We start from the raw sequence: 72,089 nt of genomic DNA, 5'->3' as shown, positions 1-72,089 counted from the left end.
CTTGAGGCCTGCCATGTCCGTCAGCACCCGGAGCCGGTTGATGGCGGCGATGGCGTCAGCTTACAAGGGCTTCGGCTTGTAGCCCCAGTTGGCCCGAGGTTCGGCCGAAGGGCTGGCTTCATAGGGCGGCAAGTTGATGAAGTCAAGGGCGGGGTCGACATTCTCCATGTAAAAGTATGATTTCTGCCACAGTTTGACCTCATGGCGCGTTCAGACAACCTATTCAGTTCGGCCCATTCGGCTAATTGGTCAGTCAATGAAAGCGGACGCTCGGGAGAATGAAATTGTGTCCAAAACAGCTGGTCCACTTCACGGTCCGTCTGACCCTGGAAGTACTTGACCGCATCGGCAGTGCTCGCCGCCAAATCCATATACACATCCTCCGAACTCCACAGCCGATCCAGAGGGGCATACCGTGGATCTCTAAACTTCCTCCGCAACATAAAGGATTTCCCAGCTACAATATCCTCGGCTTCCCGCAGCTCCTCCTTCTTCGCCCTCATAGCAGAGCGGATATCTTTCCTCGTCGCAACAGCCTTCTCAAGGTCCGATGCCTTCGCTAGGTTTTCCTTTTCAAGAACCCGGCAACGGTCGGCGGCGGCTTTTAATTCTATGGCCATCTTGGCCATCTTATCTCGGCTCTCGCCATGCGTGGCCTTCTCGGCTTTCAACTCTTTGGCCGCCTTCAAAGCAGCCACATTACCAAACCTCGCTTGTTCCTTGGCTCGGGCAAGTCCTGCCCGCAAGGCTTCAACAGTGGCAGCTCCATCTGCAGTCACAACATATTAAAGATACTGGCATCATGCTGCTCTTACTATGTGGCGTTTACCAGATAATGACACTTACCCTGTGCCTCGTCAAGCCTTTTGTTAACAAGCTCGATGTCGGCGTCTGCCGCATCCAACTGCCGTTTTAAATGGGCAAACTCGCTAGTCCGGCTAGCCATCGGAGCTTCCATGACCTGCACATAGAGGCAGTATGGTTATTACCTGGGAATATGATCCTCTGTTTGTCGTTGTTTCCAACGACAACCAGAGTCTCAGGGGCTACTATCTACACAGGGCACACCTAGCATGTGTAGGACTATCATACATTATTTTATGTACCTCAAAGCCTGTCAGTAGACTCATAAAAGCTTCATGCAATCCGCTTTCGGCGGACGAGATTCTCTCCATCACCGTATTCATTAGCATACGGTGTTCATCTGAGATGGCCGCTCGCCCCACCAACCCTCTCAGAACATCCGATCGCACACCAGACGGTGCCGGACCCTTTTGTCTGCTCTCTTCGGGAGCCGGACACTGGGAGCTTCGGTGGTCAATGGGATTATCTTCTGGCCTCACCGGACTCGAAGAGGCCCTCCGCGACGACACTTCGGCGTCGCCCGCTTCCGGAGCGGAGGAGTCCGGAGGAGGCGTTTCGCTCTCCATCATCTCTGGAAGAAGATCCCCCGAAGATGAGCTCATTTGAGAGGGGCTAAGGCCCGAACTGCAAAAATAAATGCGGTGGTTATTTTCTCAAAAGAAAAAGAGGGCATACATGTACTATTAAAATATTTCGGGTCACTTACGACTCACTGGAGAATTGACCCCCCGCGAACTTTGTGCGGCAAAAGCACCCCCCAAGGTAGGACCCTCTGTGGGAGACTTCTTCTCCCATTTGGAAGCTTCGGCTTCCGAATCCCCGGGCGCAGTCCTTTTCCTCCTCCGGTCATCTTCCTTCATGGAGACACTCGCTCCCTCGGTTAGAGTGGGCAGCGTTGGGGGCCCGCGTCCGCCCGTATTATCCTCCCCAGTATCTTCCTTCAAGGGCTCCGGGCAAGGTGCGACCTGGAGCATCTTTTCCAATACCGGATTGTCCAAACCCTTAGGGAGGGGGGCCGAACACCGAATCAACTTCGCCTTTGTTATGCAGTCCTGGTCAAAAAGCGAACTCTCAGAAATAACTTCGTAACAAATGAGAGATAGTATGTTCGGCCGAAAGATTCCTTACCTGTTCGGCGGCGCGGTTACTGCTCAGGCCCACGTCCTCGGTGATTTCCGGACACTCTACCTGAGGTCCGAAGAATGACTTGTACATCTCCTCGTGCGTCAGGCCGAGGAAATTTTGAATGACACACGGTCCCTCGGGATTGAACTCCCACAAGCAAAGGGGCCGGCGTTTGCAAGGCTGGACTTGACGAACTAGCATAACTTGTATTAATCTCCATTGAAGAGATCTCGAATGCGGCTTTGCAGTATAGGCACGTCCTTGGCTGGACCCCAGCTCAGACCTCTGCTGATCCATGACATCAGTTGTGGTGGAGGGCCCGAGCGGAAAACAGGGGCGGCCGCCCACTTGGCCCTTCTAGGAGCCGTGATGTAGAACCACTCCTGTTGTCACAATTCAGACACCTCTAGAATGGAACCTTTGGGCCATGGAGCTCCCGTCATCTTGCGTATTGAGGCACCTCCGCACGCTGCATGTTGCCCCTCGATCATCTTCGGCTTTACTTCAAAGGTATTGAGCAACAGGCCAAAGTGAGGGGTAACTCGGAGGAAGGCTTCACACACGACAATAAATGTTGTGATATGAAGAAAGGAGTCCGGAGCTAGATCATGGAAATCTAGCCCGTAATAAAACATCAAACCCCTGACGAAAGGATCCAGAGCAAGGCCTAGACCTCGGAGGAAGTGGGAGACGAACATGACGTTCTCGTTGGGTTCAGGGGAGGGGACGGCCTGCCCTCGGGCAGGCAGCCGATGCAAAACCTCTGCGGTCAGATATCTGGCCTCCCTCAACTTTTTGATGTCTTCTTCCGTGACGGAGGAAGGCACCCATTAGCCTTGAAGGCTAGATCCGGACATGATTGAAGGTTCGGAGCACCTGACCTGGACTTTGAGTGTTTGAGCTCGAGGAGGGGGAAGGATTCAATTGAGCACGGGAGGGAAAAAATAAAAGCCTTGTCCCTTTATAAAGAGGGTGAATATCAAGCGTCCTCTCCGTGGCCGTTTGGACTTGCCTATAGTCTAGGAATCCTAGAAGCAGTTGGGTTACCCACGCCCGTATTGATGAGAATCCCGGAATAAGGGGACATGATCTCTGCTTTAACAAGACGTGCCAAGGAAACCGCCTCGCATGACACGCTGAGGTGGGACAATAAAACGATTCGAATAAAGGCTTGGCCGTGGTGCGATGTCACACTATGGAATACGTCAGCAGATTAGATTTGTGTAAATATTATTCTCTCTATGGCAATATGTGGAAACTTATTTTGCAGAGCCGGACACTATCTTTGTGTTCAAAATCTTCTATGAAGTACTTGGAGGAGGAACCCGCCTTGCAATGCCGAAGACAATCTGCGCGCCGGACTCGTCGTCATTGAAGCCTGGTTCAGGGGCTACTGAGGGAGTCCTGGATTAGGGGGTGTCCAGATGGCCGGACTATACCTTCAGCCAGACTCCCGGACTATGAAGATACAAGATTGAAGACTTCGTCCCGTGTCCGGAAGGGACTTTCCTTGGCGTGGAAGGCAAGCTTGGCGATACGGATATGCAGATCTCCTACCATTGTAACCGACTTTGTGTAACCCTAACCCTCTCCGGTGTCTATATAAACCGGAGGGTTTTAGTCCGTAGGACAACATACAGAACAACAATCATACCATAGGCTAGCTTCTAGGGTTTAGCCTCTCCGATCTCGTGGTAGATCTACTCTTGTACTACCAATATCATCAATATTAATCAAGCAGGACGTAGGGTTTTACCTCCATCAAGAGGGCCCGAACCTGGGTAAAACTTCGTGTCCCTTGCCTCCTGTTACCATCCGGCCTAGACGCACAGTTCGGGACCCCCTACCCGAGATCCACCGATTTTGACACCGACAGTAGCCTAATCCGAGTCCCTGAGCATTTCGAGACACCGGGCCGGCTGCGCCCCTCAAGCGTCAAGGATGAAGCGCCGCCTTCTGGTGACCGGCTGGCTCAAGTGGCCGACTGCCAGAGGACGCCAAGCACCAGAGGACGGCCCCCAGCAGGCGGCCTCCAGAGAGGACGGCCCCCAGCAGGCGGCCTCCAGAGAGGCCGGCTACTGCCAGGCGGCCCATGGCGCCCTCAAAGTCTGTGCCCCCATAAAGAAGACAAGACAGGATGTGGCTACAATGTAGCCCATCACCCCCATATCCAGGGCGGGGCGCATCCACAGTGTCCTGTACCGGCCGAGATCTCTGCACGGCGCAGCACTGTTGCCATCCCACCCTTGACGTCACCCCTGTCAGGTGGACCCCTATTCCCACGACGGCCTGTCGGTACAGCCTGCAGGTGGCGGGCCCTACTAGGCAGCGAGAGCCCAGAGGGCGGCAGCACCTGACCAGTCGGACCCGAGGGAGGCCAGCCTCTAGCAGGCGGCCCGCTCTTCCCTCGGAGTCCACGCGCCATTAACTAGATGAGACACGGTATGGCTACAGTGATCTCCCACCAGACGGCGGGACTGTAGCCACGCCCCCCGACCAAGAACGTGTCATTAGCGTTACAGCTACAGTAGCAAGTAGTCGGCCAGGCCCGCAAGCGCCGAAGGTGGCATGTCGGCTCCGTACCAGACCAGTCGGCAGGGCCCATCAGGCGGCAGGCCCCAGCGGCCGGTGGAGGAGCCGATGATAGGAGACACTAACAGCCGGGTCCTACACCCTGCCAGATTACCATTGTACCCCTGGGGGGTAGGCCTATATAAACCCCTCAGGGCACCCATGCAAAGGGTTCCCAACTTATTAGACCTAGATACACACATAGAAAGAGGAGAGAGCTAGCCCTGTGCTACGTCTTGAGCTTGCGTTGGTTTTCCCTGAAGAGGAAGGGATGATGCAGCAGAGTAGCATAAGTATTTCCCTTAGTTTTTGAGAACCAAGGTATCAATCCAGTACGAGCCCACGCTCAAGTCCCTCGTACCTGCACAAAGCGATAGCTACTCGCAACCAACGCGATTAGGGGTTGTCAGTCCCTTCACGGTCACTTACGAGAGTGAGATCTGATAGATATAATGTTTTTGGTATTTTTGGTATAAAGATGCAAAGTAAAAAGTAAAAGCAAAGTAAAAAAGCAAAGCAAGATTAAAGTGATGGAGATTGATATGATGAGAATAGACCCGGGGGCCATAGGTTTCACTAGTGGCTTCTCTCAAGAGCATAAGTATTCTACGGTGGGTGAACAAATTACTATTGAGCAATTGACAGAATTGAGCATAGTTATGAGAATATCTAGGCATGATCATGTATATAGGCATCACGTCCGTGACAAGTAGATCGAAACGATTCTGCATCTACTACTATTACTCCACTCATCGACCGCTATCCAACATGCATCTAGAGTATTAAGTTAAAAATAGAGTAACGCCTTAAGCAAGATGACATGATGTAGAGAGATAAATTCATGCAATATGAAATAAACCCCATCTTGTTATCCTCGATGGCAACGATACAATACGTGCCTTGCTGCCCCTTCTGTCACTGGGTAAGGACACCGCAAGATCGAACCCAAAGCTAAGCACTTCTCCCATGGCAAGAACTATCAATCTAGTTGGCCAAACCAAACGGATAATTCGAAGAGACTTGCAAAGATAACCAATCATACATAAAGAATTCAGAGAAGATTCAAATATTATCCATAGATAGACTTGATCATAAACCCACAATTCATCGGTGTCAACAAACACACCGCAAAAACAAGGTTACATCGAATAGATCTCCACAAGAGAGGGGGAGAACTTTGTATTGAGATTCAAAGAGAGAGAAGAAGCCATCTAGCTACTAACTATGGACCCGAATGTCTGAGGTAAACTACTCACACTTCATCGGAGGGGCTAGGATGATGTAGAAGCCCTCCGTGATGATGGCCCTCTTCCGGCGGAGCTCCGAAACAGGCCCCAAGATGGGATCTCGTGGATACAGAAAGTTGCGGCGATGGAATTAGGTTTTTGGCTCCTCTTCTGATCGTTTGGGGGTACGTGTGTATATATAGGAGGAAGAAGTACGCTGGAGGAGCAACGAGGGGCCCACGAGGCAGGGGCGCGCCCTAGGGGGGCGCCCCCACCCTCATGACCGCCTCTTTTGTTCCTTGGAGCAGGGTCCAAGTCTCCTGGATCACGTTCGATGAGAAAATCACGTTCCCGAAGATTTTATTCCGTTTGGACTCCGTTTGATATTCCATTTATCTAAAACACTGAAATAGGCAAAAAAACAGCAATTTTGGGCTGGGCCTCCGGTTAATAGGTTAGTCCCAAAAATAATATAAAAGTGGGAAAGAAAGCCCAATTAGTCCAAAACAGTAGATAATATAGCATGGAGCAATCAAAAATTATAGATATGTTGGAGACGTATCAGGCATCCCCAAGCTTAATTCCTGCTCGTCCTCGAGTAGGTAATTGATAAAAAGAGAATTTTTGATGTGGAGTGCTACTTGGCATAATTTCAATGCAAATCTTCTTAATTGTGGTATGAATATTCAGATTAGAAAGATTCAAGACAAAAGTTTATATCGACATAAAAATAATAATAGTTCAAGCATACTAATAAAGCAATTATGTCTTCTCAAAATAACATGGCCAAAGAAAGTTATCCCTACAAAATCATGTAGTCTGGCTATGCTCCATCTTCACCACACAAAGTATTCAAATCATGCACAACCCCGATGACAAGCCAAGCAATTGTTTCATACTCTAACTTTTTCAAAACTTTTTCAATCTTCACGCAATACATGAGCGTGAGCCATGGATATAGCACTATAGGTGGAATAGAATGGTGGTTGTGGAGAAGACAAAATGGAGGGGAAGATGGTCTCACATCAACTAGGCGTATCAACGGGCTATGGAGATGCCCATCAATAGATATCAATGTGAGTGAGTAGGGATTGCCATGCAACAGATGCACTAGAGCTATCAATGTATGAAAGCTCAACAAAAGAAACTAGTGGGTGTGCATCCAACTTGCTTGCTCACGAAGACCTAGGGCAATTTGAGGAAGCCCATTATTGGAATATACAAGCCAAGTTCTATAATGTTAAATTCCCACTAGTATATGAAAGTGACAACATATGAGACTCTCTATATGAAGAACATGGTGCTACTTTGAAGCACAATATTTGAGACTCGCTATATCACGGTGCTACTTTGAAGCACAAGTGTGGTAAAAGGATAGTAGCATTGCCCCTTTTTATTTATTTTCTTTTTTTGGGCCTTCTTTTTTTGGCCTTGCTCCTTTTTTTATTGGGACAATGATCTATTGAATGATGATCATCACACTTTTATTTATTTACAACTCAATGATTACAACTCGATTCTAAAACAAAGTATGACTCTATATGGATGCCTCCGGCGGTGTACCAGGATATGCAATGAATCAAGAGTGACAAGTATGAAGAAATTATGAACGGTGGCTTTGCCACAAATACTATGTCGACTACATGATCATGCTAAGCAATATGATAGTGATGAATGTGTCATGATGAACTAGATGGTGGAAAGTTGCATGGCAATATATCTCGGAATGGCTATGGAAATGCCATAATAGGTAGGTATGGTGGCTGTTTTGAGGAAGGTATATGGTAGGTGTATGATACCGGCGAAAGGTGCGCGGTATTAGATAGGCTAGCAAAGGTGGAAGGGTGAGAGTGCGTATAATCCATGGACTCAACATTAGTCATAAAGAACTCATATACTTATTGCAAAAATCTAGAAGTTATCAAAGAAAAGTATTACGCGCATGCTCCTAGGGGCATAGATTGGTAGGAAAAGACCATCGCTCATCCCCGACTGCCACTCATAAGGAAGACAATCAATAAATAAATCATGCTCCGACTTCGTTACATAACGGTTCACCATACGTGCATGCTACGGGAATCACAAACCTTAACACAAGTATTCTTTAAATTCACAACTACTCAACTAGCATGACTTTAATATTATCACCTCCATATCTCAAAACAATTATCATGCTTCAATCTTTTCATAGTATTCAACACACTCAAAAGAAAGTTTCACAAATCTTGAATACCAAGCATATTATTATTAAGCAAATTACCATGCTATTAAGAGACTCTCAAAATAATTTAAGTGAAGCATAAGAGATCAATAGTTTCTTTAAAATAAATCCACCACCGTGCTCTAAAAGATCTAAGTGAAGCACATAGAGCAAAATTATAACACTCAAAAGATATAAGTGAAGCACATAGAGCAAAACTACTTAGCTCAAAAGATATAAGTGAAGCACATAGAGTATTCTATCAAATTTTAATTCATGTATGGCTCTCTCAAAAGGTGTGTACAGCAAGGATGATTGTGGCATACTAAAACACAAAGACACAAATAATACAAGACGCTCCAAGCAAAACACATATCATGTTCGTGAATAAAAATATAGCTCCAAGTAAATTACCGATGGAAGTGGACGAAAGAGGGGATGCCTTCCAGGGCATCCCCAAGCTTTGACTTTTTGGTGTCCTTGGATTATATTGGGGGTGCCATGGGCATCCCCAAGCTTAGGCTCTTGCCACTCCTTGTTCCATGATCCATCAAAAGAATTCACCCAAAACTTGAAAACTTCACAACACAAAACTCAAAATAGAAAACTCGTGAGCTCCGTTAGCGAAAGAAAACAAAAGACCACTTCAAGGTACTATAATGAACTCATTATTTATTTATATTGGTGTTAAACCTAATGTATACCAACTTCTCTATGGATTATAAACTATTTTACTCGCCATAGATTCATCAAAATAAGCAAACAACACACGAAAAACAGAATCTGTCAAAAACAGAACAGTCTGTAGTAATCTGTAGCTAGCGCAAGATATGGAACCCCAAAAATTCTAAAATAAATTGCTGGACGTGAGGTATTTATCTATTAATCATCTTAAAAAATAATTAAGTAAATATCACTCTTCAAATAAAAATGACAGCAGTTCTCGTGAGCGCTAAAGTTTCTGTTTTTTACAACAAGTTCAACAAGACTTTCCCCAAGTCTTCCCAATGGTTCTACTTGGCACAAACACTAATTAAACACAAAAAACACAACCAAAAAAGAGGTTAAATAATTTATTTATTACTAAGCAGGAGCAAAAAGCAAGGAATAAAAATAAAATTGGGTTGCCTCCCAACAAGTGCTATCGTTTAACGCCCCTAACTAGGCATAAAAGCGAGGATAGATCTAGGTATTGCCATCTTTGGTAGGCAATTCTTCAATTAGGCATCTACCATATTTAGGAATTTCTTCCTTTTTATTAATTATCAAACTTTTAGGGACAAGATCGAAAATTTCATATCTAATAAATGGTTCCTTAATGATAGCAAAAAGATTGGGATGAATACTTATAGATTTAAGATCCGTAGTTTCCTTACTTGATGATTCACCCTTATTTTTAGGAACATGCATAAGCTTGGCGATTTTAGTAGGAGGACTTGGAGTATTCTTTACAGAAGAAAAAGCGGTTCCCAAGTTTGTAATGATACCCTCAAGTTTATCAATTCTAGTAGAATCTAAGTTTATTTTCTCATTAACTACGGGTTCCTTATCCTTAAGATTTTTCAAAGTCATTCCTACCTTAGATCCATATTGAGTAATTTGATTGTGGATCTTTTTATCTAGATTTTCAATTAATTCAATAGTAGCAACTTTATTTTCAATAATTTCAAGTCTTTGCACAACATGCTCCAAAGTTAACATGGTTCCATTAACCAAAAGAGGTGGTGAGCCAAATAAATCTAACATAGCATTATAAGAATCAAAAGTATGTCTACCCAAGAAGTTCCCTCCGGTAATGGTATCGAGGATATATCTATACCAAGGATTAACACCTACATGAAAATTGCGAAGAAGAACTAAGGTAGATTGCTTCCTGGTAGATCTATTTTGAGCATTGCAAATTCTATACCAAGCATCTTTTAGATTTTCTCCCTCCCTTTGTTTAAAATTTAGAACTTCACTCTCGGGAGTCAACGGAGAAGATACGAGACAAGACATGACGACAAGCAAACACGAGCAAACAAAAAGGCAAATATAGAGCGAGGATAGAGAGAGAGGGGGCGAATAAAACGGCAAGGGTGAATTGGGGGAGAGGAAAACGAGAGGCAAATGGCAAATAATGTAATGCGAGAGATAGGGATTGTGATGGGTACTTGGTATGTTGACCTTTTGCGTAGACTCCCCAGCAACGGCGCCAGAAATCCTTCTTGCTACGTATTGAGCTTGCGTTAGTTTTCCACGAAGAGGAAGGGATGATGCAGCAGAGTAGCGTAAGTATTTCCCTCAGTTTTTGAGAACCAAGGTATCAATCCAGTAGGAGCCCACGCTCAAGTCCCTCGTACCTGCACAAAGCGATAGCTACTCGCAACCAACGCGATTAGGGGTTGCCAGTCCCTTCACGGTCACTTACGAGAGTGAGATCTGATAGATATAATGTTTTTGGTATTTTTGGTATAAAGATGCAAAGTAAAAAGTAAAAGCAAAGTAAAAAAGCAAAGCAAGATTAAAGTGATGGAGATTGATATGATGAGAATAGACCCGGGGGCCATAGGTTTCACTAGTGGCTTCTCTCAAGAGCATAAGTATTCTACGGTGGGTGAACAAATTACTATTGAGCAATTGACAGAATTGAGCATAGTTATGAGAATATCTAGGCATGATCATGTATATAGGCATCACGTCCGTGACAAGTAGATCGAAACGATTCTGCATCTACTACTATTACTCCACTCATCGACCGCTATCCAGCATGCATCTAGAGTATTAAGTTAAAAATAGAGTAACGCCTTAAGCAAGATGACATGATGTAGAGAGATAAATTCATGCAATATGAAATAAACCCCATCTTGTTATCCTCGATGGCAACGATACAATACGTGCCTTGCTGCCCCTTCTGTCACTGGGTAAGGACACCGCAAGATCGAACCCAAAGCTAAGCACTTCTCCCATGGCAAGAAATACCAATCTAGTTGGCCAAACCAAACGGATAATTCGAAGAGACTTGCAAAGATAACCAATCATACATAAAGAATTCAGAGAAGATTCAAATATTATCCATAGATAGACTTGATCATAAACCCACAATTCATCGGTCTCAACAAACACACCGCAAAAACAAGGTTACATCGAATAGATCTCCACAAGAGAGGGGGAGAACTTTGTATTGAGATTCAAAGAGAGAGAAGAAGCCATCTAGCTACTAACTATGGACCCGAATGTCTGAGGTAAACTACTCACACTTCATCGGAGGGGCTAGGATGATGTAGAAGCCCTCCATGATGATGGCCCTCTTCCGGCGGAGCTCCGGAACAGGCCCCAAGATGGGATCTCATGGATACAGAAAGTTGCGGTGATGGAATTAGGTTTTTGGCTCCTCTTCTGATCGTTTGGGGGTACGTGTGTATATATAGGAGGAAGAAGTACGCCGGAGGAGCAACGAGGGGCCCACGAGGCAGGGGGCGCCCCCACCCTCATGTCCGCCTCTTTTGTTCCTTGGAGCAGGGTCCAAGTCTCCTGGATCACGTTCGATGAGAAAATCACGTTCCCGAAGATTTTATTCCGTTTGGACTCCGTTTGATATTCCATTTATCTAAAACACTGAAATAGGCAAAAAAACAGCAATTTTGGGCTGGGCCTCCGGTTAATAGGTTAGTCCCAAAAATAATATAAAAGTGGAAAATAAAGCCCAATATAGTCCAAAACAGTAGATAATATAGCATGGAGTAATCAAAAATTATAGATACGTTGGAGACGTATCACCCTGCTTTCTTCTACCTCTAGCATACAGCTCGAGGAGCACCATTGTACTCGCTAGTGCCTTAGTGATCATGCGGAGACCCCGCAGAGCAGGACTAGGGGTGTTATCTTCTAGGAGAGCCCCGAACCTGGGTAAGATTCGCCGGCGTGCATGTCTTCGCCTCATCCCGTTTCCTGGCACCGGCGACCTCCTACTAGCCCCCATCATGATTAGCCATCCTTTGGCATATGTCGCACCAATCCCCCGACTGTTGATGAGCCTAATGGCCACATGTCTCCACTCGATGAATCACACTGCAATAGTTCATGACAGAGTTCAGATGGTGTACCATCGATGCGATATCGACTTCATATTGCTTTCATGGACATGCATGTCGTAGGGCACGAAGTTCTTTTTTTCATGAAAAGAAGCATGCACGCGTTGACAAAAGATCGAGCCCCGTGAGTTCATGCCTACAAAGTCCACAAATATGACCAACCATGCATCACACATCAACTCATCCTACCTCACCAACTATCTTGCCATCGAATTACTTTAGAAAATGACAACAATTTCAACAAAAAGAGCTCAATGGCATATGACCGAACACCTGATGAGCATGGTGTCTGCCATGGACGTCGTCGGCAGTAGCGTGGAGAGTACCTGGTTGCGGAGGGGTCCTAGGTGGACGAAGGCGTAGTCCAAGGTGGGTAGGCCCATTGGTGGTGGTTGCGGACATCCGAGGATGCCTGGGCGGTGGCCAAAAAGGTACATTGGCGGCGGCGGACGAGGAGGGTGCAGATGCAAAGCAAGGGGGCAGCGTTGTTGCACAAAAGTGGACAAGGAGGGGGATTTGAGTGGGTTGGGGTTGTGAGAGTCCTATGTGGCGATTGTCTAGACTTGCGCACCCCTCCCCCCCATCCCGGTTGCCTCTGGTTTGCAAGAAAACAGACACTCGGGCCGGTCCACGGACTGACGGGGCACCCGGTTGGATGGCAAAATGGATCTGAATCGCTCAGTCCGGATGGATGCAGGAGGTTTGAGGGTCAACATTGGAGAAGCCCTTGTGAGCTACTCCCCCTGTTCCTAAATAATGGAAATTCTAAAATGGTCTCAAGTCCAACTTTTAAGGTTTCACCAAGCCTATATAAATTTATCGAGATCTACAACATCAAATATATATATATATATATATATATATATATATATCATAATGAATGTGATGTAATGAAAGAAACTTAATGTTGTAGATGTTGATATATTTTTATTAGACATGGTCAACATTAATAAAATTTAACTTAGGACAAACCAAACACTTCAATTATTTTGAAGCAGATGGAGTACATAGATATTTAAGGAATGCCTACTAGGAAGCCAACTCATGTCAAAGATATGAACCCAGTCTCAGCCCCTAGCCCGAATGGGCTTCCCATCTGTTTTTTGCCTTTTGGGACATCATCAAAACAGTAGTGATGGCTATGTGTTGGGAAACGTAGTAGAAAACAAAAAAATTGCCCTACAATAACTCAGAAACAATATGAAGATGCATATAAGATTTGGATCACGATCGTTAGCGACTCTGGAGTGCAGTAGAACTAGACGAGTCACGGTAGATTTTACTTGGAGCCCTCGAAGCATAAATGAACGATCCCACGAGTGTTTCCTCGAACGAAAGACCGAAAGTATGACCTCTCTACTTGGTTGGAAGCGTATGGTCTTCATGATCTGGCAAAGCTTCGCTATCCAGAACTAATTGTCGTCGGAGAATTCTAATTGTGAGGATTAGAGGATCTAGGTCAAGCTCTAATTGATCAATTAGGACCAATTAGAACTAGAGGAGCTATAGGAGGCTCCAAAACTTGTGTACTCCCTCTATTTTTATATACAAGGCCACAAGCTTAGATTACAGGTATCAAGGTAAAATTCAATCCTTTCTTTGCAAGATAACTTTTTTCGTTTAATAGGATCATTAATATGTCACATGCACGCAAGAAAAAGAATAGGAAACTGATTGGACGTTTTAGCTGAGTATCATTATGACTGCATGCACGCAAGCATTAAACATGTTGCTAGTACGAGGATACATCATAAACTTTTGTCTCGATTACTGTTGATGACCTTGTATAAATATAAAATGTATTTCTCATAGTGACCTTGTATAAGTAAATGGAGGGAGTATCCAAGAGTCTGCAACCTCTAGAATATATAGGTTGAGGGGAGACGAAGGGGTGTCACAAGGAGGGGCAGGACTCCCCTCCTTGCATCGGCCAAAGGGGGACAGGAGTCCTCCCGCCATCCCAATTCGGCCTCACTCAAGGTGGGAAGGGGTGCCTCCCCTACATGGGCCCTTGTTGCCCAATTCTCTCTCCACTATTTGGCCTTTTAAGGCCTGTTGATATTAAACTAAATATAAAAGCCTTCTAACAATTACTAGAGCCTTTTATATTAATATAACATCATCGGAAACATTTTTCACCTATATATTATTTATCGGTAATACCTGATATTGCCCGATAAAATCTGAAACCCTTCCGGTGACCCCGAAATGCTTTCGGTTTCTGAAAGTGCAACTATCGCTGGGTGGTTTTGGTAATTCCTAACAACATATAGCTCATTGAGCTAACATTATTCCAAGATTAATATTTCAGGAAAAGCTCAATGAATGGCATGGCATGGATGAGGAAAGTGTATCCCTCAAAATTCTAAGGACAAAAAGTTTGGCTCAAGCTTGAAGCTCAAGACTCTACATTTTATATTTTAGTGATCCAAGATCACATTGAGTCTATAGGAAAAGCTAATACTATCAAGGAGGGATGAGGTGTTGCTTAATGGCTTGCTTTCTCAAAATGCTTAATGATATGCTCTAAAATCCTCAACTACCTTCCCACATCCACATATGACCTAAACCAAAAGTCAAACTCGGCCCCACCGATTCTTTCTATCCGGCGCCACCGAGTTTCAAATGTCATAGCCACTGCCACAAACCCTAGGCAAATCGGTCTCACCGATAGGGATCTCGGTCTCACCGAGATGGGATTCTAATCTCTCTGTTTCCCTTCGTAACGTTTCGGTCTTACCGAGATGAGCGATCGGTCCCACCGAGATTGCAATGTAAACTCTCTGTTTCCCTTTTGTAACATTTCGGTCTCACCGAGATGAGCGAATTGGTCCCACCGAGTTTAACTGACCAACTCTCTGGTTAGCTTATTACCAAAATCGGTCCCACCGAGTTTGTGTAATCGGTCACACCGAGATTACATTATGCCCTAACCCTAACCATATCGGTCCTACCGAGTTGCATCTTAGTCCCACCGAAAATCCTAACGATCACTAGGTTTGCTGAATCGGTCCGACCGAGTTTAACCATTCGGTCCCACCGAGTTTGGCAAATTGTGTGTAACGGTTAGATTTTGTGCGGAGGCTATATATACCCCTCCACCCACTCTTCATTCGTGGAGAGAGCCATCAGAACATACCTACACTTCCAATACACATTTTCTGAGAGAGAACCACCTACACTTGTGTTGAGGTCAAGATATTCCATTCCAACCATATGAATCTTGATCTCTAGCCTTCCCTAAATTGTTTTCCACTCAAATCTTCTTTCCACCAAATCCAAATCCTGTGAGAGAGAGTTGAGTGTTGGGGAGACTATCATTTGAAGCACAAGAGCAAGGAGTTCGTCATCAACACACAATTTGTTACTTCTTGAAGAGTGGTGTCTCCTAGATTGGCTAGGTGTCACTTGGGAGCCTCCGACAAGATTGTGGAGTTGAACCAAGGAGTTTGTAAGGGCAAGGAGATCGCCTACTTCATGAAGATCTACCGCTAGTGAGGCAAGTCCTTCGTGGGAGACGGCCGTGATGGAATAGACAAGGTTGCTTCTTCGTGGACCCTTCGTGGGTGGAGCCCTCCGTGGACTTGCGCAACCGTTACCCTCTGTGGGTTGAAGTCTCCATCAACGTGGATGTACGATAGCACCACCTATCAGAACCACGACAAAAACATCTGTGTCTCCAATTGCGTTTGAATCCTCCAAACCCTTCCCTTTACATTCTTGCAAGTTGCGTGCTTTACTTTCCGCTGCTCATATACTCTTTTGCATGCTTGCTTGAATTGTGTGGAGATTGCTTGACTTGTGCTAAGATAGCTAAAATCTGCCAAGAACTAAAATTGGGAAAATGCTAGATTTTTATTTGGTCAAGTAGTCTAATCACCCCCCCCCCTCTAGACATACTTTCGATCCTACAAGTGGTATCAGAGCTTTGGTCTCCATTTGCTTTGATTTCCATAGCTTTTGGCAGTCATAGCCTTGGTTTCACAACCTAGGAGAGTATGGCGTCTAGTAAGGGAAGTTATCACCGTAGAGGTCCTTACTTTGATGGCACTAATTTTGCTAGTTGGAAGCATAAGATGAAAATGCATATTCTTGGACATAACCATGCCGTTTGGGCTATTGTGTGTATTGGCTTGCAAGGTGAATTCTTTGACGGGAAAGAAACGAACCGTGAAGCCACCACGGAAGACTTGAAAATGCTGCAATACAACACTCAAGCTTGTGATATCCTCTTCAACGAATTGTGCCCCGAAGAATTCAACAAAATCAGCCGTCTTGAGAATGCAAAGGAAATTTGGGATACTTTGATTGATATGCATGAAGGTACCGACTCCGTCAAGGAATCCAAATTGGATGTGCTTCAAAGTCAACTTGACAAGTTCAAAATGAAGGATGGTGAAGGTGTTGCTGAAATGTACTCTAGGCTTGCTCTTATCACAAATGAGATTGCCGGCTTAGGGAGTGAAGAGATGACTGATAGATTCATCATCAAGAAGATCCTAAGAGCCTTGGATGGAAAATATGATACCGTGTGCACATTGATCCAAATGATGCCAAATTACAAAGATCTCAAGCCAACGGAAGTCATCGGAAGAATTGTTGCTCATGAGATGTCACTCAAGGATAAAGAGGAACTTCACAACAAATCAAGTGGTGCTTACAAAGCCTCATGTGAAGCCCCCACATCATCGAGTGAGAAACAAACCTTCAATGAAGAATTGAGCTTAATGGTGAAGAACTTCAACAAGTTCTACAAGAGTAGAAGCAAAGAGAGAAGCTCCAAGTCAAGGTCCTACAATGACAAAAGATCTTCTAGTCGAGAGCGAAACTGCCACAATTGTGGAAGGCCAGGACACTATTCCAATGAGTGTATGGTCCCCTACAAGAGAAGAGAAGATTCTCCCAAGAGAAGAAGTAGAAGAGAAGAATCACCATCTAGAGAAAGAAGGAGTAGAGATGATCGTTATGAATGAAGACCATCGCGGAGAAGCAAGGATTCGGAAAGAAAGGAAAAGTCATCAAGGAGCTACACAAAACGAAGACATCAAGCTCATGTTGGTGAATGGGTATCCGGCTCCGACTCCGACAACCACTCCGAGAGAAGCTATCACTCCGACTCCAAATATACTCAAGATGAAGGTGTTGCCGGTCTAGCACTTGTGACAACCAACTCCTACGACATATTTGACTCACCAAATGAAGGAGTTAGAACATGCTTCATGGCTAAAGGCCCAAAGGTATCACACCCCGAGTATGTTGATTTCAATAGTGATGAAGATAACTTGTTAGGTGATGATGATTTACTTGTTGACAACTCTAGTGATGAATACTGTGATGAAACGTCAATTAATCATGCTAATCAAGATAAAACGAATGACAATGATAAGGAGAAGATTGAGTCTCTAACTAAAGAACTAAACACTCTTAAGTTAGCTCATGAAACTATCTTAGGAGATCATCAAGAACTTTTAAGGACTCATGAGAGATTATGCTTTGAAAAGCTCAACCTTGAGCAAGAGCATGAGTTCTTAAAAGCAATCAATGATGATCTTTGTAAGAAAACTTATTCTTACATTGCCAAGCGTTTACTCTTATCCACTTACATGCCTCAAGTCAAGTCTAGTAACAAGAACAAGAAAGATTCTTCCTCTAGTAGTAACAATAATCATGCTAAATCCAATACTGTTGCTTCTAGTAGTTCTCTTGATTCCACTAATGATTCTCTTAGCCAAGTTACACTTGAGCAAGAAAATAGCTTATTGAAGGGAATTATAGAGAAAGGTGTTTACAAGAGCCTTGCCGGAAGTAAGCAATTCGAGGAAATTGTACGCAAGCAAGGAAGGCACCGGAAGAATCAAGGTGTTGGTTTTGAATGAAAGTTCAATGCCAATGGAGTTGAGTGAGAATAAGATCAATACCCCAAGACGAAGTTTGTTCCTCAACAAGAGAAGTATGATCCTACTTCTTTCAAAGGGACACAAGCTCAAGATGATCTTCCACCACAAGACCACAAGCAAAAAGGCAAGGACACGCTTCAAGAGGAAATTGATGCATTTGAAGAAGCTCCTAAGGCCTTGGTCAAGTGGGTTCCCAAGACTACTTCAAGTTCCACTTCATCAAGTACAACTACAACACCGAGGATTCCCATCAAGATGGTGTGGATCCCGAAGAAGAAGAACTAGAGAGTTCTTGAGGGTGACTCCGCCAACATACTTCACTCTTATCATCTTGGCAAGAACAAGTGCAATCAACTTCCACATCTTGCACTAGTTCAAGGAGTCACAAACCCTCTTGTTGGTAAGACAAGGGACAAGGTAACATAAAAGCTTTCATAGACATCATCTTATGTGTGCATCACTTTATGTCTATGGATATCCTTGTTTGTTCCTTGTGGGACTAACCCGTGTAGGTATTGAAAGTGCAACTCACTCCAATGGATAGCTTCAAATGATCTACATCAACATTGAGCATCCACATCTTCAACATCTACATGAAGTCATCATCGACAAAACCCAAGGTTAGTTCATCCCTCTTAGGGGGGATCTCACATCTAGGGGGAGCTTTACTCTAAGAATTGAGCTAAAGCAACTCTAATGGTGTGAACACAACAATGCTTTATATAAAAGTGGTAACCCCACTTGTGCTTAAACGATGAGTATGACCTATGATCAAATGTTCTCATTTGACTCCTAAGTCAATATACTCATATATGGATGACCTAGTCATCGCAAATTGTTTGATAGATGCTAGAATTGGTTGTGCATGTTTTGCCACATATTTCAATTGCCATTTTATTGTGTGAGCATGTTGATTGCATATTTTACTCATTCGAGGACATCCACTTGTTGTTTTGATTGATTGGTTTTCTTTTCTTTTGCCAAGTGGATGGACAAGAATGCCTAAGAACCCTCTCTAGCTATCTATGCTTTTGTCGTCTCAAACTCTATTCATGCTACATCACAAAATTTGATCAAGTCAGATTCGAACCACTCTGTGTGAGGAGCACTCGGAGTCCCCGATTCGTCATAGACTTAAACTTCCAAAACTTCTTTGTGCATTTCGGTCTGACCGATTCATCCATTTCGGTCATACCGAGATCACTAAGTCGATCTAGGTTTTCAATCTCGGTGCAACCGATTTGAACCTTTCAGTCACACCGAGTTTCAGTAACTGATTGCAGTTATGAATCTCGGTGCCACCGAGTTGTTCCACTCGGTCACACCGACAGGGTCGGGCTATATATACCCACGGGTCAAATTTTGGAAAACTTTCTGAACCTCCTCGACCCGCGCTTAGCCCGCTCTGCCTCCAGGGTCTCCAGATCGTATTCCGCGTCGCCAGCCGCCTCCTGCCGCTGGTCTCCGCCGCCGTCAACGGGAATCATCCCCGTCGTTGCCGCCGTAGTGAGTTCATCACCGAACTAGGGTATGAACTCGATCACTGTGCTATCCCTATCTGATTCCTAGCACATTGTGTTCACCATGTATCTTGCCACGATTGAGATCATTCTTATCCAGTCAAAACACTTTGTAGTTTAGTCGTGAATTGAAAATTTAGGGTTAGGTTTCTGCAGAAACCATCTCGGACCCACTGAGTTGTGGAACTCGGTACCACCGATTCGGCTCAGGCCATTGCACATGTAATTTTTGGTCTGACCAAGAATTGCAAATCTGTGTGACCGAGTTCAGGACTTTGTGAAACCCTAGCAGTCTCAGTGCCATCGAACTGTGACTCGGTCTGACCGAGTTCACTAGTTTAGGTTCCAACAGCTGCTTCGGTACCACCGAGTTTACAAATCGGTTGATCCGAAATGCTTTCTATGGAAAACTAAAACTAAGTTTTTGACTCATTCTTTTGCAAAAACCTCTGCATTTTGTGATGCTCATCCACTCTATCTCATCTATATCTATTCACAGGGTCTGCTGTCAATGTTTGCAATATGTCTGATCAGAGTGACAGCCAGAACAGGTCAGAGGAGCAGGTTCACCTGAGTGAGGGCACTAGTCCCTCTAGTAGTTCAGATGATGGTAGCAGGAGCACCCCAAGCAACTTACCCAAAGTTGCCACCAGGGCCAGAAAGAAGAAGACCTCTGAATCTGAGGATGAAGACTATGTGGCAGTTGAGGATGAGGCCACTTCCAAGAAGAAAGTGGTTAAGAAGGAATATAGCATTGCTGCTGCCACCAAGCCAGGCATGAAGCAAAAGGTTCCTGCAAAGAGAATTCCAATGTCTAAGGCCAGAGCATCTACTCAAGTCCCTTTGGGATCTGAACCCAAAGAGGCTGCTGGAGAAGGGAAGAAGAGGAAAAAGAGGATCAAAAAGACCACTCTAGAGTGCTTGGGAGATCCTCAATCATGAGAGATTCTGAAGAGGAAGAGGAAGAAGAGGTTGCTGCACCAGCACCCAAGGCACAAAAGCTGATGGGTGATGCTATAAAATCAGGGGCTGCAACATCAAAGCCCAAAGAAGCACCCAAAGTAGCCTCCAAACCAAAGAGTGCACCTAAGAGGAATACCAGGAGTATACCAGTTGCTGAGAAGAACAAGGCCCCAGTGCCTGAAGTTGCTGCTGATGAAGATGATGAAGGACAAGTCCTGAGGAAGCTCAAACCCAAAATCCCAGATCACAATGATGCTCATCCAGTAGCTGAGAACATGAAGATAAGGAAGGACTCAGGTCTGAGGCTATGGAGAGAGTCAGATCCATATGCCACCAGGAGAAGGACTGTTGTTGATTACAGGTTCCACACAAAGGAACAGCATGACTTCTATGAGACAGTGTTGCTTGACAAGAAGCCCATAGTGTGTGACATGAGATGGGTTGACTGGGACTACATCAAGGAGAATGAGGATCACTATCCAGGTTACATGATAGTTACAAGGCTTGTGGAGTCGATGAGTTTGTGGCTCAGAAGCTCATAAAATGGAATGATGAGCTCATCATGCAGTTCTACTCCACGGCTCATTTCTACCCAGATGGAAGAATTGTTTGGATGTCTGAAGGTACGAGGTACCAGTCCACGGTTGTTGAATGGGCGAAGTTGATCAATGCCCCAAAAGAGAGTGAAGATGACTTGGATGTCTATGCCAACAGGAAGAAGGATCACAACACAATGGCACACATGTACAAGGAGATCCCAGATGCTGCTCTTTAGACACATAAGTTTGGATCTGTACATTACCTTCTGTCAGGCTTGCCAACCATCAGCTGGATCCTCAGGCGCACTCTCTTGCCAAAGTTAGGTGATCACAATATGATTAGAGGCCATGCAATTAACTTGCTTCACATATTTGATGTCCCACAGAAGTTCAAAATCATGAGCCTAATAGTTGAAACTATCAAGAGGATAGCTGCAGATCAGAAGAGGAGTTGTGGGTATGCCCCACAGATCCAGGAGCTAATCAACTCCCAGATGGGCACTGGTACATATCTGCTGGACAAGGAGCACATGCCTATCTATCCAGACTTCGAGGACAACATTGTGGTTATGAATGAGGATGAACCATCTTCTGTGCACGCACAAGCCAAGAAGGAGAAGGCAAAAGCTGAAAAGGCTGCAAAGATGCCAACTACTGAAGAAGCATCTCAGTATCTCCTGAAGAGCAAGCAAGATTAGCTTGGATACCTGATTGCATCCACTCTGAGGATTGAGAAGGGACTGGCCACCCTGACTCAAAACTAGGAGAGCTTGGAAAGAATCGTGGAGCAAAAATTCTATGACTTGGATGTGAAGGTAACTAAGATTTAGTCTGTTGTGGAGAAACTTCAAGATGATATGCAGGAGAGGAAGGGCAAGACAACCACTGATGCATTTGCCAGAGTGCCTAGAGCTCAGAGGTCTGCTGTAGTGCTTGTTCCAGACATCAGAGCCACGTCATCTGCACCAGCTACAGCTTCAGTGCAACCAGCTCCAGCACCAACTCCTTCAGCTCCATCCACATCAACTGAAGTCTTCGTCCAAGGAGCTCTACGCCACCACCTGAAGACCAATCTTGAGAGACGTTCTAGTGCTATGCATTTTCTATGAACTTTTTGGTAACTTGTTGCCAAAGGGGGAGAAACATGTATAGATCATAGGCTTCGAGAGAGAGCGTTGCTTTTTATTCTCTCTTGCTTTGGTGGTTGAACTTTGTTTGTCTTTTGATTGCTTGAGATACTATGCTATTATCTATGAGACATTGATGATCATGTGGTTGATCATAAGCTACACTTATGCTTGTTAGATGATATTATCTTACTTATCCTTATATGATCATTCACTTTGCTTGGTGATGAGTGCATGTATTCAATCTTTATTATTTTGAGCGTTCCACCAAGATGTATGTGACATGGAAGAGTAACCCATGATCCTAACTCATTGTGCATTTGCAGTCCAAAGCAAATCTTAAGATATGCCCAAATTTAGGGGGAGCTCTTGCTTTTCACATACTTCTCAAAGCGACAATATCTTTCACTCTTATTATCATTTGTCGAAGCTTTGATCTATATGATGTCATCAATTACCAAAAAGGGGGAGATTGAAAGTGCAACTATCCCTGGGTGGTTTTGGTAATTCCTAACAACATATAGCTCATTGAGCTAACATTATTCCAAGATTAATATTTCAGGAAAAGCTCAATGAATGGCATGGCATGGATGAGGAAAGTGGATCCCTCAAAATTCTAAGGACAAAAAGTTTGGCTCAAGCTTGAAGCTCAAGACTCTACATTTTATATTTTAGTGATCCAAGATCACATTGAGTCTATAGTAAAAGCCAATACTATCAAGGAGGGATGAGGTGTTGCTGAATGGCTTGCTTGCTCAAAATGCTTAGTGATATGCTCCAAAATCCTCAACTACCTTCCCACATCCACATATGACCTAAACCAAAAGTCCAACTCGGCCCCATCGATTCTTTCTATCCGGCGCCACCGAGTTTCAAATGTCATAGCCACTGCCACAAACCCTAGGCAAATCGGTCTCACCGATAGGGATCTCGGTCTCACCGAGATGGGATTCTAATCTCTCTGTTTCCCTTCGTAACGTTTCGGTCTTACCGAGATGAGCGATCGGTCCCACCGAGATTGCAATGTAAACTCTCTGTTTCCCTTTTGTAACATTTCGGTCTCACCGAGATGAGCGAATCGGTCCCACCGAGTTTACCTGACCAACTCTCTGGTTAGCTTATTACCAAAATCGGTCCCACCGAGTTTGTGTAATCGGTCACACCGAGATTACGTTATGCCCTAACCCTAACCATATCTGTCCTACCGAGTTGCATCTCAGTCCCACCGAAAATCCTAACGGTCATTAGGTTTGCTGAATCGGTCCAACCGAGTTTAACCATTCGGTCCCATCGAGTTTGGCAAATTGTGTGTAACGGTTAGATTTTGTGTGGAGGATATATATACCCCTCCACCCACTCTTCATTCGTGGAGAGAGCCATCAGAACATACCTACACTTCCAATACAGATTTTCTGAGAGAGAACCACCTACACTTGTGTTGAGGTCAAGATATTCCATTCCAACCATATGAATCTTGATCTCTAGCCTTTCCCAAGTTGCTTTCCACTCAAATCTTCTTTCCACCAAATCCAAATCCTGTGAGAGAGAGTTGAGTGTTGGGGAGACTATCATTTGAAGCACAAGAGCAAGGAGTTCATCATCAACACATCATTTGTTACTTCTTGGAGAGTGGTGTATCCTAGATTGGCTAGGTGTCACTTGGGAGCCTCCGACAAGATTGTGGAGTTGAACCAAGGAGTTTGTAAGGGCAAGGAGATCGCCTACTTCGTGAAGATCTACCGCTAGTGAGGCAAGTCCTTCATGGGCGACGGCCGTGATGGAATAGACAAGGTTGCTTCTTCATGGACCCTTCGTGGGTGGAGCCCTCCGTGAACTCGCGCAACCGTTACCCTCCGTGGGTTGAAGTCTCCATCAACGTGGATGTACGATAGCACCACCTATCGGAACCACGACAAAAACATTCGTGTCTCCAATTGCGTTTGAATCCTCCAAACCCTTCCCTTTACATTCTTGCAAGTTGCATGCTTTACTTTCCGCTGCTCATATACTCTTTTGCATGCTTGCTTGAATTGTGTGGAGATTGCTTGACTTGTGCTAAGATAGCTAAAATCCGCCAAGAACTAAAATTGGGAAAAGGCTAGATTTTTATTTGGTTAAGTAGTCTAATCACCCCCCTCTAGACATACTTTCGATCCTACAGTTTCTTGATACTCTCGTCCTACTAACACTCAGCAGATCATGATTACCTTAAGCTTGTGACCCAGTAGGTTCGGTAAATCATATACATGAACGAGACTCCTTCGTTTAATGACCGATAGCGAGCCGTGGACGTCCATATCATCCCTATGATTACACGAATGATATTCGAGTGAACCTTTGGATATCATGTGATGTTCCCTTTGCTTCGCGATAATTTAAAAAATCCGAGATGCATCGGTATCCTACTGAGTCATACACATGCTCACTGTATCGTCATCCTCGTAATTGGTTTTGTTCTTCTTTCTCGTTGATATGTTCTGACATCCCCGTGACATAGTCACCTGTATCTGGCCAAATGATGATGGATGCCGTCACACTGAGGGGGGTCTAAGAATATTTCTCCATCATCGGAGGAGCTAATCCCACTCTCGACCTATCTAGTCCCTTGTCAAACTTTCTGATGAACGTGTAAGTTGCCGTATGATCACCGTATTATAGATGACGTTTGAGCAACCCCAAAGTCCAAAATATGGTAGGAAGTGACTATGATACTCTCATGGTCTATTATATTATGCGGGAAGGGATTTTCTAACGAGGAGGTCCCACACAACAACGAGAGGCTCATTTCTAAGGGGACACTACTGGCGTGATCAACTGAGCTAGCGCCAGCACTATTGCTCTAGCGGCATCTGGTCGTACGCCATCGCCACTAGATTGAACCAACATACAAACGAATTTAAATGCAAATTGTATAAACATCCCTAATTATATTGCCAGGTGTCATCAATAACCTCCTATGTGTATCTTAACTGTAGAGAAAATTGGAATTCCTAATCACAAGGAAAATCTATTAGTTTGCATTGAGGCATCGATCACACTTTCCTAGGAATCTCGATCGTGTAGACGATATCAAATGAATGTATGTCAGTTTTGCAAGCAACGTACATCACAAACTATGTGCAACACTTGTATTTAAACCAAAAAATATTAAGGTCTTAGCAACACAGATGCAATGTTTCAACATAGTTTTACTTCATTAACATACATCTTTTAAAGGAAACCAAAATTATCAAATATACCAGGGGCACCTGTTTTTTAGCCAACGCCGTTGATACATAACATAACCCCGATTGCGTTGGTCCTGCGGGCAATGCCACTGATCCATTTTATATTTCCAAATCACCCTCACCGACGAAATTTTTGGAATATGGGATTGTGAAGTGAAAGAAATCATTTTAACCACTAATTGTGGCAAATTAGCGTATTACAAAACCACACCCCCATTAACACAATAGTAGATGTGAGCCATTTGAGAATATGCCTCCTCAACGATGAATGGTTAGGGCGGTTCTGTGGAGCGGTTTTGCAAGAATAGTTAATAATGAGATCATCATTTTAGGAAATGATGCGGAACTGGGTAGTGATACAGCCGACGATGACACTTACTTCAGTTCGATTGATTCTTAAGAAATATTATTTTCAATTTGTGAGGGTCATTCTCTCTATATGATAAATCGTTGTTAAGAATATTTAGTGAATTCTTGGGCAACTGTGTAGATTTATGGAATCACTTACTATATCTTTTTTTTGCATTGAAAAAAATAAGGGGAATATTGATATACATTAGAGGGTATTGATATATATTATGATCTGATGTGCTTTCTATTCCCCAAAGTGAGAGACCTCATGCGCGGATTAGTGTTTAGGAGGCGCATCCTTTTCTAAAAGAATGCGCCTCCCAAACCCTAATCCCCTGTGTGGCAGCTCCCCCCACTTCCTCCCAACCAGTAATCGAAACTAGAACAGCTCCACACCGGCGTCCGTGCTCGCCCTCCTCGATGGTGGGATGATAATGTGCCGCCTCTCTTCTTCCCCACTGACGTCCACGCTCACCCCTCCCCAACGGGGCGGCGAATGCTCGTCGACCCTCCCCCTAGCAGCCGGCGCGTGCCAAAGGTGCCATCGCCGGCCTACCGGAAACATCTCCCTGGGCGGCGTGCCCTCCATACTGCCGGTGCAGGTTATAAACCCCCCTCCCTGCGCCAACAGACACGCGCGCGCACACAGACACACACATAAATTATTTAAGACATATATGTATATTTTGTAAGATGGATCATGCATTTGTGATAGATCCGTACATTAATTTTTGATATTTCATCCATGATATGTTATGCACATGTGATTTAGATCCATCACATAAATATTTAAAATAATTTTTTAGACTTTTATATTTGTGTTAATCGATGATGATTATTTGTAACATTATTTATCGGTCTTCTTTATGTACAACAAGTTGGAATGAGTTGTTTTAATTGCCTAATTATGTTGTACAGATAAGAATATTAATGATTAGCACTACTTTAGACCTACAACACCTGCTAAATGTTTTCCTATCTTTCGATTAAGTAGCGTGTCTAGGTATAAGTTGAATTCCTAGCTAAGTGTGAAAGTTGGGCAAACATTTTTGGGTACGACATAAGATCCATAATATTTTGTGAGGTCAACTTGTAATTGTTTTGTAATATATTTCTATTAGTCGTTGTTCGACTTGGCTATATATTGACGGCCGATGATGAAAAGTTGATAACATGTAGCTCTATATATTTTAGTAGTACTTGTGCACCGCAAATGGGCAGTTCCGAGTCATTGTTGTACATTTTTGTTGAGACTTTTTTAAGTTGCCACATACGAGTTGCTCTCCCGACTAACATGAATAGGCCGGTTTCAAACAATTCACATGAATCATCAGTGGCTCTTCATTCTCCTAAATATGAATAACATAAATTTCTTCCAAGTTAATTACCTGCGTTTAGAAGAACTACGAGTCTCTTATCATCCGAGCGATTGTGGCGACGGCAAGTTCAGGTGGGTGCAACCAGGTGGTTGAGCAAATATAGTTCGCAGCCATGCGTGCCGACTATATTTGGTCCGAGTGGCTGCATTTTAGGGAGTCAAATAACTAGGAGTATATTTTTAAGGATTATATTTTTTTTTCTGAACCGCGTATCGCCCCTTTTCATCATGGAAACATTTGCTACCAGCTGACCGGCCGAATGCTCGGCCAGTCGCTCGACCACGCAGACGCGCCACGCAGCACAAGTGCCTACACGCAGACTTCTTTTTTTATCCTCTACTCCACGGTCCACACCCATCGTATCATATACGCATCTTATCCTCTTGCCCTCATCCCCATCTCCGCAACCTCTCTGTCTCTTTCTGCGTCCTGGCTTCGGCGAGCTCCGTGGCTTCTCTGGCGAGGCTGCCACCAGCGGACCCCCATCTGCTCGTCTTTTCGGCCCTCTCCCATGAGATTTTCTCCTTTTTATCTTGTATAGCTCATCAGCCTTTCCCCTTCCTGCTGCTTGACGCCCCCTGTTGCCACAGAGACTAGAGATGACCCACGGGACGGCGGGGATAGAGGGAGGAAGTACACTAGGAGCTGCAACTGGTGGATGGAAAAGCTACATCCGACTACGCGGGAGCTGCAAGCGGCTACACCGGGAGTTGCAAACGGCAGGGCGAAGGGGTGGGTGAACCACGAACGGCAATGCTACCATCGTGGTGACCGCCGTTTTTCTTTGCTGGAACCAGCACTTTTTTTTGCTACCACCGGCGTTTTGATTTGCTGGAACCAGCGCCCAAATGTGTAAGTTTTGCTACCACTGGCGTCTTGTTTTGCTGGAACGAGTTTGACTTTTTGCTACCATCAAAGTTTTTGATTTTTTTGTTGGTGACCGCGTCCATTTTGTTTCTCAATGTATTGCTACTACCGTTTTTTGTTTTGCTGGAACCCATGTATTTTTTTGCTACAAACCAGGGATTGTAGCTGCATGATGGGGAGATGCATTGTCGGCCTTTTGCTAGAACCGGCAATGAGGATAGCTGCGACCGGCGCCTTTTTTGCTTCAACAGCGATGGGGACCAACAGATGGGAGTTGCATCGGGTTTTTTTCGGCAGCAAGATGCAACCGGCAAAGACGACGAGCCATGGGGGGTGAGAAGGTGGCTACAACCGGCCAAAAATTTGTTGCAAACCCGCAACACAGATGCTTCCAGCCATGGCCGCGGCAAGCTACGGTGATCAGTCGGGGATGCGAGGACGGCCGGAGACGGCAGAGGCGAGAAGGTGGACCGAGAAGGATGGCCGAAGACGCCGGAGGCGGGCAGACACGCTGCGCATGGAGCCTGTTTTTGTTTTTTTTAGATGGCGAAAGTGATATTTGGGGAAAGAAAGGAACAGATCGCACGGTGAAGGGACTCCCAATCGGATGGTCGCGCAGTGACCGGCCCCTATCACTGCCCTTTTCATTACTTGCATAGCCGAAATACATCAGTTGTAGCCCATTCCGTCTTGGAAAAAAAGTTCTGACCCAACATAACAACAAAGGAAACGGGAAAGGGAAGAGCGAGTTCAGCACTAGTGGCGAACCGGTGTGAATGCGGGTCATCGACACATCCACTATGTCAGCATCCCTACTCTGGCTAACCCTGCACCAGTCACTGACAGCAAGGACCCACACGGCAGTGACCCCATCGCTGCCTCTCGACCCACCAAGACCCGGAAGCCCAACCGAAACAACACTGGGCCACAGTGGGCTCAGTGAGCCAACCTCCCAACCGGCTACTTAAAGGCGCGTCACTCGGAGACTAGGGCATCCAGTGGATCACAACGGCGGCGGCATTGTTCTTCCTTCTCCCCCGATCCTCTCTCACCAATTCTTGTATCAGCTACTGTAATCACACTTAAGACTCGAATTCGTGAGTTGTGCAATAGATCGAGAGTTATATTAGGGTGACCCTAACATCTGGTATCAGAGACCAACCCCACTCCCTTCCTCCGCGTCGATCTGGCCCAATTCATGGAGACGAGAGCCCTGCGCCAGGCGCGATCTCAACTCGTGGCCATGGATCCGTCCGTGCAGTCGTTCCTGGAGCGCCTGGAGACCACTCTCAAGGAGCACACCACCGCGATCCAAGCCTCCAACGCCAAGGTCGAAGATATCATGGCGTGGCGCCCGGATCTCGAGTGGCGCGTCGTCGATCTGACCAAGTCAGTGGCGGCCCTGCAGCTCGCACCTCCACCGCCACCACCATCACGCTCGGAGGGCGGACCGCACCACGCGCCGGTGTTGAGTCAACAACCGCCTGCGACGACCGGTACCCACATCGGGGCCGAGTTGGGCGCGGCAGCAACGACACAAGGGCCCGATGGCCACGGCGTCTTCAACATCACACGGGGCCGCCCGCGGCGTCCTTCCTGACGCCGCCGCCGCTCCCGGCAAACGGTCAGTCCGACGTCCCCCCATCACCCCCTGCCCTTTCGCCGTTCGTGCATGCCAGCCAGCTGCTCAGCGGCTTAGGCCAGGCACATCCCTCCATTCAATTCCCACAATTCGCAGGAGACAACCCGAAATTGTGGAAGACTCTTTGTGAACAGTACTTTGCTATGTTTGCTATCATGCCTTCCTTCTGGGTGCCGATGGCAGCACTGAACTTCTCGGGTTCAGCGTCCATTTGGTTGCAATCGATTCAGAAAAGGCTCACGGAATTCGATTGGGAATTGTTTACCGCTCTATTGTGTACACGTTTTGGGCATGATCGCCACCAGACACTAATTCGTCAGTTTTACACCGTGCGCCAAACATCCACGGTCGCGGATTATATTGAGCAATCTGAGTCTATCATTAATCATCTCAGTTCGCATTCTGACACGATTCACCCATTCTATTTTCTCACTCGTTTTGTGGAGGGGCTGCGGAAGGATATCTGTGCGGTGGTCTTGGTGCAGCGACCACCGGACTTGGATACGGCCTGCGCGTTGGCGCTCTTACAAGATGAAGTGACGGACGGGGCCTTTAGCTCACTACCGCGACCGCCCGAGGCGCACCACAGACCGGGCATGGCGCTGCCACTGCCCCCACCACCACCACGCGCGATTCCGCTGAACGGCGCCACGGATCGCCGTGGCACGGAGGCGGCGCGTGCGGACACGTCCAAGGTGAAGGCGCTCCACGACTACCGCCGAGCCCGAGGCCTCTGCTTCAAGTGCGGAGAGCGCTGGGGACAAGACCACGTCTGCCCCACCATGGTCCAACTCCATGTGGTAGAAGAGATGCTCGAGCTCTTCGGCGTGGACAATGAGAACATGGCCACTTCCCCAACCTGCGACACCACCATGGCCATCTCTCGTTCGGCGCTGGACGACAGCGTTTCATCCAAGGCTTTCCAGCTTCTCGCCATGATGCAGGGGCGCGAGGTGTTGCTACTCGTTGGCAGCAGCAGTTCCACATCTTTTATCGATCAGAAGCTCGCCCACCACTTAACGGGGGTCGTGCCACTCAAGCAACCTTGCCGCGTCCATGTCGCTGATGGGGGTGAACTCACCTGCACCGCCGCTGTCCCTTCTTGCCAGTGGTCCTCCCAGGGCCATGAGTTCACTACCAACATGAAGATCCTGCCGTTGGGCACGTACGATGCCATTCTCGGCATGGACTGGCTCAAACAACACAGCCCCATGACCGTCGACTGGCGCGCCAAGTACATCCAATTCCCCACAGCCATGGGACGAGCTCATTTGTTCGGTCACGAAGCCAACTCAACCACATGTCATGTGATCAATCGAGTCCAGCTCTAGAACCTGCACCGCCAAGGCTCTCTGCTACATATTATCTTACTCTGTCCGATCAAGGAGGGATCGTCTGCTTCAGAGGAGTCGCCCGAACTGCAGTAACTGCTAGCTGAGTTCAACGACGTGTTCCAGGAACCCACCGGTCTGCCACCTCGTCGTGCTTACGACCACACCATACCACTGATGCCAGGCGCGCAACCGGTGAATATCCGACCATATCGGCACAAACTAGAACACAAGACGGAGATTGAGCGACAGGTGGCTGAATTGCTCAGGCCAGGGGTCATCCAACACAGTCACAGCAGCTTTTCTTCGCTAGTTATCCTGGTCAAGAAGAAGTACGGGGCATGGCGGTTGTGCATCGACTACCGCCATCTCAATGCCATGACACGCGTCAGCAAATTTCCAGTGCCCGTGATCGAGGAGCTGCTTGATGAATTACACGGGGCTAAATGGTTCTCCAAGCTTGATCTGCGGGCAGGCTATCACCAAATTCGGCTAGCGGAAGGAGAAGAATTCAAGACCGCTTTCAGACGCACTCAGGCCATTATGAGTTCAAAGTGTTGTCTTTCAGATTAGTAGGCGGGCCAGCAACCTTCATCGGTGTGCTAACTGACACCCTGCAGCCCCTCCTCAGGCACTGCGTGCTTTTGTTCTTCGATGATATACTGGTGTTCAGTCGTACATGGGAAGAACATGTTTCTCACATCCGTCAGGTTCTAGAGCTGCTGCGCAAAGATCAATGGAAGGTCAAGAGATCTAAGTGTGAATTTGGTCAGCAGCAACTGTCTTACTTGGGCCACGTTATCAGTGCGCAGGGTGTGGCCACGGAGCCCAGCAAAATCCGTGTGGTGCAAGAGTGGGCGATTCCTCAAGACGCCAAGCAGGTCCGGCAATTCCTCGGACTCGCGGGCTATTATCGCCGCTTCATTCGAGGATTCGGCATCATCGCGAGACCCTTGTTCAATCTGCTCAAGAAAGGGACCCCATTTGTCTGGACCGATAACACTTCTCAAGCTTTCCAGCTACTCAAGCAACAACTTATCACAGCTCATGTGTTGGCATTGCCGTACTTCACCAAGACTTTCACAATTGAAACGGATGCATGCGACAAAGGGATATGAGCAGTTTTGCAACAGGAGGGGCACCCAATTGCTTTCATGAGCAAAAGTCTTAGTCCACGGTACCAAGGCCTTTCCACTTACGAAAAGGAGTACCTCGCCATCGTGGTTGCCGTGGACCAGTGGCGGCCATATCTGCAACACAGCGAGTTCGTCATCCACACTGACCAGAAGAGTCTGATACATCTTGAGGAACAACACTTGTCCACCCCATGGCAACAGCGCGCTTTCATCAAACTCTTGGGGCTGCATTACACCATCAGGTACAAGAAGGGGACTGATAACACAGCAGCAGACGCGTTATCGCGCACGGACTCTTCAGAGATCCTCTCGGCCGTCATTTCTTGCCAACCAACCTGGCTGGAAGATGTCGTGGCAAGATACAATTGTAACCCCCAGGCGCAGAAGCTGCTGGAACAACTGGCTATCAAAGAAGACTCCAAAGGCCGTTTCACTTTGCAGAATGGCGTTATCCACTTCCGTGGGCACATTTGGCTCAGGGGCTCAACAACGCTTCAATAGAAGATCATGGCAACATTTCATGATAGTCCGCTGGGTGGGCACTCCGGCTTTCCGGCCACGTTTCGGCGCATTCGTCGTCTGTTTACGTGGCCTAAAATGAAGACACATGTTCTGCATTACGTGCGCTGTTGCCCAGTCTGTCAGCAAGCAAAACCGGACAGAGCAGCGTCTCCAGGTTTACTCCAACCCCTTCCGATTCCGCAACAACCTTGGGAGATGATCATGATGGACTTCATCGACGGACTCCCACAATCCGGTAAACACAACTGCATTTGGGTCATTGTCAACAGACGCACCAAGTTTGCTCGTTTTCTTCCTCTGGCACATCCCTACACTGCTGCCAAAGTCGCACTCCTCTACATGAACAATGTTTACAGGATCCACGGCTTCCTAGCCTCGATCGTGTTAGATCGTGACCCTGTCTTCACAAGCCACTTCTGTCAGGAACTTTTCAAGTATGCGGGCACCGAGTTGAGATTGAGCACGGCAAATCATCCGCAAACGGATGGGCAAACTGAGCAAGTCAATCAATGTGTCGAAACTTATCTCCGTTGTTTCGTGCACGCCTACCCAACCAGATGGAGCCACTGGATACCACTGGCGCAGTTTTGGTACAATACTTCACACCACTCCAGCATCGGGATGTCGCCATTCAAAGCTATGTTCGGGCATGAACCAAGGCATTTGAGGATCACCCCGACCAGTGAGTGCACCGTGCCAGCACTGCATTCTTGGCTGGACGAGCATGCCGTTATCCAAGATCTTTTGCAACAGCATTTGAACAGAGCGCAGCAGCACATGAAAGCGCAAGCAGACAAACGAAGATCTCCACGTAGCTTCTCTGTGGGTGACTCAGTCTACCTCAAAATTCAACCTTACATTCAAACTTCAGTTGCCCGGCGCGCGAACCACAAGCTGGCGTTCAAGTATTATGGACCGTATCAGATCATCGCCAAGATCAATGAATCAGCCTACAAACTGGAGTTACCACCACAGGCTCAAGTGCATCCTGTTTTCCACGTCTCCCAACTACGCCACTGCCTGCAGCCGGGTACGCTGTCTCACACTGAACTTCCTCACCCTACTGATGCCCCTGTGGTTCCAGTCACAATCCTTCAGCGATGTTGGCGCAAGAAGAATGGTGCCATGATTGAACAAGTTCGAGTCCGTTGGTCGGATGCATCAGCCCTGGAAGACACATGGGAGGATCGAGTGGCTCTACAAGCCCGTTTTCCTGCAGAAGAGGCTTGGGGGCAAGCCTCGTCGCAAGGAGGAGGGGATGTCAGCGTCCCTACTCTGGCTAACCCTGCACCAGTCACTGACAGCAAGGACCCAGGCGGCAGCGACCCCATCGCTGCCTCTCGACCCACAAGGACCCCGAAGCCCAACCCAAACAACACTGGGCCGCAGTGGACTCTGTGAGCCAACCTCCCAACCGGCTACTTAAAGGCGCGTTACTCGGAGACTAGGGCATCCAGTGGATCACAATGGCAGCGGCACTGTTCTTCCTTCTCCCCCGATCCCCTCTCACCAATTCTTGTATCAGCTACTATAATCACACTTAAGACTCGAATTCGTGAGTTTTGCAATAGATCGAGAGTTATATTAGGGTGACCCTAACACACTACGGGAGATATGTTTCGGTGATCCGCTAGCTAGTGCTTAACTCTATCAACACACCTTTGCTCCTCAATTGTAGATTTGCTAGAGATGCCCTTATTATACATCCAGTGGTATTGTCCTTGTCTTGGCAGACCGTTGACTGGCCCATGAGGCCATGAGTGCCCATGTCGCGTCACCGCGCTCACTTTAATTTAACTAATAATAATCAGATCTCCATCTCAGTTTCTTCTCTACCAAGTTCCTTAGGAGAAAGGCATGGACCAGAGTTCCCCGCAGCCTTGATCTGTCTCCATATATATTGTGATGCATCTCTACCATACTCATTCAATCGAATCAGTCATCCAACCATTCTTCCCCCAATCAAGAGAGACATGGTTCTTAGAGCGTTGATTAGTCCAGCTTTAGTGCAATGGAGCTTCCTGCTATGTGGCAGCCCGGGCTTTGTGCTTCTGTGGCAAGCTGCCAAGCTAATAGACCGGCTGTGGTGGCACCCACGGCGGCTGGAGCGGGCACTGCGCGCCCAGGGTCTCCGCGGCACCTCGTACCGCTTCCTCGTCGGCGACGTCATTGACTATGAGCGGCGGAGCAAGGAGGAGCGCTCGAGGTCGATGTCGCTGCGCTGCCACAACATAGCCCCTCTCGTCGCGCCGCTGCTCCACGACATTATCCGGGAGCACGGCAAGGCGTGCATATCCTGGTTTGGTCCGTACCCCAAGGTGACCATCAGCGACCCTGAGCAGACCAAGGAGGTGATGTCCAACAAGTTCGGCCACTTCGAGAAGCTCAAGTTTCCGGCACTGTCCAGGCTGCTCGCCGGAGGCGTGGCGACGTACGAGGGCGAGCAATGGGTTAAGCACAGGAGGATCCTCAACCCTGCATTCCATCCCGAGAAGATCAAGGTACGTACACTGCTCCTAATTTTTTATTGTTCCATGTGTAGTACTTCAATCAAATGCTGGCGAAATTATAAATTCAACGGAATCATGTGTACTTAATTTGCAGCTCATGATGCCAGCGTTTTCTACTTGCTGCCAAGAACTTGTGAGCAGATGGACGCAATCTCTTGGTTCTGATGGTACATATGAGGTGGATGTTTGTCCGGAGTTCCAAAGACTCACCGGAGATGTCATTTCTCGCACCGCGTTTGGCAGTAACTACGCTGAAGGTGCTAGGATTTTCCAGTTGCAGTCCGAGCAAACTGCACGCCTCCTGGCCAGGGTTAAGAAGATTATCATTCCCGGCTACTTGTGAGTACTCTTTACTACGTAATCATCCTTCCGGCTAATATTTGTGTCTACGGCATACTCTATCTGTTTTCTTTGTGTTATGGTACACGAGCTCAAGTTTCGAAATGCAAACTTTCTACCCCAAAACTATCTTGCCAATATTTATCAAAAAACATGGCCTAGCAAATCGGCTTACCTGAAATGAATTTTCAGGCGACTTGCGCATAGCCGGTTCTGATTAATAAACCAACATCAATCATAGGGATCATGTTGATCTTTAATACTTAAATAGCTAGCCCCTAGTAACATATTTGTTTCAACATACAAGCATGACACCTAAGCATGCAGCATACATGAAAATGACCCACCTTAACAAGCAACCATTCAAATCAAAAGATCCACCTCAACATGGGAACATGCATGATAATTTACATTCTTTTATTCTATTTATATATAATAAATAGTTTACAACTATAGAGTAAAAGACACAATAAATCATATGTATTTTTAATTTTAGTTTATATATTACTACTTCAAATGTTCATGTCTCATAAAACTAAATATTATTGAAATACATTGCAAAACATTTCCACTGCAACGTGTGGGGGCATTGTCTAGTTTAGACTAACACCAGACACCATGTTTTGTCAATTCGCGTTATATTATATTGTGCGTTATCATGAGATTTAGTAGCGCATAGACAGATTAATTAATAAAGTATAGTTAGTTTGTCCGTGCTAGTAGTAATTTGTTGGGGTGTCATTTTTCAAGTCCTTGCCAACCAAAAACAATAGAAGGATGAGCGAAATTAATAACGAAATTGAATCAATTCTGCTCAATCTAATCAGAACAAGAATGCAAGCTATGCAAGAAGGAGAAAATACCAAAAATGACTTGCTCGGTTTGATGCTTGAGTCCAACATGAGGGGCACAGATGAGAATGGCCAATGCATCTCAGGAATGACGATTGATGAGGTTGTGGAGGAATGCAAGTTGTTCTATTTTGCAGGAACAGAAACAACATCAATATTACTCACATGGACAATGGTCATACTAAGTATGCATCCCGAGTGGCAAGATCGTGCAAGAGAGGAGGTCCTTGGCCTATTTGGAAAGAATAAAATTGACTACGAAGACTTTGGCCGACTAAAAACGGTGAGTAGTGTTTTATTTACTTGATTCCATTGTTCTTATGAAATATATATTAGGAAGCATAATAAGTCATTTAGTCTACAATGTAGGCGACCATGATTCTTTACGAGGTGCTCTGATTATACCCACCAGTTGTCGCTTTCATCCGAAAAACATACAAGGAAATGGAGATTGGAGGTATCACATTCCCTGCTGGTGTGCTCATCGAGCTTCCTGTGTTGTTAATGCACCATGACCCAGACATATGGGGAAGCGACGTGCATGAGTTCAAACCGGAGAGGTTCGCCGATGGGATATCGAAGGCATCCAATAATTCTTGTGCATTCCTACCATTTGGTTGGGGACCACGTATTTGCATTGGCCAACAGTTTGCAGTGCTTGAGCCCAAGTTTTCCTTGTGCATGATCTTTCAATGCTTTGAGTTCGAGCTTGCACCATCATACACTCATGCTCTAGATAACACGAAAATGCTACGTCCTATGCATGGTGCGCAAATTAAGCTTAGGGCAATTTAATCGTCACATACGAAAGTATGCATGTTCACTATACAAAAGTATGCATGTTCACTATTTACCGTCATCTGTCTCACCATGTAATCAGGCATAAAATTACGACAAGGATGGGCCTTTTCATATGACCCTTCCATTTTATTCTCGTAGACAGAGACTGCCACATCTGACCTCTGTCACATGGTGCCACTTCATCTCAACTATTGTTTCAAGAATCTTAAAAATTAGTTGCACCAATCTTCCCTTTAATGCGGTGAGATCCAATGCTTTATTCTCAAAATAATAGGCTCTCTATAGAGGGCACCACTAGCTATCAGACTATAGACACTTTGCTTTTACCAGACTACTCGATGACCGTCGGATGAGGTGCATGGTGGCCGTCTGATCTATTAGTTAGGCCCGCGGGAGATTTGTTGACTTGGTTTATTAATTGATTGCTTCCTTACTTAACTGCATCCGCTTCGCTTGCCAGACTATCCCGCTAACCTCTCCCTACTCGTGTGATGCGAGCTTATCCAGAACGTGAAGCCCACACATGCAACTTGTGCGCTTGTTTTTTTTAGGGTCACTTGTGCGCTTGCTAACAAGACTTTGTCCGATGTCTTTTGCTTCCTATTGATTGCATCGCATATTTGCATCGCAAATTTATTCAATCTAATATAAATTCATGTTTGATTTTAACACAAATTTGTGTTCATTATAATTGTTTATTTACTGCCAACTCTGTTTCCATGGACTAGAAAATTTTCTTCCATTGCAACTTAAGTTTGCTTCTATCGATAACAATTAAATTTATTTTCGCTGAGACATAAATTGTACATTGTTTCCAAACAAATGAAAGTTTGCTACCAAAGATAGAGGGATATTCTTCCATACAATAAAAGCCTAATACAGTTACAGCAACAAAAATTTATTTAGTTACAACAAAAAGTGTTACAAGGTCCATGTCTAAGATGGCTGGGAAGCAAGGTTATTGTTTTGGGCAGCAGCGAAATACTGCCAAATGAAAATTGACGCCATCGCGATGGCAGAAAACAGCAAGGACAATGTTGCCAGCACGTAACCGCGATATCGTGATATCCTGGTCGGTTTGATGGTGCGGAAGCTGGAGCACACAAATTACGCCGAAAGCACATCCCCGGGGAGGACCTTCATCACTATCTCCGCCCATGTCTCCAGCACCTCCTTTGCGCCTTCAAATCGGCGCCGCTCACATTGTGGGGATAGGTCAATCCAAGGCGTTTCAGAAACGAATGATGCATGATTGGCATCATGTGGCACAAAACATCTGTAGAAGCACACATGAGAAAACGAGATAAGGTATATATGAATCTATCGAAACAAAAATAATTGGCAGTGGAAGCATAGAAAAATGAAATAAGGCTTACACGAAGCAACAATTTGATCTACCAGAACATACATGATAGGTAGGGGAAGCATGGAAAACTGGGATAAAAAAAGCATTGCTATCGGAACATATGTGAAACGTAGAAGTAGAAGCCATAGCTTACACAGAGTCGTGATTTCATCAATCAAAACATACATGATAGGCAATGGAATCATATAAAATTGACATGAAGGAAAAAATCAAGAGTATAGGAAAATACTCAAAATTAGGAAGCACGGTTGACACAAACCAATGAATTGATCTGTCAGAACATACACTGAGTTGTGTTTCTATTGAAATGGTGTTGGCAATGACAACTATAGAAACACAAACAAAAAATAGATATGGGGACTATGGAAGCAAACTACCTATACCAAATAATAATACATAATATAATATGGGGCAAGGAATATTAAAATAGTGATAACAATGACAGCAACAACTTTTGTAAAAAAGGATGAAATATGGAAGCATTCTATCTAAAACTAAGAGGAGCATATGAAGTATAATTTGGAAGCCCCATCAGTGTGAAGCATCAAGTATGGAAGCATTCTATGTAAACTAGAGGAGCATATGAAATACAATTTGGAAGCCCCATCATTATGAAGCATGAAAATATGCTATCTCAATCTGAGTCATCTTAATTTGAAGCATAGAAAATTGAATACATGAATTAACTAAGATTGCCACCAACATGGGGATGCATGTGTCACCTACATACCAAATTCACAGAAATATTGGTTGAACTATGGATGCTAACTTTGTAAACTAAAGAAGTATATGTGGTATTATTTCAGAAGGTCCATTAGTAGGAAGCTTGAAAAGAGCGATATCTCAACACAAGTCATCTTAATAGGAAGCATATTTGTCACGTTCATGTAAATTTCACAAATATTTCATTTATGATTTGGTGATCCAGTACACAAAGGACAGAACAAAATCGGACCCAATAAAAAGGAATTGCTCAAGATGTGCACACAAGGATATGAATTGATACTCAGAACATAAAACAAGAAAAAAAATCAACAAGTATTGGATCAACATGAGAGAGGACTCAATACCTAGATCATACGAGGACAGTGCCTTAGGGGGGATGGAGACGACTCTACAGTGGTCGACATGTGGTGGCTTCGTTTCCCAACCGAGACGGCCCTCCGGCGTGGTGGACTGGAGGTACCGGGCCCAAAGCTGGCGAAGATGACCAGGAGGACAAGGGGATTGTGAGCTTGTCTGTGCCAAATCGTGGATAATGACAGCCACAATCACAAGATGATACAACACACCATCGTGGATAAGAATGTAGGAAGCATGAAAAATAGCAAATAAAGATGCATGTATTGTGCCGGCCACATACTAACTGAACGAATTGCAAGTAAATATCAGGATGGCATGGAAGCATTTTTCTAAAGGATCGTAGAAAATGAGTATACAATGTAGAAGCACAAAAATATGAGTCGTAGGCACAGAAGCATTTTTCTAAACTACCGTAGCAAAACGAGAACAATGTAGAAGCACAAAGCTATGCAGCTGGCTATTAGTGCAAAGGGTGCACTATTAGTGTCTGGTGGAAGCATTAAATTTTGAAAAATGTAACAAAAACAATATGCCGCTAACTATGGTCCATGGATGCATATTTTTGGAAGCACTTTATACAGGAAGCAACGAAACAATGTTTTCCTCAACATATTTCACCATCATTGGAAACACTACATATTGAAAACTAATTAACTAAGGAATAGCCACGAATGCCTGCCTACATATGTATGGTTTATCTAATTATCTAAAAAGCTCGACTTGCAAAAGGATTGATGATAAAGGATCTAAAACATCAGCGAACAATACTAGGCAGCCAATGAACATACAAACCCAGTGAGTACTTGGCTGTGGATGAAATATAAATAAAATCAAACATTTACAGAAATTACAAATGGAATCATCAAAAAGGAGCTGGTAGATGCAGTACAATACCTTCGATTTCAAGATGGGGTGGGGTGGGATTTTCCAATCCACATCAGGTTCTCCGACCGGCCGGTGCTACTCCGGCAACCAATTCAGCCGATGGAGCGGGGTTGGCCGGTGGGGTGACCATCCTGCTCGGCGACAAAGAGAGTATGAGGCTGTCCGAGGCGGAGGTGGGGTGGAGGGGAGCGATCTGGGCGATGTGGGTGGAGGGCGGAGGCTAGCGCGTCTCTCGATTGATTGGAACGAGAGGGATTAGGGATAGGATTTTGGGCGGGGGTTGCGGCAGCGTGGTTAGCGTCTGCTGCTGTTTTTTTTTTCTTTAATAGAAAGCACAATTTGTGAGGCGTTAGATTTCAGATGAATCGACGGCTTTGGATTGGTTTGACGCTGGACTTCTGCCAGACTATAGATAGGAAGCGTTTCCCCTCTATAGAAAACCAAAGCGTGAACAAATATCAATCTTTAATTTAATTATTACTGCTATGATTCAGAATTGATGTTTTTTCATGTATGATTACATTATGAAAGAAGTATGTTTTTTGGTCCCCGCAACTACTGTCAACCACTAGTGAAATTGCCGCAATTGTCGAGTTCCCAGGAAACTCAGCAAAGCCCAGAAAAAACTCGGCATTGTGTTTGCCAAGTTTCATTCTCGGCAAACAGCACTCGGCTGGACAAGGATCAGGAATCATTATTAACTTTGCCGAGTTTCTATTATCGGGCACTCACCAAACATTAAAAAATCCATTGCCAAGTTTCAAAAACGAGAAGTCGGCAAAGTACCATGTTAGGTGAAACGATCATTAATGGCGGCACCACGTGGCTCGCAACCTTTGCCGAGCGTGGAACTTGGCAGTCCAATGACGACTAGGGGTAAGATGTGTGGCATATTTTCTGTTGAGTTCCCTTTTGCTGAAACTCGTCAAACCTTTGCCGACTGTAAAACTCGGCAGACCTTCGGCAAATATAGGCGGGCCACGTGTCATATGTGTTTGCTTAGTCTTTTCTTTGTCGAGCTCCGCACTCGGCAAAGCCAGCCTGGTGATGCTAGTTGATGAGCTGATTTTGTCTTGCACCTAGAGTATATCCTGGTGCTAAAACCCCTCACATCATGTACGACCGATAATTCTATGGGGTAAACATTCTTGGTTCGGTTGCCTCGGAAAAAATTATTAATGACAAGTTTTTTGCTAAGTACACATGAAGACACAAAAAAAATTAATGAGTGATATTATGTTCATCCCCTATTTTACAAAAAAAAAGTCTCACAAAAAATTATTTATTTAGAATAAATAGCAAGCGGAGCCAAACTCCTAAACCTTGAAAAACTTTGAATCCTCTAGCTGAAAGGTGGCCAGTTGGAAGATGTTCATCCTCATCGATGAAGACAACGGAGCTACGCCGCCCGTTGTTTTCCATGGAGAAAGGCAGTCGATGGACGACCTCCACATCAGTGGAGCTACGCCACCCCATGATTTTCTCGGACAATGATGGTAGATGGGAGGTCTTCTTTGATTCGTCGATGAATTTTTTGGTCAAAGCGAGGCCAATCCCATGCACTAGGACGATCTCGTGAAGGAGGAATCCGATGAGGAGGAGCTTGCGCTCTGCATCGCCATCCAGTGCTCGCGCGTGAACACTGACGAGAGCCCGAGCTCCGTCGCATTCGCAACAAGCTCCTTCATGTCCCGACGGCCAAATGTTGACCGTGCCCGCCCTTCTAGCTCCATGACGCTCTATATCTGGAGCAGGGTCTCCCCTTCCCCTTCGACTTCAGCACCGCTCAGGCAGTGGGAGGCGCTCGTGCCTGCGACTCCCGTGCGGATGCGCATGCCGAAGTCAGAGGCGAAGGCGGACCCGCACGAGCCGCAGCGAGCGGCGGCCATGGGGGAGCCCGGCTCTTCTCGCCACTGGACGAGCTCAGTTCCCGTCGACCCCGGAGGAGGCGCTCCTTCGCGAGGTGATGCGGAGGTCACTGACCACGGTGGAGTCTGATACGCGTGCCTCCAGTGCAAGAACGCAAAGGCGCTCCACCTTAGTCTCGAGGCATCCCTCCTCCACCACCTCTCTGGCTATGATTTTGCATCGGAGAGCGGCACCGCCTCGAACGACGACGATGACCCTCCCGCCGCCGACATGTAAACGAAGGAGATGAACCATCGCGCCACCGGCTGGAAGGGCAGGGCCCAGCCAACTATCTCGACCTTTTTGGATGAACTTTTTGGATGCTTTTAGAACCCAACCAATGTTACCATAAAATGTCGGCCGGAGAAGATGCGTCCGGGAGTATAGGACAAGAATTCTTACGCAAGTGCTTCGGTCATGGCAAACCCTAAACGGCGCCTTAAGTGCCCCTTATCGCCTACTTCCTTCGATCTGAATGGGCAGACCTGTCTACCTGTTTTCCTGTCCTTAAGCAAGGAAGAAATTGGGGTCATCGTGAATCGAAGCAGCGACCTCTTCCATCGAGGTTCTTTGCACTGACCATCGTGCCACCCAACCTCATGTGACAAATACATCTTTCTCATCCTTTTCTTCCCCTACTTTCCTTTTTCCTTTTTCTGTTTCTTGGTTCAGTGAACTTTTTTAAAAAAATCATGAACTTTTTTAAGCAAAATCGTTGATCTTTTTTCTTAAATTTTGATGAACTTTTTCAATGCCGATGGCATTTTTTCAAATTGGATGAACCTTTTCAAATCCGATGAACTTTTTTTCAAATTTGATGAACTTTTTTTTAATTCGATGAACTTTTTTGATAATTGATGAACTTTTTTGAATTTGCGAACCCTTTTTCAAATTTATGATTTTTTAAAAGTTTTTAGTGAACTTTTTTGTAAAAGCTACTAGTCAACTACTTTGTCAGTAGTGCATGGTCACGATCAACAGTTAACTAGCGTCCTTTTTTTAGAAGCGTCGACTGGCGGCTGGGATCACCCCGCAAAAAAAATTGCGACTGGGATCGAGCAACGAGCGACCCAAGCGAGCGAGGAGGAGCAACGATCGAGCAATCGTGCTTTAATGGGCTGGCCTAATCACCTTCTGCGTGTGCGCCGGAACCGGGAATCGGCGCTAAAGGCATCGATTAGGACCTCCCTTCGGTCATCTCGCCTGGCTCGGGGGGCTTCCTGGACGTAACGCCTGGCTGCAAGATAGCCCAGCTTGTACACCATCGTTTCAGCGAAATCATGAGATAATTGTATCTATAGTCCTTGTATTCGCAGGCGGCGTCCAACTCAGTCCTGAAACTTGCTTATTGCTTCAATACGATCCTGGTACATGAAATTACGTGATCAATACGGTCCCTGAGATTGAAACGCCAGTCCTGACTCTACACGTCACATACACATCTTGTATTTCTGTAGTGGAGGCCACATTCATATGCAGCCCATATGTCAGTGGGCTGAAATTACGTGATCAATACGGTCCCTGAGATTGAAACGCCAGTCTTGACTCTACACGTCACATACACATCTTGTATTTCTGTAGTGGAGGCCACATTCATATGCAGCCCATATGTCAGTGGGCTGAAAAAATTGAAAAAAAAACACACACAAGGGGGATTCGAACCCAGAAGCTCTACCCAACCACTGCCAGAGTGGGCCAACAGGCAGACTGCGTGATCTTGTTAAACATGGGGATGCACTACATATTAAAAGCATATCAGTGTCTCTTTAAAAATATACGTGAATTTTAAAATATTCATGAGTATTTTAGAAAGCAAAAACGTTCATCGATTCAGAAAATGTTCATGATTAAAAAGTAAAACGTTGTGTCTACAACAAATGTCCGTGATATTTTTTAAAATATTCAAAACAATATTTAAAAATGTTCACTGAAAAATGTATTGATGAATTCAAAAATGTTCGTCACAAAAAATGTTACTCAATTTAAAAACTGTTTCACGTATTTCAAAAATATTTGCCTATGCAAAATAAACTTGTTGACGAGTTCCAAAAAACATGTACGCAGTTTCCAAAAATATTCGTTAATTCAAAAAATATTCACTAACTTGGAAAAGTTCAAGAATTTAGAAAATGTCCGCAACTTCAAAAATATGGTGAACATTTTGGGAGTGCATCTCCTCACATACATATAGTTAGTGCAACTTAGAAAATTCCAAAAAATAATGTTCGCAACTTAGAAAATTTTCACAACTTGTACAAAAGACTAAATATATAGGGAGTGCACGCATGCACGCACGCACACACACGCACGCACACGCGCGCGCGCGCGCGCACACACACACACACACACACACACACACACACACTTGGTATTGAATTTTTTATGTTCCTTGATTCAAAAAATGCTCATGATTCCAAAGTAAAAGTTTGTGTACACAAAAATTGTCCTTAAACTTATGAAAATATTCAAGAAAATGCATCATGTTTAGAAAAATATATTTCCTAAATTTAAAAAAAATGTTCACTGATTGAAAAAATGATGAATTCAGAAATTGTTCATCACAAACAAAATGTTTCTGAATTTCAAAAGTTATTCACAAATTAAAAAAAATGTTTGCCTATGCAAAAAAATACTTGTTGACGAGTTCAAAAAAATAGGTACGCCATTTCAAAAAGTATTGACGAATTTGTAAAAAAAACATGAATTAAGAAAAATTTCGCAACTTCAAAAATAAGGTAAACATTTTTTCAATTCTAAAATCAAGTTTTAAATTCGAAAAATGTTCAGCACAATTTTTAAAAATGTTGACCGATTTGAAAAAAAAACATGTATTAGAAAATAGTCGCAATTAAAAAAATTCTGTATGCAGTGGGCTCCGTGGGGTACGCACCAGGTTGCTCGCGCCAAATGTTTTCTTTAGGGTTTGCTCGCACCCTATTCATAAATAGGTGACTGGCAAAAAAATGAACATGAACAAAAAAAAACAGAACACGCAGAAGACAGCTGGGCCGTAGCTATAAAACAAAATAAACAGGCCCGTACAGCCCAAAAAAGACTGTGAATACCTAATTATATTTCTTTTCACTCAGAAAAACTAAATGGATTTTTTATAAGGAGGAATGCATATAAGTGCGTGCATCTCCTCAAATATCACGCGTACACGCTTGGTCTGGTGGCTACCGCTCGTTTCGTGGCCCACATGTTGCGGTTTCGAACCACAGCCTCGCATGCATTTTTCTTTTTATTTCTCAATATCCCACTGACATATGGGTCCAACCTAACGGGCGGGCCAGTCTGACATAGCATATGGTGAAATACACAGTACATATGCAACACGTAGAGCCAGGACTGGCGTTTCAATCTCAGGGACCGTATTGATCACGTATTTTCATGTATCGGGACCGTATTGAAGCAATACGCAAGTTCCATGACTGAGTTGGACGTCCCCAGCGAGTACAAGGACTATAGTTGCAATTATCTCGCGAAATCACTAATTAAGAAGTACTCGTTGCAAAGAACACTTCACTTTTCAAGGTCACAAAAGTGGCGTATATACAGCGCGTCATTTGTCGCAACATAGAAGTTTTCCTTTTTTCGTAGATCCGTTTATTCAAAACGTTTTATCTTTTAAACCATGCATTCAAATCTTAAACCGTTTTCGCCATTGGATTCCTCGCGTCGAGATCTTTAAAACTGGATCTCATGTTGACAGGTTTTGACGAACTTTTTTTTCACGAAAAAACCGAACTGGAAGCATGATTTTTTTTCCTTTTCAAAAGAGGCACGCCCGTACCTCTCGCGAAATCACACCCGTGCCTCTCGTGGAAGCAAAACCATGACTCTCGTGGAAGGAAAAAAAACAGAAAATGCGTTTTTTTCCGTTTCCGAGAGGCACGGCCGTGACTCCCGCGAAAGCACAACCGTGCCTCTCGCAGAAGCAAAACCATGACTCTCGCAAAAAAAAACAGAAAACACGTATTTTTCCCCTTTCTGAGAGGCGCGGCCGTGACTCTCGCGAAAGCACAATCGTGCCTTTCGCGGAAGCAAAATCGTGACTCGCGAAAAAAACAGAAAACGCGTTTTGTTTTTCCCTTTCCGAGAGGCACGACCGTGACTCTCGCGAAAGCACAACCGTGCCTCTCGCGGAAGCAAAACCGTGACTCCCGCGAAAGAAAACAAACAGAAAACACGTTTTTTTCGTTTCCGAAAGGTACGGCCGTGACTCTCGCTAAAGCACAACAGTGCCTCTCGCGAAAAAAATCGTAACTTTCGTGAAAGAAAAAAAACGCGTTTTTCATGCAAAAAAAATCGAAATTTTTTTGATCGAAAAGCTAAGGAAGACTAGGAGAAAACCAAAACGTAGAAAAAACCGGAAAAAAGCCGAAAACGCATGGGGAAAAAATCCGAAGAAAGCGTCCAGAGCGCGACATGTGGCGAATGGCTGAGAGTGCACCAAATGGCGCTGATCGTTGCGAGGCTCTCGAAGGAGTGCTCGTTAACTAGTTGCTCCCTTGTTTCAGTTGATGACATCAAAATAGCGGGCCCGCCGGTCCTAGGGCCCAAGAAAGAAAAAAGTTTAAACAAATCTTGAACTTGTAGACCAAAACTAAATTGAACCCTGGACTTGTAATTCCCAAAATCAGCATACCTAACCATTTGATGCGGTCTATTTTAAACTTTGAGGGTGTTTAGCCAGTATTTGCGATGTGGTAGGCCAAATCCTAGGATCATTGACTAGATGGCTGGACATTAGAACGAATCGGGCTGGCCCAGTTGTGTAGTTGCACGCACGCTCACTCTGCTCTGATTTTTCATTGTTTTCTCAATTTCTTTTGTTTTTCCATTTTCCTTGTTTTTAATTTATGTAATGATAATAAAAAATTATTTTTTTGTAATGACAATAAACATTTTTTAAACTACACAAAGCCACTTGTCTTCTATAACGAGCGACGAAAAATTACTCGGCGGCTAAAAATACTAGCCAACCGGCCCCACCCTGCTGGTACATGGGCCTTTTTTCATTTTTATTTTGTTTTTCCTTTCCTTTTCTTTTTTTTGGTTATTTGTTTTTCATTTTCGTAATGATAACATTTTAAAGATTTTTGTAATGACAATAAACATTTTTTAACTAAACAAAGCCATTTGTCTTCTATAAGGAGCGCTGAAAAAAAGAGCTAGGCGATTAAAAAAATACTAGTTGAAGAAATGGACGTACCTATATGTATTTTAGTTCTAAAATTCCGAACAAAGGAAGTATTAGCCAACCGGACCCGCCCAGCCGGTCCATGGGCCCAAGAAAGAAACATCAGTGCTGGACAGTACTCGACCTCGGGGTCTCACACTAGCAGTGCCCACATCTATCCACTCGCCTTGAAGGATGCCCGTATTGATAGATAGCACGACGCCTATAAGAAGGTAAGAACAAACAAGAGCGTTCATATACGTAAAAAAATTCAAAAAATTCTAAACATTTCTTGAAAAAGGGTGAACAATTTTAAATCTAGAGTATATTTTTAATGCAAATAGTTTACAAAATAAAAAACTGAAAATTTTACACTATTTTTGAAAATCCAAATATTTTTTGAACATCTTTTGACATCTGTGAACAATTTATGAAAATGTGGACATTAAGTGCAAACTGAATTTGAAAATTCCAAACACTTTTTGGAAACCAGGAAACATTTTTTAATTTGTTATAAAAAATAGTAACCATAGACAGTTTTTAAACATCTATTTTTTTGAAAAGAGCAAACATATTTTTAGATTCCCGAACATTTGGAATTTATGAACAAGATTTTAAAAACCGAACATGTTTTGAAACTTTGTACAAAAAATTTTCTGGATTAAAAAATTGTTCCCATTTTTTTTAAATGTTGATGTTTCAGAAAGTGTTCACTTTTCAAAATTCACTGAGTTTCCAAAAAATGTTCTATTTTTTTCAAAAGGTGTTTGTACTTTAAAAAATGTTTGGGGATTTCAAAAATTGTTTACAGTTTCAAAATGTATTAGCCCTTAACAGATGTATTCAAATATTGATGTTGTGGCCGTCAAAAATTGTTTACATTTTCAAAATAAAATGCTCTTAAAACATGTTTTCAAAAAATATCCAGCTTTCTCATTATATATAATTATAACAGTCATTTGGAGTCATTTGGTCCTGTGGCTAGTAGGTGGAGTTCAGCAGCGCTAAGTTCGCAAGTTCGATTCGCCGTAGTGTTTTTTTTTTTGTTATTTTTACATCGCACGTTTAAAAAGGGGGGAAAACTCACTTCGTGTTTGATGGGCCGGCTCAGTTGCATCTGCAGCCAACTATCCCAGGATTTGACCTACCACACCGACAATTCATATTTGGGAACGCCCTCAAGGGTCGAAACGGACAGGGATCATGAGTATTTGGTGTGCTGATTTTCAGGATTACAAGTTTAGGGTTCTCTTTCACTTTTGTCTGTAAGTTCAATGTTTCTTTTTTGTGTTTGCTAGCTAGCTTGTTGCCGTTGCTTACCTAGTATATTAGCTTGCGCCACTAAAGGTAAATCTTCCATTTGTATTCAAACCATGCTGGAGTCATCCCTAGAAAGAGCGACATCTTTCGAGTAAATATTTGCCGCGCTATCTTATTCGTCTGGCAGCTGAAGAAGGCGGATTTCCAATTCCTTGAAGACAAGGTGGCGAGCAAATTGGTTGCATATGAGGGGCAAAACATTATCACCATTGGGCGCACAACTTTAGTAAAATCTGTCATCTCCTCACTTGCGGTCTACTTCATCACCTCCTTGGTTGTCCCTCCGTCCATCTTGCAAAATGTGAACAAGTTGGAGCGTGTTTTCCTATGGTCCGGAACGGATAAGACCACAGAAGCAAAGTGCAAGGTAAATTGAAATATAGTGTGCCGCCCTACGGAGTACGGTGCCCTTGAAGTCCTCAACACCGCCAAGTTTGCTTGCGCCTTGCGGCTGGCATTGGTTTGAATGGACGGAACCAAATAAGATATGGGTTGGTTTGGGCAACCCTTGCGACGAGGCGGACATGTCTTTCTTCTATGCCTCAACCACCATCTTTGTGGGGAATGGGGCCAAAACGCCCTTTTGGGAATCCCGTGGCTGCATGGAGCCAAATCAAAAGATGTTGCTTCCCTAATTTTTGAGGCCTTCATAAGGAAAAATTGAAAGGTGCGTGAGGCCCTAAAAAACAATGCTTGGATTCTCAAGAACAACCCCCCCCCCCCCCCCCCACACACACACACACACGACCGTCTCCATCGAGCACATCCGGCAATTCTTCACCCTTTCGATGCTCTTGCACAACTTCCATCTTGATGAACTTTTCGAGGATTCCATTATATGGAAGCACACGACCGATGGCCGCTACTCCGCCGCCTCCGCGTATCAAGCACAATTCCTCGGGCTAGTTCTCTCCCCCTTAGAGCACATGATTTGGAAGGCTTGGGCGCCTCCAAAGGCAAGGTTCTTCGCATGGTTGGCGACCCAAGATAGAATCTGAACGGCGGATAGGCTCGCCAAGCGGGGTTGGCTGAACTATGGTCTTTGCCCTCTTTGTAAAAGAGAGCAAGAGAGCGGCTCTCATCTTTTCTTCAAGTGTCGTTACACCATCCGCCTTTGGAAGATGGTCATTGAGAAATTTCAGCTTATGCACTTGGACACCTCTTCATGGCATTTGGAGGCTTCCGTCAAGAGTTGGTGGGAATATTTGACTGGCACAGGAGTTCCTCACAGAAAGGCGATAGCCTCAATGACTATGCTCATCTCGTGGACAATCTAGAACGAAAGGAATGCACGAATCTTCCGGCACAAGTGTGCTCCGCCGGCTATTTTGCTCGCTTCCATTATCAATGAGGCAAAGCTTTGGGTCACTGTCCGGGCAAAGAAACTAGGGGCCACTATTTTGCGCGAGTAATCTCTCATGTCGTGTAAGGGTGCCTATTGTAACAAAACCTCTTCTCTGCTTAATTAATATACGAGGCAAATCTTTTGCCTCGGTTTCAGAAAAAAAACTTGGCATTACACAGCAGGCTTTTAGGCATTCTCCCAGTGACAGATGTTAAAAGCATTCTCCGGGTGACGGATGTACTCCCTTCGTCATATTGGATGCAATAAGATCTTATATTATGGAATGGAGGGAGTATGATTCTGATGTAAAAACAGACAATAAACATCTAAATTCAGGATACCAAAAATATCAGACGTCAATGTGCAATTTCTTTTAACTATGATCTTCGTTGCAATTTACAGCATGACTGACTAGTAGCCTTGTAAAACCTTTCCAGACGCTAAAAGATGATAAAAGGACGACGAGCTTTTCCAATAGCAGCTCGGCATCCTGAGCAAGGGCATCCGACCCCCCTGGCATTGCAATATAAAATTGATCTCCCAACAAAAAGGGGAGCCAAACTGAAGAAATAACCAATCAATCAAACCCAGGACCTAACGAAAAATATAAAACAGATCTACCAAATAACCTGAGCAGACTAGATTTGATTTGATAGAAAGAAAAGCCACGAGCATATACATGATTTGTGCACAGATCGAGTGGGGAAAGGAATGTGGAAGCCGTGAGCGGAAGGACTACCCGCTTAGTCCTTTCTTTGGTGTAGGAAGCTAAACCCAGAATTCTCCCGGATCAAAGGTGGCATATCAACGTCCGTTACCTCGATTTCTGTCATTGACTTTGAGATGTCATCCACCGAAAATGGAATGCTGTGTTTTGAAGTATCATGGGCAATGTTAGATCAGGGGCACAAAACTACTGTAGCAAACTAATTAGTATTGAACTTGGAACACGAAATAACCTTGAATCATCATCCAACAAGAAAGAACTGCTCACTGCATTGTTCGAGTCTTCTGTCATCATTATTCTCATACTTGAGATGACCTACAACCAATTTGGTTCACTGACAGAAATGGGAAGTAGTAAAGGAACATAGATAGCACCACTTGCTGACACAGTAACATATGAAACTTGAATAAACCGGTAATTATATTAAGTATAACAAGCTTACCTCTGATGAAACAGTGTGGGTGCCATATTTGTCATCCCAATACATTGTACTGGTTCGAGCTAGCTGTTGTATGCTAAGGACCTGAAAGTTTTTGAAGTATGTGACAAGTCACAACTAACATATGCTTTAATGATTGCCGAAATTTAAGTGAATTCAAAGTCACTTACAGGGCACAAATCGTTGGTGATTTCTTTCATTGTTTTCTTAGGCTTTTGATGAATTACCTAATAATACAAGTACACGTATCATTAGGTTATACATACAATTTTCACTTACAAAGTTGCAAATAGACATCTAGTCAGTATAGGACACGTACAAGGAATCCAACGGCCTGCCTAATATGCTTCAGCTCTTCCCAGGAAGAACCTGCATGCTGTGCACCACATAAAATTAGCACACGAATTAAATATCACCAGGAAAAAAAATCACCGGTACTACCTCTTCAGTGGCATAAATGCACCACTGCTCTAACTCAGCCAATCCAGCTTTGACATATTCTCCTTGCTAAATGAACAGCACTCACGTCGGAGAAGCAGACTGCAAGATACAGGATATCTTAAAATCCTAACGGGAAGAAGTAAAATATACGGCCGGTAGTGCAAGAGCCATCTCTTACCTATTGAACAGCTGGACATTAATAAACGAAAATATCTGAGTGAACAGAACACCTTGCTGATTAAAAATGAAGGGACCTGACGTATCAATAAAATACATGTTAATGCATACATACTTAAAAATAGTGTGTCCATTTAGAGTTTTAGGTTACATACATAATTGACTTCCAAAACAGCAGGTAGTTTGTTAATATTTTCACAATACTCTGCCAATGTGCGATCAGAGTTTGTTGGGCCAAGGCATTTGCTTGAGAACGAGATCCTTTTATGAAACTTGCACGAGATGTTCTTGGTGCCTGTAAAACATGTAACAGTAAAAAATTAACCCTGAAGTTACTGTTTTTCTGTAAAATAAAAGGAATTCTAGTGCCAATAAATCATAACTGGATGCAAAGACCAAGCAATGGAGATATCTCTTTCTTCAGATTGTCTCTAATCATTCCATATATCTTCTCGAGGAAAGCTGTAAGCTGTTGGTTGAAAAGCAGAGCAGGATACTTGGCTCCAACTTGACAAAGATCACCTAGTTGTCCAATCAAGCGGCTACCATGAAAAGGTCGCGCAGCACTTTGTGGTGAAGCTCGAATTCCCTTGTGTATTCAAAAACAACAAAATTAAGAATTTCTCAGACTATAAAACTAGCAAGGGCAGGATAAAGATGTTTTACCGAAAAAAACCTCCCAAAAGATGTAGCAGTTGACCTTCGCCTCTGAGGAGTGAGTCCAGCTGCTCCAGTTGTTTTCAGTGTCCGTTGTAGAAGTAGGAGTAATGTGGATGAATAGGAGAGCCAATACGCTAACTTGTCGTTATTGTCCTGGACCTTTGGAAAGGAACAATTCGAACATGACTGTATAGCAGTATCCATATAGAATAAACGGAAAAAGGAAATGTAAACTTATGCTGTTGCAGCATTTTCAATTTTAAATTTTGTTATTACCCCTTCTATTTATATGTGTTACTCAAGGTCTATCATGAAGGCCTAAGATATCAGTTCATTAAATCAAACTAAACAAAATATGAGTATTTCTCCCAGAAAGAATGGTTCTCAAAAAAACAAGCGATAGGTATTACCTACCTCTATAGCAGAGCCTATCGTTTGAATAACACGGTCAAAAACACCAGTTCTTTCAACTTCAAATGATCTCCAGTGCAGAAGACACCTGTATATAACGCAAGCTGCAATAGCCCTACCACTGGAGAATCCCAAATCTTGTGATACACACTTGATTAGCAGGTCTTGGTTTTCCTGGAGCATAAATTCAAATATACATACATATATGATGTTAACAAAAAAATATTTATGATGAAAAAGAAATCTCATTAGAAACATAAATGATACAATTTCAGGGTCAAAGAAGAAAAAAAAGGTATATAACTCGGAAAGATTAAACAAACAAAGGTGTAGTCAACAAGTAGCACACCTGTTGCTTCTCGTTAAGTGATTTTTGAGGCTTCTCCTCAGCCTCAAGTTCTTTGAGATTCAGTGAGATGGGGGTTACATCCTGCACAAAGGTATTAATATAGAAAATTTATTTGTTATAGCAGTTACTTTTTGAATTATAATTCATCTATTTGGTAATGTTCTTTTCGCTTACTGGTGGTGATTTTACCTCCCCATTCGGAGCATTCACAATCTTCGGAGTTCTCAGCTAACAAAGTCAGTTAATTTGAAATATTAGGCCATTTTGATGAAAATAAGAGTGTATTTGTACAGAATGCAAGTGCCAGGGGTATGACATACTTGGAAAGGAGACCTGGGATAGGCAGCTAATGATTTCGCAGTCGGAGAAACTGCAACAGCCTGTTGACGTTGTATGTGTAATCAATGGCTATTCATTCTGAAGATTCACTAGGTAAACAAAAGAAATACTTCTGATAATTGGGTTGCTGAGCAACAAATTCAACGTTTTGAAATTGGACTCACTATACTTGTATTCAACTCACACTAAGTCACGGATGTGTCATAATCAATTGATATCCCCTTTTCCGAGAAATCCTTCCTCAGAGCTTCTACCTTAGATTCATCCCCACATTTCACATAGGCCTCAACCATGATATCATAAATGCGACTGCAAGGAACAACATCCTTGTCCAACATTTCTTTATACAGATTTTCCATCTCATGTATTCTTCTTGCACCACCCAATGCACTCAGAAGAATACAATATGTTCTCGATGAAGGTTTGATGCCACACTTGCACATTTCTTTCTGAAGCTCCAAAGCTCTATCAGTGTTGCTCCTGTAGCAGCATGCTGATATTAGAGTATTATAGCCGACAACATCAGGAGTTAATCCATGATTTCTTAAGCTGTGAATTAGTTCCTCTGCTTCAGATATCCGAGACTGCTTGCAAAGGCCTTTTATCAGCAAATTGCATGTAACTATACTTGGAGGTACCCCACTAGTCTTCATCTTTTCAGCTAGAGTAAAAGCCTGTTCAGTGGCATCACAGTCTATATATGCATCTATGATCGCATTGTACACCTGTGCACCTGGTAAAACATCTTTATGGAACATATCATCCAAAATAGCTACTGCTTCCGGGATTTTCCCATTCTTGCAAAAGGTATTGACAATTGAACCATAGGAGACCACATTTGGCTTTAGCCCCTTCTCTCGCATATCAGAAAGTAGAACGAAACATTTTTCAAGCTGCCCATCCCTTCCATATGCATCAATAAGCGTATTGAAAGTTTCCACACTAGGACTCACTCCATTCTTCTCCATCTCTGTGACCAAAGCATGTGCTTCTGTGATCCTTTCAGCCTTACCCAAACCGTTTATTAGTGCATTATAGGTGATGTGATCTGGACTAACAAGGCGTGATTTCATCTGCTGAAAGGTTGAGAAGGCCCCTTCAAGCTCTCCAATCTGACAATACCCATTGATAAGAGTGTTGTAGATAACCCTTGTTGGGAGTTGTCCTGCATTTACAAACGTCTGCAGTACCTCTTCTGCCTTTGAAATTTTGCCATCGTTGCAAAGACCATTCAGCAAAATACTAAAAGTATAAGCCCCAATCTTCACACCCTTCTTCACAGACTCCTCAAACAAGGAAAGCATTGCCTGCGAGTCTCCAACTCTGGAATAACCATCGAACAGAATGCTATATGTGAAACAGTCCGGAACCATCTTTCGTGACATCATTTCATGCAACACTGTGGCCGTCTCGCCTATCCTGCCAGCACGGCACAGCCCTGACAACAGCACATTGTAAGTGATCATATTCGGCTTCAGGCCATGATGCAACATCTGATCCCGCAGCCTAAAACCAGCCTCCAAGTCCCCTATCTTGATGTGTCCATCAATCATCGTATTGTACGTGATATGACTTGGCAACACAGCCCTCTCTCCCATTTCATCAAACACCTCAACAGCGTCACTACCCCTTCCTGCTCTCCACAGTCCAGCGATGACCACATTGTATGAGAAGGCGTTGGGCGCTGGGGCGCCGTGGCCTTCACAATCCATCCGACGAAGCATCCGGACAGCCTCGTCGACATCACCTGCCACGACGCACGCCTGGATGGCCTTGTTCCATGTGAAGGTGTCGGGGCGTGCCCCGGCGGCATTTAGGAGGTCGAACGCCCGGCGCACGTCGGCGTGGCGGCCGAGGGAGAGGAGGGACTCAAGGAGGAGGTTGCAGGAGGATAGGGACGGCAGAGTTGCGCGGGCGTCGGCGAGGAGGGAAAGTAGCCGGAGTGCGCCGTCGGGGAGGCCAAGCCGAGCGGAGGCAACGACGAGCGCGGAGGCGGCGTCGGAGAGGAAGGATGGGGGATGCGGGTCGAATAGGGAGGCGGCAGCGGTGGAGACAAGGGCGTGATAGAGGTCGGGGACGGAGGTGGCTGGTGGCTGGGAGGAGAGGAGGAGTGATTTCGCCAGGTCGACGGAGGCGTAGAAGCGGCCAGCGGCGAGGAGGGTGGCGAGCTCGCGGATGAAACCTGCGCCAGCTGCGGGAGTGGTGGAGGAAGAGGAGCAGAGGAAGCGGCGCAGGAGGAAGCGAGACATTTCTTCTCCGTCTGTGAGGCACTCTCTGGTTCTCCCTCTTCGATCTATGGCGATTACAGACTTGATTCGAGTACAACTTGGGGAAGGGGAAGAAGAGGATCGCGAGCGCAGCTCGATACAGAGGAACACACACGCCTGCCGCCGCCGATGCCCGATCCCTTAGCCGGGATGCCCTCACCTACGGGTTCATTTGGGCTGAACATGTAGGAGACCCATTGGGCCCAGTGAACTTGTGGCATGTAGGAGACCCATTGGCCCCAGTGAACTTGTGGCATGTAGGAGACCCATTGGGCCCAGTGAACATCCTCTCTCTCTCTCGGGCCAGCCTGGTGTAGCTCTTCCTTCTGTCTGCCCTTGTATAGTGTGGTCGCCAACACCTTCTTTTTCTTCACACACGACTTGTTCCCAAGTCGCAGTAGTAGGGAAGCGACGCGAAGATCTTCAAGGACCTCCCAGGTATCCAGTGTAGCTTGGTTGTCTTGCCAGCGAATCAGGCCTTGCTCCCACATCTTGTTCAAGCCGCGGCACGAGTGTTTGTCCAATATCTCCACAGGAACATTCACAACATTAGAAAGTGATGGAAGAGATTAGGATGCGCTCGCACCTGGGGGCAAAGCCTTGCGAAGTTGCGACACATGGAGGACTAGAAAGATCGAGCATCCTTCTGGTAGCTCCAGCTCATACGTCACCTCGTTCACCCGTCGGACCACCGGATACGGTCCAAAGAACTTGAAGCTGAGCTTGTGGTTGGCTGGGAGCGCAAACAATGTCTAAATGTATGGTTGTAACCTGAGGAAGACCTGGTCGCCAACCTGAAATTCCTGGTGGGGTCGCTTCTTATTGGCCCGACTTTTCATAATCTGTTTTGCGCAGAGCAAATGTTGCCTTAAGAGGTCTTGCATTTCTTGACGCTCCTCCAGCCATTTGTTTAGCTCTGGAACCGGTGTTGCTTGGTCAGGAAGCAGTCACAGGTGTCGTGGTTCTTGGTCGTAAACCACCGAGAACGGTGCTTTGTTGAGGGTAGAATGGTATGTCGAGTTGTACCAGAATTCAGCCAAAGCTAACCATCTGCTCCAGTTGGCGGGGGTGTTGTGCACAAAGCGGGGCAAGTAGGTTTCGAGACATTGGACACGCTCCGTTTGGCCATTGGTTTGCGGATGGTGGGATGAAATCATCTTCAATTCCATGCCTTGCAACTTGAAGATCTCTTGCCAAACCTTATTGGTAAAAACTGCATCTCTGTCGAAAATGATAGCTTCAGGACAGGCCGTGGAGTTTGTAGACTTGATCAATGTATAACTAGGCTATAACTTGCGATGTGTACGGGTGCTTAACTGGAATGAAGTGGGCGTATTTAGAGAAAACGCAGTTATACTGCCTGGACGGGGGCAATCCCCCGATGAAATCCATGGACACCAAGTCCCAGCAACGCTTGGCGACCGACAAAGGATGGAGGAGTCCTGAATATTATGCATGATCTGGCTTGGCTTGTTGACATATTTGGCAGGTCTGAACATGCTCTTTGATGTGCTGCTTCATCCCAGGCCACGCGAAAAGATGCTTGATTCTTCTGTATGTGGTCGGGAAGCCTAAGTGGCCACCTACGGTGCTATCATGCAAGGCATGCATGATTTGGTGTTGGAGATGCGTGTTGTTGCCCAGCCAGACCCGACCTTTCAAACGGGTAATGCCCTTGTGCAAGGTGAATTTGCCCCCAGCCACTAGTGCTACGGCAAGTTGGGTGATCAGTTGTTGTGTCTTCGGGTCTTAGTCATAACCTTTAACGATCTCTTGTAACCACGCGGATTGACACACAGAGATGGCGTGGAGATGTTTAGAGGCAGTCACTAGGCGCCGAGAGAGAGGATCTACGGCGCAGTTACCAGACCCTTTTGTGATAGCAGATGTGGTACTGTAGTCCCAAGAGTTTGGTGAAGGCTTTCTACTGCCAGGAGGTGTGGAGGCGATGTTCATCCAAATGCACTAAGCTGCGTTTGTCAGTTTGATCACAAACTCGCTAAACTAAAGGTATGGCCGCCACTGCTCAATAGCTAGAAAAATTGCCAGGTATTCTTTTTCGTAGGTGGACAGTTCTTTTGTGCGGGGGCCCAACGCTTTGCTGATGTAAGGAATGGGATGACCTTCCTGTTGAACCATAGCGTTGAATCCATATTTACAAGCATCCATCTCAATTACAAATGGCTTGGTGAAATCCGGCAGAGCCAGTGTAGGAGCCGTAACTAGGGCATACTTGAGTGCTTCAAAAGCAGATTGGGTGGTTGTTGTCCATTGGAAGGGTGTGTTCTTGCGTAGCAGAGTAGTCAGGGGTCGAGAGAGCATGCCAAATTGTCTAACAAAACGTCGGTAGCAGCCTGGCAGGCTGAGGAATGCCCTGACATCCTTGACACACGCTGGTACTGGTCAATCAGCCACTTGTTGTATCTTGCTGTTGTCAGTGCAGCCCCCCTGTGCAGAAATAGTGTGGCCTAGGTACTTGATTTCTTACTGAGCGAACACACATTTTGACCACTTCACATACCATTGATCTTTCTGTAGGAGGGACAGGACCTGCCATAAGTGTTGGGTGTGGAGAGCCATCATTCAACTCAAAACAAGAATGATGTCGAAAAACAACATTGCACACACCCGTAGTACTGGTCGTAGAGTGACTTGGATGGTGCCCAAGAATGTTGTTGGTGCTCCTCCCAGGCCAAAGGGAACCACCTTGAATTCAAAATGGCCGGAGTGAGTTTGAAATGCCGTTTTAAATTCTTCTCCTTCCGCCAGACAAATCTGATGGTATCCTAATCATAGATCGAGAGTAGAAAACCAGCGAGCTCTAGCTAGTTCATCCAGTATATCCTCTATCACTGGGACTGGGTATTTGTTGATAATGGTCATGGCATTGAGGCATCGGTAATCAATACATATGCGCCAGGTACTATCTTTCTTCTTCACAAGAATATGATGACCCACAAGTATAGGGGATCAATTGTAGCTCTTTTCGATAAGTAAGAGTGTCGAACCCAACGAGGAGCAGAAGGAAATGACAAGTAGTTTCCAGTAAGGTAATGTCTGCAAGTGCTGAAATTGTAAGTAGCGGAGTAGTTTGATAGCAAAATAATTTATAACGAGCAAGTAACGATAGTAATAACAAAAGTGCAGCAAGGTAGCCCAATCCTTTTGAGGTAAAGGACATGCCAAAATGATCTCTTATGATAAGCAAAGCGTTCTTGAGGGTACACAGGAATTTCATCTAGTCACTTTCATCATGTTGGTTTAATTCGTGTTCGCTACTTTGATAATTTGATATGTGGGTGGACTGGTGCTTAGGTGTTGTTCTTACTTGAACAAACCTCCTACTTATGATTAACCCTCCCGCAAGCATCGGCAACTATGAGAAAAGTATTAAGAATAAATTCTAACCATAGCATTAAACTTTTGAATCCAATCGGTCCCTTATGGAATAGCGCATAAACTGGGGTTTAAGCTTCTGTCACTCTCGCAACCCATCATCTAATTGCTACTCCACAATGCATTCCCTTAGGCCCAAATATGGTGAAGTGTCATGTAGTCGACGTTCACATGACACCAGTAACAGAATCACAACATGCATACTATCAAAATATCGAACACATATCAAATTCACATGATTACTTGCAACATGATTTCTCCCGTGACCTCAAGAACAAAGGTAACTACTCACAAATAATAATCATGCTCAAGATCAGACGGGTATTAAATAGCATATTGGATCTGAAAATATAATCTTCCGCCAAATAAACCATATAGTAATCAACTACAAGATGTAATCAACACTACTAGTCACCCACAAGTACCAATCTATAGTTCCCGTAACAAGATTGAACACAAGAGATGAACTAGGGTTTGAGAGGAGATGGTGATGTTGATGGAGATTTCCTTTCCCAAGATGGGAGAGTTGTTGGTGATCATGATAGCGATGATTTCCCCCTCTGGGAGGGAAGTTCCCCTGGCGGAATCGCTCCACCGGAGGGAAAAAGTGCTCCTGCCCAAGTTCCGCCTCGAGGCGGTGGCGCTTCGTCCCGAAAGTCCTTCTCTTATTTTTTTTTCTAGGTCAAAATGACTTATATACCAAAATATGGGCACCGGAGGTGGGCCGAGGAGGCCACAACCCCCCTCCCCCCAAGGCGCACCAGGGGGCCCTAGCGCGCTCAGGTGGGTTGTGCCCACCTAGTGGCCCCCCTATGGTAGTTATTTGCTCCAGTAATTCTTATATATTCCATAAAAAATCTCCGTGAAGTTTCAACCCATTTGGAGTTGTGCAGAATAGGTAGCCTGACATAGCTTTTTCAGGTCCAGATTTCCAGCTGCCGGAATTCTCCCTCTTGGTGTGTGCCTTGCAAATTATGAGAGAAAATGCATTAGAATTACTCCAAAAAGCATTATTATGGATAAAAACATTATAACTAACAATAAGAAAACATGATGCAAAATGGACGTATCAACTCCCCCAAGCTTAGACCTCGCTTGTCCTCAAGCGAAAACTGAAATCGAAAAACATGTCCACATGCTTTGAGAGAGAGGTGTCGATAAAAACAAAATACAGACATAGAAGCATCATGTTGATTATTATAACAACAACCAAATTAAACATAGGACTTTTATCATAGAACTTTTATCATATAATTCTCATGAATAAGTCATAGTTCATCACACAATCGAAGTATAAAGCAAAAACTCTATTAGAAACCAACAAACTATGTTCTCAGTCAACTTTGCAACTACAATTCATCATCTTTTCAGGAAGAGTCGCGTGTCGGAGCCTTTAGGCAAGTCCACATACTCAACCATCATATAGTCTTCTATGATTGCTAACACTCACCTCGTACCCATGAGCAAAACGTTTCAACCGGACACATAGAAGGATAGGGGCTTATGGTTTCGCCTCCCAACATACTCACCTCAAGGGTGATGTCAATAATAATAACTCATGCCACCCATATTCAACTGGACATATGTGCCTAGATCTTTCCTCACCACATGATGCTTGCCAAAGGAGAAAAATAGAAAGGAATAGAGAGAGAAACTTTGACTCTTGCATAAAAGTAAAAGATAGGCCCTTCGCAGAGGGAAGCAGAGATTGCCATGTAGTTTTTTTGTATGCTCAATCCCTTAGTGCAAAAGAACGTTATGTCACATTGCCCCTTGTGATAGCGACCTTTATTCATGACATTTAGCACCCGTACACTCTGGTACGGCCAATACGCTAGGGGCTTAAGCATACCCCATAATACGGCGTGAGAAGTCCAAACACTTTCGATAGTGCGGCACCCCGAACTTATAGCATTATATGCATCAGCTCCGAATCATGTCTTGGGTCAATAGTTGGGTTTTCCCGGCTCCCATGTTTTGGTACCTTACGTTCTGCTATATCGGCTAAGGTAGCACTGGGAGAACTACTGCAATTGTGCCCCGGTTCAGCTGGGCTAAGCACCTCAGTAGAGAAAGCTAAAACTGACTGTCATGATAAGGCGAGAGACTGGTCGCTGTTCGAGAGGTTTCGAGTCCCTAAAGGCTTATGCCGCTTAGAGCGAGGAGTCGGCTTTGTCCGGCTTAAGGCGTGTATAGCGCCCCGAATTTGGCCTTCCGAATACTAGGGGCTTCGCCAAAATTTAAAATTATAGAATTCTATGGCTAAGTGAGAGTGATAAAGCATTATAGTCTGATTGCCTTATTCGTCGTGCTGAGCACCTCCCTCGAAGGACCCAAAAATGGGGAAAAGAGTGCTTAGGTTTATCCCGAACACCCCAACACTCGTGGCATGGGGGCAAAAGCCGACGACTAGCCATCTCTCAGATTTGATAAACAACCGAACATAAGGTAATATTTTAAATTCAAACAAGCGTTGCATAGCGCATATGAACAAGTTTTCATAATACAGGATCACACGAGCAAGTTTATTCAAATATTACATCTTTCGCACACTCGTCCGCTACAAGACGGGCACCCTTCAGGACACCCTCATAATACATCTCAGGGTGGCGATGCTCCTTGCCCTGTGGCGGCCCCTCCTTCACCAGCTTCGCGGCGTCCATCTTGGCCCAGTGCACCTTCGCACGGGCGAAAGCCCGGCATGCACCTTCGATGCAGACGGACCGCTTGATGACTTCCAGCCGTGGGCAGGCATCCACAAGCCGCCTCACCAGGCCGAAGTAGATGTTGGGAAGGGCGTCGCCAGGCCACATCCGGACTATGAAGCCCTTCATGGCCTGTTCGGCCGCCTTGTGCAGCTCGACCAGTTGCTTCAGCTGGTCGCTCATAGGCACCGGGTGTTCGGTCCTAGTATACTGAGACCAGAACAACTTCTCCGTCGAGCTTCCCTCCTCGGCCTGGTAAAACTTCGCGGCATCCGACACGCTACGGGGCAAATCTGCGAATGCTCCTGGAGAGCTCCGAATTTGGGTAAGTAACAAGTAATTTACTCTCACATGCTTGCTTTGCATATTGAATGCCTTACCCGCCACTATCTTCCTCATCGCCTCAATATCCTGGAGGGCCTTTTGGGCTTCAGCCTTTGCATTCTTTGCGCTCTCGAGGGCCGTGGCAAGCTCGGACTCTCGTGTCTTCGAGTCAAGCTCCAAAGCCTCATGTTTCTTCACGAGAGCCTGGAGCTCTTGCTGCACCTCGCCCACCCGTGCCTCTTGCCTTTCCCGCTCGGTGCGCTCCTTGGCCGCTTTGTTTTTGGCCTCGGACGATGCTTGCCTCAGGGTCGCCACTTCGGTCGTGGCCCCTGGCACATTCATGATGATCCTGTCATTTCACAATTGCATCTTTTTTGTATATATATATATACATGAACACTATTCTGATCACGGGATCAGAATAATATTCTTATCACAACATGAACTTCCCGAGTAACGCGCCTGGCCTTCCCCGAGTACTAGGTTGAACTTCATCTAAAAGGTGTCCAAATGGGGATTGCGTTATACCGTTGGATAGCTATGGACATCAGTATCATGACCCAAGTTAAATTTTTGGTAAAATGTAAGCGATTTAAGAGCAGTTTTGAAATCCGTTTTTCTTCATACAAAAAACATGAATCGTATTTTCGATCGCATTTTTAAATTGTTTATCGGAATGAGGCAACTAATATGGCGTTGAAAAGCTGCTGCAAAACCGCTCCTTCCACATGTTGAAAGTTTTCTCTAATTCCCTACGGTTAAAGAGTAATTCGGAAAATCGTAAAATTTCGTAAACCGAACACCCGAGTTCGTATTTTTGACGCCATTTCTAAATGGCTAATCCAATTGAGGCAAATAATATGGCGTTGGAAAGCTTATGAAAATGCGCTACTTTTTTATGTTAAAAGTTTTTTCTAATTTTGAATGGTTTAAAAGTAATTTAGAAAATGGTACAAGTTCCACCAAGTTCGTATTTTCGAGCTAATTTTTTAACCGTACGTCCAAATGCAGCAAATGATATGGAGTTGGAAAGCTTGAAGAAATGCGAAACTTTTTTGTATATATTGTTTCTCCTAATTCATTATGGTTTTATGTCAGTTTTGAAAATGGTTAAAACGTATTTTTGCCGTAATTTCTACAAACTTTATCGGAATGGGGCAAATAATATACCGCTGAAAATCTACGGAAAATGCGAAACTTTTTCATGTTGATGGTTTTCTCTGAATCCTGGCCGTTTTCAAGTAATTTCGAAAATGGCGAGATCATTCGTTCTGCCTTTATCGCGAAACAGATTCTTCGAAAATGCACCGCGTGAAGAACCTGAACTTCTCGGCATGTCTACTTGAACTTCACTCTGTTTTTCACGTGTTTTTTTGCTTGTAGCTCTCCATCCACCGCTCGTAGCTCTCCATCAACTCACCGGAATTGAGCATGTGATATACTAGTGGAAAGCTACTGTAAACACGCAACTTTCCCTTGTTGATCATTTTTTCATACTCGCGATGATTTTAAAAGTTTTTCATTTGATATTCATTCAGTGTAGTAGGTGAACTTCCTGCTGTTTTTACGTTGAACTTCTGTGACGCACTTTCGTTTGTAATTATCTCATTCATTCGTCAGTGTTACACAAATGATATTCCTTTTGTACAAACCTCTCTCACAAATATATTTTTTAACTTTCCCTGACCGAGGATTTGAACTTATAACAACAAAAAAATTGGACCTTGTCTTTTTATTAATTTTTCTCATATTAAACACACCATGTAGTACAAGAACTTTTTCCATTTGTATAGTTTGAATTTTTTATTTTCTTTTTGAAATCAAATTGCTCCCAAATAATAACTGAACTTCTTTGTGGATTGAGAGAATTATTTTAAAAGGCAAAAAACAATTTCTTTTTTGTGTTTACGAACATGGAAATACAAGGTGAACCTCTCTCACAAGAATTTTTGAACTTCCCCGGACAAAGCACTTGAACTTCTTTCAACAAAGCTTTTAAGCTTTTATTTTTCTATACTTTTATTTTCATCTGAAATGCATTCCTTCCAGTACTTGAACTTCTCATTGTTTTCACTATGAACTTCTGTCGCATGTTTGTGTATATGTCGAATTACACGCAATTGAAGGTGGGACGTCATTTTTTGCCATTTTTAAAATATGTAATTGGAGGTCGGGTGTCCCGCAATATAAATTGTGAATCGTGCATGGAGAAGCACGTGAACTTATTGCAACAAACCTCTTAAGCTCTTTGTTTTCTATTATTATATTCTTATCTGAAACACATTCCGTCTAGTAGTTGAATTTCTCGCTGTTTTCACCTTGAACTTCGGTCATGTATTTTTGTTCAACCTTTCTCACAAGAATTTTTGAACTTTCTCGGGACGAGCACTTGAACTTATAGAAACAAAACTTTTAGCCTTTGCTTTTTCATTATTTTTCTTCATACACAAATGCACACCGTGTAATACGTGAACTTCTGACAGTTATCAATCTGAACTTCTCTCTGTTACGTGAAAATATCTGAGTTTTCTATAGACATTGAACCATTCTGCCCTTTTTATTTAAACTTCATTGTGTTTTTTAGAAATGTGAAAATTGGAGGTTTTTTAGAAACATCAAACTTCTTCGTTATTTGAAATTGAACTTATTGATTTTATTCTTTAGTAACAATAAAAATCCGATTTTTTCACATAAATATCAAACTGCTCCGCTTTTTTCCAATTGAACTTCTTGATTTTATTCCCTAGTAACGAGAAAACCTGAGTTTTTTTTATATACATTGAACTATTCTGTTTTTTTATATTTAACTTCTTGGTTTAAATATTTTGTATTTGGAAAAAGCTAAGTTTTTTTTATAAATATCAAACATCTTTAGTTTTTTAATTAGGACTTGTTGGTGTTATTCATTAGTAACTTGAAAAGTTCTAGTTATGTAATAAATATTGAACCACTCAATTATTTAAATTTGAACTTCAAGGTATTTCTTGAAAACAGGGAAAATCTATTTTTATAAACCTTTTTGAATCGCTTTGCTTTTTAATCTGACCTTCCTTTTTGAGCATATAAATTTTAGGTTTTTACAATTTTCGAACTTCTTGCTTTTTTTAATTTGAACTTCTTTGTTTTATTTTGGGAAAATAATTTTTTATTTTTAAATAAACATCAAACTAATTCCCTTTTTCAATTTGAACTTGTTGGATTTATTCTTTAATAACTTGGAAATTCTGAGTTTTTATAAAAATCAAACTGCTCTATTTTTTGAAAGTTGGAACACACATTTTTATTAAAAAACACAATATGTGGCCACTAAGAAGAAATATCGAACTGCTTCGTTACTTAATTTTGAACTTGGGGTCTTGCTGGAAATGGAGAAAATTTGTTTTATATAAAAAATTGAACTTCTCTATTATTTCAATTTGACCTTCTTGGTTTTTTTAGAGACTGAAAATATCATTTTTATCAACATTGAACCATTTTGTGATTTTAAATTGAACTTCTTGTTTTTACTTTTTTTATAAATATCTAATTAAGTTGTCATATTAATTTCAACTTATTATGTTTTCTGAAGACTAACACCTTTTTTCGGTGCACTTCTTTTTCTCACAATGATTTATTTTTTGTCAACGGGCTTATACGAAGTTCATGTTTGTTTATAACTAGAGAGTATTTTTTGTAACATGCACTTTCTTGAATGACACATTGTACATATGAAGATTCCAAAAAATAAGATGATATGGCACGTGATAACAAACACATAATTTTTGTTTGATATACAAATTGCATTCATTCACATGAATAAATAATCGAATAACAGTTCCCGTTTGTGAGCATAATACTGTTCTCTTACACTTTCTACAAAATGGGGGAATACAGACAGAAGTGTGCACGCAATGAAAAAGAGTTAAGTGCCACTACTTTTCCCCATTGAATTACTATCCTATATCTCTGAACTTCGTAAGTGTTTCATCTATGTGCTCTCTGTTACATTACACCGAAAAAGCTTTTTCCAGGGTGACATTTCACTGCATAACCCATCCAACAGTCATTTTGCATCACAAACTCTATTGGAGATCACAGAATGTAAAGAACAGGGAGTAAAATGTTCATATACACAAAAATGCAGCGATGCATTTGAGAACAAAAATGTCCCAGTTTCGGCCCTGTTCTTGGTTGGCAGTAGGAGCACCTCATGGCTACTGGGGCGAACAACCGAAACATGACACTTGCGAACTTGCATCAAAGAGACACGGAAGCTCAAATTGTGTCCACACTGCAGTTCATATACAAATGCAGAGGAGGGACAGAGGATCCAATACATGCATCAAAGTGGAGAGGAGCGAAAGAAGACACACTTGACTTCTCAGTATGATCCGCTGTCGACGAATGGATAATGGAAAGATCTTTGCCTCGCGAAGCATGGTGACAGTGTGATCCAGGCGCTGGAGCGGAACGTCCTTGGGCCGCGTCGTTGAACGGCCCAAGGTTGTGGGGATGAACGGCTTGTGTGCTGCCTCAGCCACTTGAAGGGCGTGGGGGAAGGATGGGACGAACGGGAGGATCAAGGGGAGCTCCCTAGAGGTAGACAAGGAGAAGAGGAAGGTAGAGGGCGGGAGGAGGCTCACCGGAGGGAAGGGTTACAGGGTTGACCGGATCCGCATCGGAGCAAGCCGGGGGGCGCGCCCAGGTTGATGGTGGTTGGGGTTCGCCGCCGGTGATGGTTGCGGCGCACAGCCGCGCACGGAGGTCGATGAGCAGGGGCGCGGTGCAGGAGAGGCCAGATGAAAACAGTGGTGGCGGCGCGACAAGGGAGGGAGGCGGCGGTGGCTGGGTGATTCGGGAAGGGCGGTAGAGGTGGCGACACGATCTGGTGAGGGCGGCGGTGCTGGCGGTGGTTTTTGGGGAGGGCAGCGGCGGCTGATTCAGCCGGAGGTTTGGGATGGCTCCGGGGAAGAAGGCAGAGGAGGAGTGGGAGGCGGGGCGGGAGCAGGAGGCATGCTGGATCGGGGGAAGAAGGCAAGGGAGGGGACTGGGTGTTTTTTTCTCCGCAGGTTTGGGAGGACATCTGCTCGCCCTATATAGGGCCCCGTGATCCAAATAGTTATTCTAATCCCAGGATTAGAATAGTGCCACTCTCTCTCTCTCTCTCTATATATATATATATATATAGACAAGGTATTACTTACCTTTGTTCTCTTCGAGCTGCCTCTTGGCAAGGCCGAGCTCTTTCTCGGACCCCTCGAGGTCCTGCTTCAGTGCGGCGACCTCCGCAGTCAGTGCGGTAGAGGTCAGCAGCGAAGCCTGCATACACATATAGACATACTTATATTAGACTCCTGCAGATATTGTTTGATCCTCTATTCGGCTTTTCCTTGTGAACACCAAATAGAGCATCAGGGGCTACTGTCTATGCGGTAATATTTTTCCTATATTTTAAACACTTACCTCAAAGCCTGTTAGAAGGCTGGCACAGGCTTCAGTCAGTCCGCTCTTGGCGGACTGAACCTTCTTGATCACCACACTCATACTAGTGCGGTGCTCTTCGTCGAGGGAAGCGCCGTGAAGCGCTCCCAGCAGGTTGTCCGGTCCCTCTAGATGGACAGAGGTCACCGACACGGGCGTCTTGCCCCTTTTGGAAGGAGGCCGCCTGCCCGAGTCCGGAACCACTGGAGGTTCCGGCGCGGTGTTCGGCCGAGGGCCGAACTCGGAGCCCTCGGGAGCCTTACTCCCTTTGCTCCCGCAGTCCGGAAGGTCGCCTTGAGGCGCCTCCGGGACTGTCTCCCCTCGACCCGGCGCCTCTTGAGACAATACCTCGGCATTGTCCGAAGGGCAAGGGGAGGAGGCGGTCGGAAGTGGATCGCTATCCATATCCGACGAGTCCAAGGAGCCGTCCGACGAGGATACGTCGATACGGGCTTGGGGCGGTCTGCATAATCATATTCGGCGTTAGGAGAAGCAGTGCGACAAAGGTATGCTATGAGTTACTCTAGTATCCGAATACTTACGACTTCGCCAGGGGCTTGGCCCTGAGCAGCCACTCGTCTTCGCCTTCGGCGGCGGTGGTGGAGCAGTCCGGAAGGAGAGTCCTTCCCTTCTTGGACCCTTCGGCCCCCCCGATTGGGGCGGCCTTCCTTTTCTTGTCTCCCTCGGCTGGGGGGGGAGCATCTTCATCTTCCTCCTCGTCTTCATGGGAGGAGTGCGTCACAGAGTCATCGGGCGATGAGTCTGATACCACCTGGCGCCGGGAACTCTTTCGGGTTCCCTTGGCCTTCTTCTTGGTCTTCTCCGGCACCTTGTAAGGAGCCAGAGTCAGCATCTCCGTCAGGAGAGCGTCCGCATTATCTTCGGGCAGAGGGGTCGGACAGTTAATCTGCCCCGACGTCTCCACCCAGTCCTGTCAAAGGCATGGAGCTCAGACCCCGCACATGGTTAAGCTATGGGAAATAAATATCCTACTAGATGTATAGAACTCACCGAATTCGCAGGGCGCTTCGCGCTTAGCCCGCGGTCCTCGGTAAGAGAAGGAGGGACCTCGGCACCCTTGAACAGCACCCTCCAGACGTCCTTGTGCGTCGTGTCGAAGAGCTCGCTTAGAGTCTGGTGCCGGGCCGGGTCGAACTCCCATAAGTTGAAATCCCGTTGTTGACATGGGAGGATCCGATGGAAGAGCATGACCTGAACTATGTTGACAAGCTTAAGCTTCTTGCTTATCATATTCCGGATACATTTCTGGAGTCCGTCCAGCTCCACCGATGAACCCCAGGACAGGCCCTTCTCTTTCCAGGAAGTGAGCCGCGTAGGGAATCCAGATCGAAACTCGGGGGCCGCCGCCCAGTTGGTGTCGCGCGGCTCGGTGATGTAGAACCACGCCGATTGCCACCCCTTTATGGTCTCCACGAAGGAGCCCTCGAGCCATATAACATTGGGCATCTTGCCCACCATGGCTCTGCCGCACTCCGCTTGTTGGTCGTCCATCACCTTCGGCTTGATATTGAAGGTCTTCAGCCACAGACCGAAGTGGGGCCAGATGTGAAGGAAAGCCTCGCACATGACGATGAACGCCGAAATGTTGAGGATGAAGTTCGGGGCCAGATCATGAAAGTCCAGCCCATAGTAGAACATAAGGCCGCAGACGAATGGATGGAGGGGAAACCCATATCCGCGGAGGAAGTGATGGAGGAAAACTACCCTCTCATGAGGTTCCGGGGTAGGGATGATCTGCCCCGCAGCTGGCAGCCGATGCGCGATATCCGCGGCTAAGTATCCAGCTCCGCGTAGCTTTTTGATGTGTCCCTCCGTAACGGAGGAAGCCATCCACTTGCCTCCCACTCCGGACATGTTTGGAGAAGGTTGAGGAGAAGGATGTGGACTTGGGCGTTGGAGCTCGAGTGCGCGAGAATGGATGAGCAAGGAGGAAGAAGGCGTGGGTAGAAGAAGGTTAAACCTTATCCCTTTATAAGGGCGGACAAAACTATGCGCCCCCACTAGCCTGGTAAAACTCGCTTATCCCCCAAGTGCCGTAATTGATGGCGCGGTTGGGTTACCCACGCCTGTATTGATGAGAATCCCGTAATAAGGGGGACACGATCTCTGCTTTGACAAGACGTGTCAAGAAACCGCCTCGCATTATGTGCGGGGCTGGTTAAAGAAAAACGGTTCGAATAATCACCAGGCCATGGCATGATGTCATGTTGCCAAAACGTGTCAGCAGATTAGATTTGTGAAAATATTATTCTCTCTATGGTGGTATGTGGAACTTATTTTGCAGGGTCGGACACTATCTTTGTATTCAAACTCATTCTGTGGTGTATTCGGAGGAGGAACCCGTCTTGCAATGCCGAAGACAATAACTGCGCGCCGGACTCATCGTCATTGAAGCCTGGTTCAGGGGCTACTGAGGGAGTCCTGGATTAGGGGGTCTCCGGACAGCCGGACTATATCCTTTGTCCGGACTGTTGGACTATGAAGATACAAGATTGAAGACTTCGTCTCGTGTCCGGATGGGACTCTACTTGGCGTGGAAGGCAAGCTAGGCAATACGGATATGTATATCTCCTCCTTTGTAACCGACCTTGTGTAACCCTAGCCCCCTCCGGTGTCTATATAAACCGGAGGGTTTTAGTCCGTAGGACAACATACAATCATACCATAGGCTAGCTTTTAGGGTTTAGTCTCTCCGATCTCGTGGTAGATCAACTCTTGTACTACTCATATCATCAAGAATAAATCAAGCAGGACATAGGGTTTTATCTCCATCAAGAGGGCCCGAACCTGGGTAAAACATCGTGTCCCCTGCCTCCTGTTACCATCCGCCTTAGACGCACAGTTCGGGACCCCCTACCCGAGATCCGCCAGTTTTGACACCGACACTCCCTGTAACACCCGGGTGTCACGCTACAGTAAACTCCTGTAATGATGCCACGTCATCATAATTAATTTTTGCTAATCATCACTTTGTTCCAAACCGACCTCAAAATTCAAATTTAAAAGACAAGTCAAATTATTATTTTCCTCAAACTATAAAACTAAAATGTTTGGATTTTAATATAAACCCCCTTGATTAATTTTCATGTTGAAACCAACGTCATTTGATACATCGAGTAATCCCTAGTAAAATATAAAGTTGCCCAACAACAAATAAAATAGCCGTTGCAAAATAAACAAATATTTTAGTTTTTCACATTGACTTGAAACCTTGTGTGCTAGCTAAAATGTTGACTAGTATTTATGTGACAAATTTCATATATAGAAAAAAAATCATTTTATATCAAAAGGAAATACAAAACTTAGGAGACAGAATAAAACATAAATTAAAAAACAGAAAACTGCATTGTTGCCACTAGACCCTAGTGGCCATAGTGCATGCGGCCCAACCCACTACCAGCCTTTCCTGTACCTCACCTCACGTACAGGAAGAGGCAGAGGCCATGGCGTGGCAACCATCCGACGGCGCCATGGCCGGATGGCCACCACGTCGCCTTCCCCCCGGCCTATAAAGGCATCCACCAAAACCCTAGCCCCCGTCTCAAACATTTCCCCCTCGATCCCCATCGCCCCTTCCCCTATGGACCAAATCGAGCTCATGAGATCCTGCGGTGACCGCTACCTCGTCGCCGTTGTCGCGGCCACCGACGTCTCTGATGTGAGGGAACACATCCTGGAGATCCACCGCGGCCAGCTTAATCCATCCTGAGCACCAAACCGAGACGACGCGGCCTGTGCGCTCGCCATCGCCGTCTCCTCCGCCTTGGTCACCACTGCCTCGCCGTTGATTCGTCACCACCGCTGCATCCCCGGCTCCCTCGAGCTCAACATCACGTTCTATTTGAGCCCCTCCTTTGATTCCCCTCTTTTCCCTCGCTGTTACATCGTTGTTTAGTCGCCGCCACGCCCTTCGGCTGCCGTGGCCGGACCGCGGAGCTCCGCTCCCGCACATACTCGCCCGCTCCCGCCGTGACCCCTGCCCGCGCCGCCGGCTACGCATGCTGCGCTCCGCGCGCGCTCTTGGCCGCTCCCCCTCCCCTCTCGTTTCTGCCCGTGGCTGCGCCCAGCCCGCGCGACGGCCCCGCCCTGCCTGTGCGCGCGCACCCGCGAGCTGCTGTTGTTGCCGGCTTCTGCTGCCGCTTGCTTTGCATGCTGTGCTGCTTCTTGCGCTACTACTGCTGCTGCCTCCATAGGATGCCATGGCCTTTTCCTCCGCCTGCGCT

The 72,089-nt window shown here is 45.0% G+C and overlaps 1 protein-coding gene, 1 long non-coding RNA gene and 2 pseudogenes across 6 annotated transcripts; 1 reads left to right on the top strand and 3 right to left on the bottom strand.

The window, feature by feature from the left end:
• The first annotated feature begins 34,533 nt into the window (after window positions 1-34,533).
• LOC123058384 (cytochrome P450 72A397-like) lies at window positions 34,534-37,055 on the top strand (annotated as a pseudogene).
• Window positions 37,056-37,797: 742 nt separating this feature from the next.
• On the bottom strand, window positions 37,798-40,674 carry LOC123058383 (uncharacterized). Its single transcript, XR_006427186.1, has 3 exons — window positions 40,405-40,674; window positions 39,498-39,624; window positions 37,798-38,337 (listed from the first exon to the last, which is right to left on the bottom strand). It is a non-coding gene; the product is annotated as an uncharacterized lncRNA (long non-coding RNA).
• A 9,825-nt stretch (window positions 40,675-50,499) lies between these two features.
• Window positions 50,500-53,551, bottom strand: LOC123056923 (myosin-17-like; annotated as a pseudogene).
• On the bottom strand, window positions 52,507-56,113 carry LOC123061541 (pentatricopeptide repeat-containing protein At5g12100, mitochondrial). 5 transcript variants are annotated; one of them, XM_044484679.1, is made up of 7 exons: window positions 53,858-56,113; window positions 53,675-53,734; window positions 53,529-53,582; window positions 53,355-53,435; window positions 53,005-53,179; window positions 52,601-52,753; window positions 52,507-52,523 (listed from the first exon to the last, which is right to left on the bottom strand). In XM_044484679.1, exon 1 carries the CDS (start codon window positions 55,940-55,942, stop codon window positions 53,879-53,881), a length of 2,064 nt encoding a protein of 687 aa, XP_044340614.1. In that variant the 5' UTR covers window positions 55,943-56,113; the 3' UTR covers window positions 52,507-52,523; window positions 52,601-52,753; window positions 53,005-53,179; window positions 53,355-53,435; window positions 53,529-53,582; window positions 53,675-53,734; window positions 53,858-53,878. The 5 variants fall into 5 exon arrangements, with proteins under 5 accessions (XP_044340614.1, XP_044340613.1, XP_044340610.1 ...); XM_044484678.1 differs by having other exon boundaries at window positions 53,544-53,582; XM_044484675.1 differs by having other exon boundaries at window positions 53,675-53,782; window positions 53,878-56,113.
• Between the last annotated feature and the right edge of the window lie 15,976 nt (window positions 56,114-72,089).

Source organism: Triticum aestivum, chromosome 3A (assembly GCF_018294505.1).
Source record: "Triticum aestivum cultivar Chinese Spring chromosome 3A, IWGSC CS RefSeq v2.1, whole genome shotgun sequence".
Lineage (NCBI taxonomy): Eukaryota > Viridiplantae > Streptophyta > Magnoliopsida > Poales > Poaceae > Triticum > Triticum aestivum.
Note: the sequence above shows the minus strand (reverse complement) of the source record. Positions and strands in the feature narration are given on the sequence as shown.

Excerpts from the sequence above, each read along its gene's own strand:
- LOC123061541 (XM_044484679.1), bottom strand. The coding sequence starts at position 55,942 with ATGTCTCGCTTCCTCCTGCGCCGCTTCCTCTGCTCCTCTTCCTCCACC.